The sequence below is a fragment of the Bacillus rossius genome, chromosome 5 (genome assembly GCF_032445375.1).
Source record: "Bacillus rossius redtenbacheri isolate Brsri chromosome 5, Brsri_v3, whole genome shotgun sequence".
NCBI classification, from domain to species: Eukaryota; Metazoa; Arthropoda; class Insecta; order Phasmatodea; family Bacillidae; genus Bacillus; species Bacillus rossius.
In genome coordinates this window covers 67251395-67323483 of record NC_086333.1, presented here as the reverse complement: position 1 = coordinate 67323483, position 72089 = coordinate 67251395, and the positions used below count along the sequence as shown (strand labels likewise).

Sequence of the window (72089 nt, the reverse complement as noted above, 5' to 3'; positions counted from 1 at the left end):
CGAGAAGAGTCTTGCGCTTAGAGGAGACACCGCGCTAGAAGCACCAGCGAGCGTCGCGCTTATCATCCCGCCTCACTGACACAGATGCGGCCCTGACTGGGCGGGGCCTTTGAACCGGCCTAACACTAACAAAACAAACCTGTTGGCAAAACTTCAAAAAAATAAAAAAATAAAAATGGCGTAAAATTTGTCATTTGTCAACTAAGTTAGGTTTCAAAAAAAACAAACAAAAAAAAACATTTTTTTTCCCCCTTGCAGCGTGGGTGAGTGAGTCATGCGCCATATTGCTGGAAAAAGGGAAGGGGGAGGATTTCAGCGAGAGGGAGTGGAAGAAGGGCACACGGTCCCCCCCCCCCCCGGGGGGTAACGAAGTTTTAGCGAAGGGCCCCGGCGCAGCGGCGTCGTCGTCGTGACAGCGAAACGTGATTACCCGAAAGTGCGCTCCCGGCTGACTCCCTTCAACTCCCTCCCACCCCCTCATCCACCCGTACCTCCCCTTTTGCCCTTCCGGCCAACCGAGTCCTTCGTAAACTCGCGAGCGAGCTCGAAATTTTGCAGTCACGATAATTACGTTCAGACTTTTTCCGAACTCAAGTGGATTGATTTTTTTTTCTACCTCAACCAGCCCCCCCTCCCCCTGGGCTGTTTTTTTTCTAGTTTCTCTGCGTCTCGTCAACATCTAGGTTACTAGAGCCGGACACGCAGAACATTTTGCAATTCCTGGGGATATTAAGGGGGGAGGGGCGGCATCGAACAAAGTTTTTATTTTTTAATGTCCTGGAATAAATGGAAAACAGAAAAGAAAATGACCGGACCGGCATTTAAAAACCCGAAGCCTCCGGATGATTAAATTTTCCCATCGGAGTATCAAACAAAAAATCTTCCGAGGTTTTTTTTTCGCATCATGTATACACCATGTCTTTTCCAGGTTTAGATAAAAACATTCCATAACCACTGATATTATTCAAATTGCCAATAACTATCATCAACAATTCCGATTGAAAATAGCGTCTCGCGGGCACGCCACTCTTCATAATTGCAGCAGGCAATTCATAAAATATTTTATCGCACTGCTGTCGTAAGCACTGAATTCAATGCGCGTGGTCGAAGTGCTGATATAAGTACTTGAGAGGGGATAAGTGAATGGGAGATATACTTTTTGTAACACTTAAAGATACTGGCTGGAAAGGAAAAATAAAAGACGTGTACATGGAACTATGTAATACGCAGCTAAGACAAACATTTTGTAACTACAGAAATAGGCTTACGTCTCTTATACGAATAACTAAAGACTATTATTATTTAAAAAAAATTGCTGAAACACAAAATGATTCTAAATTTTTTTGAACATTATTAAATATTATCAAAAAAATGAAAAAGTAGACATTAAAACTGTATTAAATGATAATCTATCTATATATATAAAAATGAAACCCGTTTTCCTTGGTCACGGCATCACGCGTGAACGGCTGGACCGATTTCACTAATTTTTTTTTTTTGTTGTGTTTGCTATGGTCAGGAGAAGGTTCTTATGAAAGAAAAAATTTAACGGAAAATTAGAAAATTTAAGAATACTGAACCACCATATATAAAATTATTTCCAAACTAACCCAACACTTTGTACAATATAAATATTTTTAAAGTAACCTTATGACATTCAGCTTTAAGCGTTTACAGTTTCCAGTGCGGCTTGCATTTGCAATGTCAATAAATAAATCGCAAGGGCAGTCGCTAAGTAAATGTGGCATCAACCTAGAAAATCCATGTTTTTCACATGGCCAATTATATGTCTCCTGTTCCCGTGTCGGAAAACCATCAACATTATTTATTTACGCGCCAGAACATAAAACTAAAAATATAGTTAATCAAAAAGCATTAGAGTAGAGAGAAGCAGTGAGGGGTACAGAGACTATTAGTTGATTTATAGAGCGCGCGTGGTATTGAGCTCATTGTTTACTTAAAAATGCCAAGTTGTTCAATAGCAATTTGTAAAAACATTAGTGGAATTATTGAATCCTATGGAATAAACACTATTTTGACAATATATATTTTGTTTTTTATTTAATTAAATTAGTAAGGTCCTTTTCAGTTATAGTGATACCAGGGAATTATGGATTCATTTTTACATGGAGGATATTATAGATTCCAGTTCAAATTGAATAGGTACTCATACCTAAGATAGGTCAGCTATACAAAATAAAGTAGTGCATCATTGCTACGCTAAGGCGGTACGAAGTTCGCCGGGTCAGCTAGTAACATAATAAATGCCATGTCAAATCCTGAGCAAGCTGCAAACACACTAAATAGAAATTTTACAAATGTTGAAAATGCTATGGCTTCAGAAATCATTCAAAGTAATTCTTGTAATAAGTGCAGAAATTATTCAGTTGTTACAAAAGTTGTTGTTCAAGGGTGTTTATTCTTAGCTCCTGTGTCAGAATATGATATACAATCAGTTATTTCTGAAATTAAAAATTCCAATGCGTTGGAGATAAGATAAGTGTAAACATATTAAAAGAACACAGATATAAATTGTGCAAACCTCTAGATCATATAGAAAATTTAAGCTTAAGTTTAGGGAAATTTCCTAGACGGCTCAAGGAAGCGGTTGTCATACCATTGCATAAAAGGAGTAGCTTTGCATCCTCAAATGTTAGACCAATCTCTACATTAAGCAACATTTCAAAATTTAAGGGAAAATGTGTTAAAAACAATGCATTTTTGTATAACAACAAAATATTATCTGTAAACCAATTTGGGTATAGAAAAGGCTTAAGTACAAATGATGCTTTAATTAAAGTAACAAGCTTTGTGCACAAAGTCATAGAACAAGATAAAAAATGTGTTGGTGTAATGTTGGATCTTGCTAATGCTTTTGATACAGTCTCACATAAAATACAGTTACGAACGTGAACAAGGCCGCGTCACGTGCAGGTGCAGAGCTAGCTGGGCTGATATCACATGCCGCCGTAACATGAGATGTGCCGCGCGCACCTGGGTCGCCGCTTCCCCTCCCTCCAGCCCTCCGCTCCCCGCGTGGCGCCGTTAGTTTGGCATCCGAAACCTGACAGCTGCGGAGTTACGCGAGGCGCCGACACGTGTTTCGAGAGATTTCTGCCATCGGGTCGGCGCGGAATGACGCGACTGGCCCCGGCCGCACTCGTGAGTTCTGGAAATTGCGGCTGATATATAAAACGAGGACGGCGGCCTCGGAGTAGGGTCAGTCGGAGAGTTCAGTCGGGAGTTCTCCCGCGGCGGAGTTTCCGGGGCGATAGTGCCGTGGGTGCGGCAGAGTGGCGAAGACCTTGGACGAAGGTTCCAGGGCAGAGAGTTCAGTTCCGGGCGGTAGTATCGCGGGCGCGGCGGAGTCTCTAACGAAGTTCCGAGCGAGGCGTCGAGCGGATCCTCGGCGAAGGCAAGTGCGTCGGCGGCGGCGGAGTGCGGCGACGGAAGTCCGCGAGGGGTGCTGCGGCGAGAGTTGCGCCAGAGTTGCGGCCCAGCCAGGTGTGTGGTGTGTGAAAAATGAGTGACTGGGGAAGCAACAACATTTTTTTAAGTGCAATTGATTATTTGCCATTTTAGAATATTAATTGTAAGTGTAGAGGCCATCAATAAAGCTGTGTAGTGATAGTAAAACCTATTAATTGGGCTATCCTTTACGAACCCCAGCGTAAATCGTAACAATACTTTAGATAAATTGGATGAAGTAGGAGTAAGAGGTTTGGCAAATACTCGGTTTTGAAAGTTATTTGGAAGGTAGATCAAAGTCAAAGTAAATAATAAATTAGGAGACACCTATATATCAATATAGGAGTCCCACAAGGCAGTTTTATTGGACCAATTTTGTTTCTGATATAAATAAATGATTTATGTAACTTAGAAATAACGGGGCAGATAGTTTATTTTGCAGATAATACTGCAATTTTATATTCATCCGACAATTGGCCTTCGGTTTTTGAAACGGCAAATAAAAAACTTAAAAATATTAAGGAAATATTAAATGATAGTTTTCTTTCTCTAAACATAAATAAAACCAAATATAGGTATCAATTTCTCTGCCAACATTTTGGATCAACCTATCGAACAAGAACTAACAATTCATGTATGTAACGAAATAAACGTTAACTGTGAAAAATGTAGTGTAATAGAAAGAGCATAGAGTATAAAATACTTAGGTATAGTGCTCGACTCTTTTCTAAAATGGGATAAACATGTTTCTTATCTTACAAACAAAAGTCGAAAAATGGTGTATAAATTCGTTGAACTAAAATCAATATTATCTATTGAAAGTATTAGAATGGTTTACTTTGCTATTTTTCAGTCTGTTGTGCAGTATGGCATTCTGGCTATAAAATACCGGATATAAAATACCCTGAGGCCAGACGAATCAGCGAAATTCCCGGGTCTCTACGCATGGCACAGATGAAGGATCAACTAGGTGCAGGCATTTTTCGCGAATAAATCTGAATGTCCATTAGACCGCAAAACAAGGCATGCCCGCGCCTGCGGTTTCTTCCTTGTGATTGGCGCCCTTATATGACCGGGTCATTCCGGATGCGTACCGATCAGCCTTAGTCCAACCATTTCAACTAAATTGTCAGACCTAACGAATATTTCCCCGAATATTCCCCGGAGTTCAAAATTCCCTGACAGTTGTAGGTATTTTTAACTGACGCCACACACGCCAGACTGTTCAGTTCCACCGCGGAGGACCGGAAACGGATGAAGAGCGGATGAATTGAGTCCGCGGCTGAAAGGGATGCGCGATAGGAACAAAGGGGAATGGGGGGGGGGGGGGAGAGGGGTGTCAGCGACAATGGGGCGAGAGAACATCGCAACGTAGCGAGGAAGATTGATTTAAAACTCATTTTTCATATCGGTGATTGAAACAGATTCCAGCGGGGGAGAGAGTGTACGTACACTACCTATATCTTTTTCTCTCTCTCTCTCTCTCTCTCTCTCCCCACCCTTCCGTCGACCCCTTCTCTGGACGAGACGGCGGGCCGCGAGGCAGTGTCTATCGGGGATTCCCTCCCTCTGGAACTCAATCACCGTGATTATAAACCCCTACCACCCCCCCCCCCCCAAACTTCCGAGCGACACCTGCAACCGCTCCCACTTCACCTTCGCCACCCCCTAGGGGCATCGCAAGGGGCTTGATCAATATGTACTATGCCGGTGCGATTATTACCTATATTCTTAGTTCGAATCGAACTCGAATCCAAACATCAAAACATTATTGAATATGAACATATAGTAAGTACGAATAATAAAGAGTTTGAGTCTCGTATTTTTTTTTTAAATAAAAGGCATTTCACAGTTCACAATACACTTTTGTCATTAATTAAAACTCGTAACGTACTGTAACGAACGTACGGTACATGGACCTTCTAGCGGTCATCTGACCTGTAGTCTCCCGGGTGGGGAGCGCGGTCCACTGACGCAGCGCATACCTTGTAGCATTAGCGGGCCTGGCCTCGCTACACTCCTTCCCCTGGTCGTCTACCCTGGGCCGTCCATCTGGAGGGTTCTGGGCGCTCCCGGAGACCGCCGCGTGGACGGGCGAGACTAGAACGCCATTGTTCTGGGCGCTTCGGGCGTCGGTCGACCCTGATGACGCGGCACGACAAAGGTGGCTGGCCAATGTGGGGAGGCGGTGAAGAGGACGAGATACTCCCCCTCCCTAACCATTGAGAGCGAACGCAGACGACGAGAGACGGCTACACCGGGACTGTGCGAGTGCGACGGACGACTTGAGTAGACGCGAGACTGTGTGATGGACAGAGACGAGCAGTAATGAGAGCCACTGTCGAGCCGAGCTCCAGTTGGGGAGGGTGAACATTTTCAGTGTTGAAGTTTAATTAAGAGTGTAAATATTAGTAACCAAATAAATTGAATTTTATTTTAATTAATAATTTACGAACCTCTTTGCCACTCGTAAAGATATCAATTTGTTTCGGAACCATGTTAACCTTCCATCGTGGTACACACACGCGCGGTGTTGCACGCGAGGGCTACACGCACCGTGGCAACGGCACGTCTTTCGGCCCTGGCTCTCGGCCAAAGAGGGGGGACCGCAGGCGCCAGGGAGGTCCCCTCGTGCTCCCTCTCCCTCCCCACCCGGGCCCTAAATCTATTCTTCTCTCCTCCCCCACTTCCTTCCCAAAAACTGTAGATTCCGCCCCAGACACGGTCGCCTCGCCGGCCGCGCGGTCAGGCCCGGCGTGGCTGACGGCGCATATTGATCAAACCCCTGCGAGGACTCCCAGTGGGGGGGCTAGGGGAGGGGGTTGTTTGCAGGTGTCGCTCGGGCGCAAGGGGTAAGGAGGGGGCTGAAGTTTATAATCACGGTAAAATGTGTCCCATTATACCTGATGATCAGAGACCTGCAAAATTCGCGGATTCATTCGGTGATGGGCTAGAATTCATATACCTCTTAGATATTTTTGCTATTGGATTACTGTTCATCTTGGCGAATCTCAACCAATTATAAACCCTCAAGCAAAGAAGGATCGAATCACAGACAAACCAGCTGAGACGACTTACAAGTCAACAACCAATGAACTTGCGTTATTTTCCCAGTGTACAGGAGAATGTGCAGTCTATCCTGAAAGCCATCGAAACCGCGAATTTTGCAGGTCTCTAGTAATGATGGTACGCAGGGACACGTAAAAATTTCGCGGATTGATTTCGTAATGTAATGGGTTAAAATTTAAAAGTGCATACCTCTTGGATGCTCCCCCTTACTGGCAAACAGTTCATATGGAATACTCCTGGCCAACGGGAAAACCTCAACTGAAGAACTGCCTAATCACAGGCTACCATGGTTGAGACGTCTGACCAGTCGGCAGATAATGAACAGGTGACATTTTCCCGGAGTGCACATACGACTGTGGAGTCTATCCTAGAGGTCACCGAAAAAAAACTTTTTTTTCCTGTGCATATACATAGAGGTACGAATATTTCGTGGATTCATTTGATCACAAACTTCGTACTGTGTTTTCATTTTCGGACAGCAGTTATCTTGACACGCCCTTTACGATCGTGAGACAACGATATCCAGCTAGGAGAAAAGTAAGCTAATCAGGTTGTGCCAACTAACAAGTACAAACAGGTTATCGGTAAAACATCAGCCAATGTAAACGGAAACGATGATAGAGCAAACGTAAGGCTTTGAATTTTAGCCTAATGCCAAACTAAATCGCAAAATTTCAGGGTCACCGATGGTTAGAGACCGGAATAATCCGCGGATACATTTCGTGATATACTAACATTCAAATAATAATCCTAACTTTTTACTCGATCTGCTATTGGTTCGCTGTTAATCTGGAAGACTCTGGGTCAGTTAGTGACAGGTGACATGACTCACAAATTAGTAGCCAGAGTATGCAAGGGATCGCGGAGTCTATCCTGGATGTCACTGAACCCACGAATTTTTCCAGTCGCTACTGATGATGGTACATAATTACTAGGGCCATGCATATTTCGCGAAAAGATTCCGAGACCAGATGAAAGTTAAAACACTTGTAGCATCGTCCGTGTTTCGTGATTGGGCGAGTTTGTTTTCAGGCACAAGTCGATTGCTAAACCACCAATCACAGCTATTGAGTGTGGAAGCAAACGCGTCCTGAGAGGCTCGGTCAAACAAGGCAACCACTTCTCTCGCAGACGGCCGCCAATCACAAGGAAGAAACCGCTGGCGCGGGTATACCTTGTTGCAGTCTAGTAGGCGTTCAGATTTATTCGCGAAAAATGCCTGCCCCTAATAATTACTAGGGACCGGAAAAAATTCGCGTTTCCAGTGACCTCAAGGATAGACTCCACAGTCATCTGTACACTCTGGCAAAGTCACCTGCTTATTGGCTACCGAATGGTGTGAATTTAAAACTGGATAGCCTGGGATTCGGTAATTCGCCAATGGCGGAAGCAATTCATATGTACACACATTTGAATTTTATCCTATTAAGAAATGAATCTCAAATTTATGGATACCGGGATGAACTTCACACAAACGTCCATATTGGCAGCTGCCCCAATTTACCTTCGGCCGGACCGCATGTGATTTGGTGATTTAAATTTTTCTTTCCTTGTCCTTTCTGTGCGTTGAAAAACTATGAAAAGGATCCATTGAGAACGCAGTTCAAGTATATAATGATAAACATTCTAGCCCAAATAACGCGATATTTGCAGATATCTTAAAATTAGGTATGTACGAATAATTGAAATTTAAAATATATAAACTAATAATTGATCATCAGTAGGGACCGGAAAAATTCGCGGGTTCAATGACCTCTTGGATGAACTTTATAGTTCTACGTACACTCGGTCAAATGTCACCCTCTCATTGGCTGCTGTATGGTGAAGGTGTCCCAATGTAGCGGCCTGTGATTCGACACAGTTTCAGTTGATTGTTTCTCACTGGCCCGGAGTCGTCCAGGTGAGTTGTGAGCCAATAGCAGAGGCAGCACTGAGGTATAACTATATGCATTTTAGGCTGTCGTGAAATGAATCCGCGAATTTTTCCGGTCTCTAATTATCAGTATTCGGTTCGATTTCTAATTTGAACTCTTAAAAAAAATTACGAATATTCGTTTGTATTAGACATTAAGTAAAGCTGTTCCATTATCTACCTCGTATGACACTCTAAATAGAGGTTAAGAGTCATTACGTACTAACCAGTACCAATTTATGACGGTCCCGATATGACCGCCCACAATTTATTTCAACGTGTGCGCTATACTACCGAAGCCTGGGGTGCAATCTGTAATTCGAGAATTTTTCGGTAAGTTGAAAACAAGCCAAAAGAAACATAAGTATAATTCGCACCACTAAAAAAGCATTTCCTAAAATTTTGATAGCATACTTATTTTTAAGGTTGTGTAATTTATGTATTTATAACAATTACAAACACCTGCGTGTTTTTTACGCCCATTATATAATAATTAAAAAATATACGTAGGAAACACATTTAAAAAATGCTAACGAGGTAAAGTGTTAAATTTAAAGAAATAGCCCTTAACAGGTAGTAATGACAATATAATGAAATTTTGAAAAAAATCTAACACGTGTGAGACCCCACTTTTAAGCTACGACCACACAGTGGCCAAAGCTGGAACTAGTCTTCAGCTGTGGTCGCACCGCAGCGGTTATAGCCATTTCCCTCCTTTCAAGAAGTGTCACGGCCCGTAACAGGGTGTTTCTAAACCTCCCACGACAGCTGCTCCAAGCCACGCCTTTTCTTCGGCCTGCGGACCACGGCTCTCACTAGAGACATAGCCAAATCACGAAAAAAAAAAACGAAAAAAACATCCTAAACCTAAAGTAAGAATATCACTATTCAGTTTTTAAAGCTTGGGCACGTACTATGATAAATGAAATTTAGACAATATAATAAATTTCTATAATTTTCGCTCCTCGAACCGCAGCTAAAACTTTTTTTTTAAAGCCATCACTAGTGTAAACATTACATCACATTAAGTCAAAACAATGCCAATCTAAATCTGTACGCTGTGCTCCACGACAGCAAAAATAAAAGTTTCGTAACTGTCTCAAAGCAGCCCTACCAATATTTCGGGAAAAATCACGAATCATTTATTTCAAAGATTAACCCATTGATCTCCCAAATCTGTCTCGGGTGTTCCAGTTCTGGAACGTTAGATTGTTCAGCTACCATTTTAACACATCCTATGTGAGATTTACCTACAGGGCGTGTCCGACATTTCATAGGACAGTTCGAAATAATGAATGAGAAAAACGCTTAATGTGTATCTGCAACTAAATATATTAGTTGTTCGTACAGTTATTTTACATTTTATACATCCAAGATTTGAAAAACTCTCATTTAATAACTGTATAGATTTTTATTTATTCTTAACATGAATTTAATCTATTACGTAATTTAAGACATTTATTAAGTGTGTTTATGAGTTATTTATTCTAAATAAGTATACACACTTAAATACAAATACAGTTTCTCTGTAAATACAAAGAGTGAAAGTTCCTGAGATACATGTTACGAACATGTGATTCCAACTTTGAAAATATAAAAAGGAAAAAAGTAGTTCATAACGAATACTAATTTCTATAAAATATACTTAATACTCGTACATCGTATGCTATTATATAGAGGAAAAATATTGAATGATTCGATATAGGTATTCGATTTACATTTCCATTTGTCTTTCACGGTTGCATATAGAATTCGCATGACCCATGGCCAGAGACCGGAAAATTCGCGGTTTCGATGGCCTTCAAGATAGACTGCACATACCCCTGTACATTCGGGCAAATAACGCAAATTCATTGGCTGCCGACTTGTAAGTCGTCTCAGCTGGTTTGTCTGTGATTCGATCCTTCTTTGGTTGAGGGTTTATAACTGGTTGAGATTCGTCCAGATGAACAGTAAGCAAATAGCAAAATTATCTAAGAGGTATATGTGTTTGAATTCTATCCTATCATCGAATGAATCCGCGAATTTTGCAGGTCTCTACCAATTAGTTAAGTAGAGTTTCATTTACGTAGTAACTATTAGTAAAATTACAACACTTAAAAATGTCCACACACAAAATTAATCACTCTTTCACTTAGTCCACACTTTACTCCCCCCACTGGAGCTCATCTTTACAGTGGCTCTACCTATTGTGCGTCTCTTACCTCGCACCTCTGTCCCTCGCACACAACACGGTCCTCGATACACCAATCTCCGCACACACACGAAGCCTGTCGCCCACCGCCCCTGTTCGCTCACCAAGTGGTCGCTCGCCCTCTTCAATCCACTGCCTCTGAGGCTGGCGTCGCCGTTTTTATACTCGTCGGCCCCCTTCTCGAATGGTCTCGCATCCTTTCGAAGTGACACCCGAAGCTCCCAGAACAATGGCGACGAAAAAAGGCTGGAGGAGGGGATAGTGAGGCGCCGTTGCTAATCCAATAAGACGTGTCGTCCTAATGGACCGCGCCCCATCCGCGGGCTAACTGGCAGCTGGTTGGCTAGCAGGCCCGCAGGCCTGCCTTGCGGCCCTGCTTCTAGTAGGGTACGCTGCTCGTAAAATACACCGTGAAACAGCATGGCCCTACTGATGATCACCAAAGGCATATGATTGGCCGAAGCGTTTGAAAACAAAAAAAAAACGGCCTTTTGCTGCTTGCTGAAAAGCCTAAGTAATCAGCAGCTAACCGGGAAAAGCCCCGGGGCCGTGCGCGTAATAACATTTTCCCGAGCCCTGGCGAGCGAAGCTCGCTTCAAGCGGGTACACGGCTGCCAACATGACGGAATATAAATTCGTTAACATGCTTCACCTGCCGCAAGACATCCATACACACGGGCGAACTGAAACATGCAGACACATAGGAGCTATATGCCCCCCCCCCCCCCCCAATCCCAAACCTAATTACATTTGAAACCTGGCACTCCTCATTTTAGCGTAATGTGCCTTTTTGTAAACGTCAACAAAAAATTTATAATTTATGAATAACCAAAATTCTTGCTACTACGGAGAAATCACATCACATCAGATAACGTTTTTTTTTAGCGCAACACTGAAAAATAAATCCAATAACAGCCAGATATTTCAGTTTTTTCTCGTAACTGGATGTGTAATATATAGTTCAGTGAATGCCACCACGTACCACATACATAACCTTATTTATTTATTTATTTATTTATTCTATCACACTCAATAACTATTTCACGATTGGTGATCACTTTTTTTAGTGCGTGACGTAATAATTGAAAGGGGACACACACACACACACAAGTTCTATATATTCTATCTTTAAAGAAGTATCACAACAAATTGATTTCAAGAATGTGCGAGGAAATGACGTAACGGAAATACGGTGCAAAAGATGTCCACGTGGTATCGTGTGGTGTCGCGTCTTGTCCGATTGTGTGTGTGTGTGTGAGTTAGTAGGTGTGGAGGTGTGTGTGTGTGAGAGAGAGAGAGAGAGAGAGTGTGTGTGTGTGTGTGAGTGTGTGCCCAGCCCAACATGGCGCAGGCTGTAAGCACGGTTCGCAAACACCTCTCCCAGTCAGTCGCCGATGGGGTCCGGTCTGTTATCAGCGGCGGTAAACGACCTCCCAAGGGCTTGTCGACGAAGGGGGGAGGGGGGAGGGAACACACTGGAGCGATGCCATCAGCGGTCGCCAAGCGGGGCACAACGCCAGCCCTTCATGTCGCTTGTGAGGAGGGGGGGGGGGGGGGGGGCGCCGACGGATAATGAAGTTTTAATTTAATCGCAAAGCCCTCGCCCCTCGTGCACGCACGTTGAAGGTGAAAAAAAAATAACCTCAACCAACCCTTCCACACCTCAGCTTGGAAACCGAAATAACAACGTTCGCTCGTGCTTAACACGCAAGACCCTCGGAAACCCGCGATCTCGAACCTCGGGTCGTGGGTTCAGTTCCATTCCCTGCCTTCCAGGATTTAAAAAAAAAAGGGGGGGGGGGGTTTGTCTGTAAAGTCGGGTTACGGACGATAATTTTACGTGACGTCATAAGAAAACATTGATGAAAAATTGCATACTTTTTTAATTTTCAAATATTATTTACAGTTTTTGCAAATTTAATTTAAATAATTTGTTTAAATATAATCACAAACAATTAGTTAAAAGGCCCGCCTTAACCTGTTTGATATTATAGAAGATTTTCTCGCACGGTGGTTGGCCGGTTCTTGCACGCTCGGCTCAGGCGGAACGTGACAATGAGTCATGCTTTTTCGTGCGTGCAGCCGGCGTTCATCGATTTATAAGACGTTATCACGTCAAAAATAAAAATATATTACAGCAGCCAGTAGTATAGGAATGTATTTCCGGGCGCACGGGTTCTGGGTGTGGTGCCGGTGCCGGTGTCCGCCATCTTGGATTGTGACGTCACGGCGGCCATCTTGAATGGTTGTGACCTTGACCTTTGACCTTGACCCCGGCGGCCATTTTGGATCCGCCATCTTGGATCCGCCATTTTGGATGACGTAATTGTGTGTTCTCGAAAATTCCGGCGTTGTGTGTTCCGCCATCTTGGATGATGACGTCACCGTTTCAATTTCCGTTACGGTCGCAATCTTTAACTTTTTTATTTATTATCCGAATTTAATGAAATTTTTTTTAAAATTTATAAAAAAATTTAAATAATAAAATTTTAATAAATTATTAATAAAAAATGTACTTTTACGACATGGAGCTCGGAGTCCTCGGTTCGAACCCGGTGAGGGCAAAAAAATTAAAAATGACGACCGATCCTTCCTCAATGGTGACTGCAGACAGACTGACTCCCACCACTTTTTTTAAAGCATATATATCGTCACCTAGTATGACGTCATGTACGCCATCTTGAAATTTGGACGCCATCTTGAAAATCTTTATTTATTATCCGATTTTAATGAAAAAAATTCCAAAATTCATCAAAAAAAAATCACTCATTAACTTACATAGTGATTCGATCCGCTCCAGTCCTTGGTTCGATTCCTGGCGAGAGTAAACGGTCGATCCTTCCTCCATGAAAGCTACCTAGACTGATCTACCACCAACAATACCAAGGTATATCGTCAACTGGTATGACATCATGTCCACCATCTTGTCTTCATCCGCTGGAGACAACCATCTTGTTTTCGTCTGCTAGAGTGTGCCGATAACATGTAGTATAATTATCTGGTCACCATACTATTGTCCTCAACTGTTGACACTGAACATTGACCTTGAACTTTGACCTTGACCTTGAACTTTGACCTTGACCTTGAAATTTGACCTTGACCTTGAAATTTGACCTTGACCTTGAAATTTGGCCTTGACCTTGAAATTTGCCCTTGACCTTGAAATTTGACTTTGTCCTTGTCGACCATCACGAACCCGACATTTTACGTTCAGTAGGTGCTACCAGGAGCTACCACCTGCTGGAGTATGCCATCTTGTGTGTGTACTCGTATTATAGAGTACATTTCCATCTGGATAATTTTATTCTAACCCGCTACAGTGCAGTAATCATTTATTACTGTGACACACGCCATCTTGAAATTTGGACGCCATCTTGAAAATCCGTAATTCTAATGCTAGAGATTCGGGAAAAAGTTCAAAATTCATTAAATAATTCACTCATTAAAGTAATGATTGATTAGATCGATTCCCGTCCTTGGTTCGACCCCTGACCGATACCAAACAACTTTAATTTTAAAAAATACCACAAAAGCGACAGGTTTGAGATAATAAAAACACAGCAAGTTCTTTTAAAAAATACTTTTATTACATACATACTACACTACTACAAGTACATAAAAAACACAGACAAAGTACTAAAGTCTTGTGGATTCCTCGATTCAAACAGTCTTCTTATTGTACGGACTAAGCCTTTTACATGACTTTAAATGTCTATCCGATCCAGTCATCACCGCAGCCAGAGACGGACTGAAGTTCATATCACTTATATAGTCTCATTAGCCGGTACAACACATGAGTCAAAACAAGAACCATGTTCATTATACTCACACTTAACTTTCTCGGAGCATTTTTTATAATGAAGATGTAAGCTATCAAGACGTGAAATTAGTTTTTTGCACTTATTGCACTGAAATTGTATTCTTTTAACATTATTAGAACAACTGCTTCTTTCATGTCTGCGAGCATTTGAGGTGATAGTAAATGATGCGTCACAGTATTTGCACTGACGCAATGTACGCTCTTCATTAGTTGAAGAATCCATTGCTGACGATGAAACTTCGGATGATGGTGGTATCACATCTGTTGAAATCTCCTCCAATGTTGACGCCGTCGTTGCCAACGGGATCTGCACCTTCTCCATCGTAGCTGTCGTCAAGGTTTCCGTAGACGATGGTACAACCTCCGAGTTCGACGTTAAAGACGGTAAAGATGCCATCGAGGTCTCAAGAACAGCTAATTGACACGACTTATGCACCAGAAGAAACAAACTAGGTGATCCTTACACCGCCGACGTCAGTAACAAACTGAGCGTCCTGCTGTCTAGGACTCGCTTATATACATGCACCGTATGGAATAATACGCTAGTCAAATCAAGAACCATTTACAATAATACTAGAGTCAAATCTACAAATTAAAAAAGAGGATCATTTGATCGAAAAAAATATCGATCTCTCCAATATACGCCCGGCCCCAAGAGCTACAATTCACGTCATCAGATCCAACTACATTTTGCTCCTATGCTTCAATTGACCATTAGCTACAAGTGCTCCAACAGCTCCATCAGCTTCAACACGTAATGTACGCAATGTACGCGCAATACATGCAATTTACACACAATAAATGGAATGATTACACAGTACACACAGGAAACGGAACGTACACACAGTACACACAGGAAACGGAACGTACACACAGTACACACAGAAAACGGAACGTACACACAGTACACACAGGAAACTAAACGGACACACAGTACACACAGGAAACTAAACGGACACACAGTACACACAGGAAACGGAACGTACACACAGTACACACAGGAAACGGAACGTACACACAGTACACACAGGAAACTAAACGTACACACAGTACACACACAGGAAACGGAACGTACACACAGTACACACAGGAAACTGAACGTACACACAGTACACACAGGAAACTGAACGTACACACAGTACACACAGGAAACGGAACGTACACACAGTACACACAGGAAACGGAACGTACACACAGTACACACAGGAAACGGAACGTACACACAGTACACACAGGAAACGGAACGTACACACAGTACACACAGAAAACGGAACGTACACACAGTGCACACAGAAAACGGAACGTACACACAGTGCACACAGGAAACGGAACGTACACACAGTCCACACAGGAAACTGAACGTACACACAGTACACACAGGAAACGGAACGTACACACAGTACACACAGGAAACGTAATGATCACACATACAGTAGCGGAAACACACACAGGCTTTGTTGGAAATCAGAATACAAGAAATAAAAAACATTAAATTTTACTTTAAATATTTTATTACTTCTCAACATTACACAAATACAAGTAAAAGAAGCCATTATTGTATGTAGCCAGCTTTCCTCAGTTCTTTGAGTATGAAGGATATTTCTTTGATGCACGGATAGTTTCCTGCACAAAGCGAGCCATGTAGAAGTCTTAGCCGGTCAACCAATATGTTTGGATCTTTCCATGATGTGTAATCAATCTCTTCTACCACCATCTTACTTGCTTGTTTATTATAAATACTTTTAATATCACAATCATCCCAGTGATCATAATAAGCATTATCAGATTTATTTATTATAACACGACGTTTCCATCGTTTCGGTCTCAGGACATCGCCACATTCTTCGATCTTGTCAGCTCTAGGTGCTTCATCACAGTCTATGCCTTTGTCAACAGCCTCAGAGTCACTGTAACAATCACTGTAGAAGACATCCTCTTCACCCAGATTACCGTATGAATTCGCTATCGATGATGTCGAAGTGTCTTCATCGTCTTCCTTTTTAGGAGTCCATCATTTTTACAAAGAATGGAGGATCTACTGAATATAGGTTTGAATGTATTCTCACTTTTCACGGTGTTGATACTTCCATTAGTTTCAGTCTTCCCGAAGACATTAGCATCCTTCAATTTATGTTCTTCCTCACGATCGGGTGAGCTAATACCATCACGCTCAGGACAAGGAAAATTATTGACATAATGCAGATCACTCTTTTTTAGTCTAGTGGATCCATCGGTGTCCTCTATGCCGTAAGTAGTCTTGACTTTACATGTTCTACCATGTCTTTTTAAGCTGTCAATTCGTGTTAACAACCTGCTACAACGATTACAGCTTAACATGTTGCGTAGTGGGTTTCTAGCACAATCATTCCTTCTCATGACAAAATCCTTGCCACAGTATCTACAGCGGCTTCCTTCCGATTCAGCTATAGATAACAAACCACGATCCATGGTAGCTTCTGTGACTAATGTTAGATACAAACTGTCAGTTTTCTCCAATTGGAACCATTTCTTAAATAGAGTTTTTGAAATATTTCATCAGCGAGAGTTAAGTTATCTAATGCAAAGCAAATTGATGCAAGTAGTTCCGGCTGTCGTCAACAGATGGCGCCACGTGTTGCTTGCAGGTAAATAATATATATATTTCATTAATGTGGGATGCGGAACGCTCACTATCGATCGCAAAGGGAGGTTGGCTTCGATAGTATCCAAGGAGAGAAAAGTTCGTCCTTCCTGCTAGTGCTTCTCAGATTTCTCACGGTCCGCAATCTTGGATTGTGACGTCACGGCGGCCATCTTGGATGGTTGTGACCTTGACCTTTGACCTTGACCTTTGACCGAAACCGCAGGAATGATCGCAAGCACACGGATTAACCATCAAAATATTAATAAGAATAATCAGGAGCACACAGAGAAAACCATCAAAATATTGATAAGAATAATCAGGAGCACACGGAGAAAACCGCCACAAGTTTTCTTTGATATCATTAAAATACAAAAAAAATAAAAATTAATAAAAAATAAAAAAAACGAAAAAAATTCAAACATTCTGCTAGCTTGTGAACTTCTCATTGTTGAGCAAAGATAGAGTTCTGGTACAAGCCAGAAGGTTTTCTGTGTGCACTGTGTGTACGTTCCGTTTTCTGTGTGTACTGTGTGTACGTTCCGTTTCCTGTGTGTACTGTGTGTACGTTCCGTTTCCTGTGTGTACTGTGTGTACGTTCCGTTTCCTGTGTGTACTGTGTGTACGTTCCGTTTCCTGTGTGTACTGTGTGTACGTTCAGTTTCCTGTGTGTACTGTGTGTACGTTCAGTTTCCTGTGTGTACTGTGTGTACGTTCCGTTTCCTGTGTGTGTACTGTGTGTACGTTTAGTTTCCTGTGTGTACTGTGTGTACGTTCCGTTTCCTGTGTGTACTGTGTGTACGTTCCGTTTCCTGTGTGTACTGTGTGTCCGTTTAGTTTCCTGTGTGTACTGTGTGTCCGTTTAGTTTCCTGTGTGTACTGTGTGTACGTTCCGTTTTCTGTGTGTACTGTGTGTACGTTCCGTTTCCTGTGTGTACTGTGTGTACGTTCCGTTTCCTGTGTGTACTGTGTAATCATTCCATTTATTGTGTGTAAATTGCATGTATTGCGCGTACATTGCGTACATTACGTGTTGAAGCTGATGGAGCTGTTGGAGCACTTGTAGCTAATGGTCAATTGAAGCATAGGAGCAAAATGTAGTTGGATCTGATGACGTGAATTGTAGCTCTTGGGGCCGGGCGTATATTGGAGAGATCGATATTTTTTTCGATCAAATGATCCTCTTTTTTAATTTGTAGATTTGACTCTAGTATTATTGTAAATGGTTCTTGATTTGACTAGCGTATTATTCCATACGGTGCATGTATATAAGCGAGTCCTAGACAGCAGGACGCTCAGTTTGTTACTGACGTCGGCGGTGTAAGGATCACCTAGTTTGTTTCTTCTGGTGCATAAGTCGTGTCAATTAGCTGTTCTTGAGACCTCGATGGCATCTTTACCGTCTTTAACGTCGAACTCGGAGGTTGTACCATCGTCTACGGAAACCTTGACGACAGCTACGATGGAGAAGGTGCAGATCCCGTTGGCAACGACGGCGTCAACATTGGAGGAGATTTCAACAGATGTGATACCACCATCATCCGAAGTTTCATCGTCAGCAATGGATTCTTCAACTAATGAAGAGCGTACATTGCGTCAGTGCATATACTGTGACGCATCATTTACTATCACCTCAAATGCTCGCAGACATGAAAGAAGCAGTTGTTCTAATAATGTTAAAAGAATACAATTTCAGTGCAATAAGTGCAAAAAACTAATTTCACGTCTTGATAGCTTACATCTTCATTATAAAAAATGCTCCGAGAAAGTTAAGTGTGAGTATAATGAACATGGTTCTTGTTTTGACTCATGTGTTGTACCGGCTAATGAGACTATATAAGTGATATGAACTTCAGTCCGTCTCTGGCTGCGGTGATGACTGGATCGGATAGACATTTAAAGTCATGTAAAAGGCTTAGTCCGTACAATAAGAAGACTGTTTGAATCGAGGAATCCACAAGACTTTAGTACTTTGTCTGTGTTTTTTATGTACTTGTAGTAGTGTAGTATGTATGTAATAAAAGTATTTTTTAAAAGAACTTGCTGTGTTTTTATTATCTCAAACCTGTCGCTTTTGTGGTATTTTTTAAAATTAAAGTTGTTTGGTATCGGTCAGGGGTCGAACCAAGGACGGGAATCGATCTAATCAATCATTACTTTAATGAATGAATTATTTAATGAATTTTGAACTTTTTCCCGAATCTCTAGCATTAGAATTACGGATTTTCAAGATGGCGTCCAAATTTCAAGATGGCGTGTGTCACAGTAATAAATGATTACTGCACTGTAGCGGGTTAGAATAAAATTATCCAGATGGAAATGTACTCTATAATACGAGTACACACACAAGATGGCATACTCCAGCAGGTGGTAGCTCCTGGTAGCACCTACTGAACGTAAAATGTCGGGTTCGTGATGGTCGACAAGGACAAAGTCAAATTTCAAGGTCAAGGTCAAATTTCAAGGTCAAGGTTCAAGGTCAAAGTTCAAGGTCAAAGTTCAAGGTCAAGGTCAAAGTTCAAGGTCAATGTTCAGTGTCAACAGTTGAGGACAATAGTATGGTGACCAGATAATTATACTACATGTTATCGGCACACTCTAGCAGACGAAAACAAGATGGTTGTCTCCAGCGGATGAAGACAAGATGGTGGACATGATGTCATACCAGTTGACGATATACCTTGGTATTGTTGGTGGTAGATCAGTCTAGGTAGCTTTCATGGAGGAAGGATCGACCGTTTACTCTCGCCAGGAATCGAACCAAGGACTGGAGCGGATCGAATCACTATGTAAGTTAATGAGTGATTTTTTTTTTGATGAATTTTGGAATTTTTTTCATTAAAATCAGATAATAAATAAAGATTTTCAAGATGGCGTCCAAATTTCAAGATGGCGTACATGACGTCATACTAGGTGACGATATATATGCTTTAAAAAAAGTGGTGGGAGTCAGTCTGTCTGCAGTCACCATTGAGGAAGGATCGGTCGTCATTTTTAATTTTTTTGCCCTCACCGGGTTCGAACCGAGGACTCCGAGCTCCATGTCGTAAAAGTACATTTTTTATTAATAATTTATTAAAATTTTATTATTTAAATTTTTTTATAAATTTTAAAAAAAATTTCATTAAATTCGGATAATAAATAAAAAAGTTAAAGATTGCGACCGTAACGGAAATTGAAACGGTGACGTCATCATCCAAGATGGCGGAACACACAACGCCGGAATTTTCGAGAACACACAATTACGTCATCCAAAATGGCGGATCCAAGATGGCGGATCCAAAATGGCCGCCGGGGTCAAGGTCAAAGTCACAACCATTCAAGATGGCCGCCGTGACGTCACAATCCAAGATGGCGGACACCGGCACCGGCACCACACCCAGAACCCGTGCGCCCGGAAATACATTCCTATACTACTCAGCCTAGCTAAATAAGGTTACAGAGATATTATTTTGGAAGGAATTTTTTTTTATCCTTAGCGGACTACAATAATGTATATACTCCCCATTATAGCCCGATATGCCTCACGCACACACAAAACGACAGGTAAGATTTACTTATATACAAACTTGACATGTGTGTTTAATGTATTTAATAACATTAATATATATGTACTTATGACTAGTTTTAACGAATTCTTCTAATATAAAATGTTCAATTTTCTTTTATCAAGCCAAATAATCATTGCTACATTTCTGTGTGTGAACGTTGGAGTTCTAAAAGTCTACTATTCCTCGGGATTTTATTGTCTTTTATAATTCAATCATACAGAAAATTTATTTAAAGATACAATGGTTAAACCGGACACCTTCCTTCACCGAGTCCTGGCTGCGACCCTACGTGCAGCGGTGGGACTTGAAGTTAGTGAGCACCGAAGGCCGCGCGGTTATACGAACTCGTCTACACTGTTAGAGAGCAGAGTGAAATGACGGACTTTTAAGCCAATAATTTGACACAAATAAACGAATAATTCTTCATGATTTCAAATAACTGAATCTTCGAGTAATAACTACAAAGTATTTTGACTTCCCCCGGTGTATATTTCGTTCGAAACAACGAATAACTCACACGTGTACGAAAGAAGAGTTTTCGTGCCGTAGAGTAAACCAGTTTTTTTTAATGTTTTGTTAATACATCAAGAATATTATTTTGGATCTAAGTTCAAAGCAAGTGATGTCAGTGCCCGTGAATTTACGAAGATAGCTATTAATTAACGAAGATCCCTGGATAATTTGTAACTAACATTATTCGTAAATTTAAGATGTAAATTTTTAACATTGTATTTGTAACTCATAGTGCGGGTTCGAGCCCAGACATAAAAAATAACTTACAATGTCACTTAAAAAACAGCACCAATTATGTGACACATTAATTTTGTTTCTACGTGGAGTATTCTCACGTCGTTATTGAGCACTTTCTACCGATTATCAATTCAATATGTAAATATAAAACAAACAAAAAAAAAGTTTGTTATGTTTGCAATTGGCAAGATTTGTATAGGTCTCCTGATATTGTGTTTTTACAGCAATTATAGCCTAAAATCTTTACATCTTTAATAATAAAATAGTTTATGTCAGTCTGTAGTACGTACGCCGAGGAGAGAGCCGTGAATATTAATACCTAGATCAACCTGGCTGAAAAGGAGGGGGGGAGGAAGTTTGTGGTTTGTCCGTAATTTTTTTTTTAAATTAGATTTAATTTAGTTTTCGCCCCTCACTATCACGTGCAAATAACATGCACTTATAAATAGTTTAATGAAATAAAGCAGGGTAAGGTATCTTTAAACTCAACTCTTTGCGGGTTTAAGTTTTTTTTCTAAATTAGTTTTTAAGATGCTCTCACTTAGTCTCCCAGCTTCTAATTTAGTTATTTTGATCGCAAAGCCTATTCCTAGAGCGTCTTCGCGTGAGAAAAAAAATCAATGACCTACTTTTTAAATCAAACGCAACGTAAATACGCAGTCAAAAACTAATGCGTCATTCTACAATATAAAGGTGAGGAAAAAAGTGTGTGGAGGGGGGCGGGGAGAGAAACGCACATTCCAAAATAGAAACATTAACAAAATTTAACTTATTAATTTATGTTTCCTCGACATCGAAATCACCAAAGACGGACATATTTAACACGGTCATCAAGGGAAAATCGCGGGTAGAAGCGACCATGGCCTTTGTCGCGAGGAAAGAAACCCAGTTCCTCCCTCCCCCTTCCTTTAGATGAGATAGAGGGAGACCAAGCAGATATCAGGAATCAGGATCGCTGGATCGTGGTCGTTCCGGACACACGAGTCCCGCTGTTTCACCTGCGACGCGCCACATCGCGCGATTCCTACTTTTCTTTCCATCAATGTTTTTTTTAATCATTTTATTTTAATTAAGCGTGCAGATTAAAAAAACAAAGCTGGAGGGAAGTGGCGAGCTAAATTTACGAGTGTGTTTGCGTCCGGCGAATCCGAATGCAGGGCGGCGAAGACCGCAGATTCACTCCCACCCCCCACCCCCACCACCCAAATCAACTATTTCTCATTCCTCCCCCAGAACAACCGGGGACCAAACCTCCCTCGTGTAATGAAATTGGGTGTTTCCACGGCTGGGCGGTGTCAGCGGGGTCGTGATAAACAAAGGGGGGTGGTGTTTGGGTGGGGAAGGGGTGTGGGGGTGGTGGTAACCCAGCTTGGTCCTGGAGGCGGCGCATGTAAAAATAAACAACCCTCCCCACCCCCCTCCTCCCGGCAGCAAGCAGCAGCTCCGTCGGCTGACTATCCTCGTCTCCACTGCCGCAGGCCACGCGCTCACCCCGCGAGGTGGGGTGATAAGGTCGACGCCCGCTGGTGCTTCTGGCGCGACGTCGCCTCTAAGCGCGAGGCCCATGAACTGGCGGGCAGTCGCCTCGTCGTGCACAGGGCAACTAACGTAGCGGAGAAATGAAGATGAAGGTGTAACGCAAGTGTTGTCCTCATGTGCTTTCAGGAATCTTCAACCGGGCGTTTCATTTCTAACAATTGTTAGTCTGTTACAAAATGAATCCGAGAATTTTTCTTAACTCTGCTACAATATCACAAACTTGACAAATCTGAATGCAGTTTTCTCTAGCTTTTAATTTACAAAAAAAAAAGTAGTAAGTCATTAAATGATGAGTGTTATTCATAAAAATTTGTCATTACCATTTTTCTATGTATGCAATAAAAGTAAAAATGCGTATAAAATCTGTATGAGAAAACTATGAATTTTTTCGCTAACACAATTTATTTCTAGTGCTTTGTAACATTTAATTTACCTAATATTACGATGGGAGATTGAAAAAAGTATATCAAAGACGACTTACAAAAAAAATAGGTGTTTCATGCAGTAAATATACTGATCGATCTGCATCCAGCTCAATATTGATGAAACTTCAATAAAATATTTTTCAAGTAAATATTTGCTCAATTTAAATGAACAATGTGAAAGAGTCTTTAACAAATCAGTTATTACCTTTGTTGACAATTTTTTTTTTATTCTCGCGCATGCGCATAACACTGTAGCCATCAGACAGTCTGCTCGTCTCGAAGTTGAAGCAGTCGTTCGATGTTGTCGCCTCGTGTCTGATCGCGACAGTTTTTGTGGCGTCGTGCCTCGTAATGTGTGTGCCCCGGCCCTAAGTTGTGTGTAAATAGCACTCCACCCTTCTTACGTCATTCAACAATCCCGAAGCCGACACGCGTTCAAGTCTTCAGACGAAGCGTCCCGGTCCGTCGACTAACGAGACGGCACGGAACCACTCGTCTCAATTAGCAGCCGCAAAGGAAGACTAATTTACCCAGAAACGTGCGTCGTCCCCCTTCCGTCCCGTAAAATTAGCTCCTCCCAACTGCCGCTAACAGCCAACACATGCCAGATATTAGAATACATGTTACAGCTGTCATTTCACGAGATTGCCAATGCACTTTTAGAGATTAAATCGTAAATTTACGGACTTCTTAATGAATAATTTAACTTAAATAAACCAAGAGTTCTACGTAATTTCAAGCCAAAGAATCTTCGTTGAAACCACGGTGTTTTTAAGAATTTCGAAGTTGCATGTTTCGATTCAAACAAAGGTGGACAAAATAAGAGTGTTCTTACTGTAGACTTAACCAGTTTTGGAATAATTTGTTACCATACCAATAATAATTTTTTTTTTTGGATTCATGTTCAAAGTAAGTATATTCAGTGTCCGCAAATTTACAAAGATAACTGTAAATTTACAAGATCCCGGGATAATATGTAACCATATTTCTTCGTAAGTTGAAGAAAATTTTTAACAGCGTGGGAGTTAAACGACATGGAAGTAAAATACTTCCTATATGATGGATGTTTACCTTAATCTGACTGATGCAGAACCATGCAAATTTTAAGATTTTGAAACTGTGCGAGTTAAAACACTTAAGTATCGTCTGTGATTTTGTGATCGATCCGAGTTTCTCTCACCCGCATGTTACTGTCGACACACTAATCTCAGTCACTTCACGCGGACCGGCAAGACGACCGCCAATTACAAGGAAGAGACAGCTGGCACGGCCATAACTCATTGAAGTCTAATGAGTGTTCAGATCATTCCGTGAAAAATACCTACCTACCCCTATATGTACGCATGTAAATCAGTTATTTAAAAAGTAATTAAGACCTGAACGTTAAAATCCTTATGAGAAGGTTTGAAGGGGGGAAAAAACTGTCTCTCCTGGGAATGATAATAGGTCGTTCGGAAATTCAATCACCGAGAGAACTGTTCTTCTATAAAGATGACACTTAAGAATGAGGGAATGGTTAAAGATGTAGGGGGAAGGGGGGAGTTGGTTGAAGTATTGTAAAAGTGAGGAAGGCCTCGTCAAGATTTAGTGGCTGAAAAAAAAATTCCTCTTGAAGATGGGCAGTCCGTAAAAGAGGCCCCATTTAGTTGATCTCCGACATGACAGATCGCGCATGGCTCATGCCGAATCGTTTCCTTTCTTTTGACGAGTTCTGCTGTTAATCCTTGCCAGAACTTTTCAAGTTAGAAGCTTTCACGAGCCATGTTCTAAGCTCAACACGCAAAACAGAGTAGGCCCTATGCCAATGATAACTCAATAACAGAGCGAAAATTCTCTGCCGTCTAGGCTCTGGGAAGACGCGTTCAATACCCAAAAACTTCCAAAAGATCAAGGAATATAAGTGTGCACTTAATAGTGGGACTTCGTCTTTATTTATCCGCCATATGTAATGGTTACAGTTTAAATATTGTTACTAAGGCTGGGTTCACAATTAAAAAATTAAGCGAGTGCATAGCAAGCCATGCACACGACCTGTGCGAACTGCGAAATCGGTTCACAATTGAATTCTTACTATTAATTTCAGCCAATGAAATTTCGCGAACTATGCGACATCTGTTAGCAGTGTTAGTAAATAAACATATTAACTTTCAAAATAACGATAATACTATTATTATCTCGACATTTTCTTACCAAAATATGGTTAGTAAATATAAACATATTTCTAGTCCCGCCAAAAAAAAAAATACCCCCTGCTCTTCTCTCATTGGCTGTTATGCCATGCGTACGCGACCGAAATAAAATATATTCATTTCACTCCTATGCGCACGACCTCGCTCCCATGCACACGACCAACTTTCTGCTACTGTGAATCGTTAGGTTAGGAAACATGGCGTTCAGATCCTATGCACACGACCTACTGTTACTGTTATTTTTTCAATTGTGAATCCAGCATAACTGGGAAGTATGGCCACCACGTGTTCCAGGTACCTGGGCGGGTCTTCCAGCGGGAGTCTGGCTCGAGGGGTCCGCACGGGTCCACTGACGTCACGCGCGCATACCGCTGGGGGATTAGGGCGGCCCGGCCTCGACATCCCCTCTCACCCCGCGCCCGCCTTCTTCGGCGCCGTCATCCACCCCTTAGCGGCCTACTGAGGCCACCGCGTGGAGTGGTGTGAATAAGCGCCGCTGTTCTGGATGCTTCGGGCGTCGGGTCAGCCCGAGATGACGCGACAAGTCACAACCACTCCAGGAAGTTACAGAAAGAGGAACAACGGGTGTAAAAGCGACGACGCCGGCCTCCGCGGGAGTTCCAACAGGCGAGTTGAGTGGTTGAGTGCGAGTTAGGCGGGCGACGGGACCGTGCGTGTGCGACTGAGTGGCGGGAGACTGTGTGTGTGTGGACAGGCGCGAGGTAAGGGGCGAACCACTGTTGAGCCTGGCTCCAGTGAGGAGTGTGAACTGCGGATTGAACAGATACTTAGTGATTTGTGAACATATATTAAGTGTGGCGATTTGATTAGTACTGTTAATATTAGTAGCAAATAAAACTGCATAAAATTAATAAAGCTTTCCTTACGAACCAGATTTTCCCCAATCGTAACAATATCATAATTTCATTGCTGCCAACGTCCAGCAACATCCATCAGTAATAACACTTATGCAAGTAATAAAACACGCGTAAAACGAACGCCAAATGCTAGACTTTACAAAATAATTAATCCTCACTCCTTTACAGCAACGGACTAACTCGACCTTTAGGTAGTTAAAAAAAACTACACATGTTTTGAAAATATAAAGACGGTTTCATGAGTTTTCCAAACTGTTTGAGCGAGATTTATCGTACGAGACGCTGACACACGCAATATTTCAAACGTGTTATTAAGTTTCTCTGCTTCCGTGATGAATAAATAACACCCCGTGGTTCCGCAACTCGACGCGTCTAAACCGGTAATGATTACGGAACGGTTGCCCTAGGCACGACGTGAAGACTGAGAGCCTTAGAAGTACCAGCGCGCGCGGGGTGTGGGTTCGAACCCTCGGAGCCACGCGGGAGTAGACGCCCCAGCGCACACACGAGGGAGGGAGGGAGGGAGGGAGGACCCCCGTCAACTCGGGCGGGCCCTCCATCCCTCATTACGAGGCAATCAGCCCCCAGGGGGGGGGGAGGGGGGTAGAGCGGCGCGTGCCATGATGGCGCCCGGGGAGTGTCGAGAGGCGGAGGCAAGCACGCGCGCGGGATATCGCACTGAGGGGAAGAGAGGGGGTTTCCTTCACCTGTTCGCCCCCCCCCCCCCCCGGGTGCGCTACGGCCCCCGGGGTTAAAGCCGAGGTCGACTTCGCGACCCGCAGTGGAGCAGGGATGTTAGACGTACCAACTTGTTGGTACACATACCATTCTTCAGGGTCTTGCACCATGTACCAAGTAGAAATTGTGCTGGTATGCAGAAATACCAACTTTGAACATCGACCATACGCGATGCGCCATGCATTACCAATTAACATTAGGCGTGGACGAATAATTCGAATAGTTGCGTTTTAATAATTCCATCTGTATACTTTTAATAAAACGGCATTTTAAGAGAAATTTTTAAATGCTAATTTAATTGAAAGTATTCATACTAGGTGCTAACGTTTTTATGGCCATCTTATAATTTCAGAAGCTAGTTCTCTAGAAATTGATCACAGCGCCATGCCGTATTGCCGTCATGGCGTGCCGATTGAATAAAAAATAGGTTACCAACCTTATCATACTTTATTTGTTGACAATTGTGTAACCTTTTATGTTTCCATTAAAGCAGTTTATATAAATATCATTATATATATATATATAAAATCTATGAAACAAAATCTACAGGATCTTTTTCAGTGTAAGATCTTGGAGTGTACCAGTTTTTTTTTCTTCAGATACCAGATTTTAGTGTCATCTGTACCAGGTTCGTTGAGCCACTGTCTAACATCCCTGCAGTGGAGCGTGTTCTGTTTGTTCCCAACACGCCGCGAGGCTAGGCCCTTGTCCTGGAACCACGATGTTTCTCAGTAATAACAACCACACTAGAGACTAGACTAAATTACCAACCTGGTGTTGTTGTCTCGTCAGTCCGGGAGACGGCAGATGGTGTGCCCAGTGTGAACCATGGAGGTTTTTGTCTACTTCTTACCTGCAAGGCATGAAAAATTATTAAAATGATACCAACATTAAGACAAGGAAAAATCTTTTTTTTTTCTACTAGACAATGAATTTTTTTTAAAAATAATTGTCGGTTTTATGGGGGGAAATTTACTTACAGTACTAAAATTCCTAAAAAGATGATATTTATCATGTTTAGTACCAAATAATAAAATATATAATATACTATTTAACTATAAAATATTTTGTAGCCACACCTCTTGCACTACTTTTTCTTCATACTCTCTCTCCCCTGTGTTGTTAGTATGGAGCTGTCTGGTATTAGGCTCTTAGTATGTTTGATGATAATGCAACTCATAACAGCTTCAAATGAGTCAAGTATGGCAACCGATTTTGAATTTATTTATTTATTTTTGTTCGAAAGGTGACATGATCGAGTGTGTTCTTGACCACGACTCAAGAATCTGCTCAAGAAGACGTTTGAAGATCATCAGCTCTTTTCTAGTTGATGAAGTGATGTGATGAAGTGATCTATAGGTCTGATCGATTCGAAATTTGCTATCCTTTCACTTCAATGATATTGCAAGAACATGGTAACCTTGACCTGATGCGGTATGGTATGGATGGTGTAGTACGGTACAGACGACAAAAACAAAACAATGGTAAAATACGATGATAGTGTTTAATGCATTTTAATTACTAATAGTGGCTTAAGTCAGAATTGCAAAGTCGGGGGTGTTTTAAATTTTTATTTTAAGTTTTGTTTCTCATTATCTACGAATTTCAGGTTTCGAAGAAGCACTGAGAGTCATCAGATATTCAAAAATTAGTTTCAAGCATCACCCCCCGCCCCCCGCTGCGATCACCAGAAACAGGTTTAGTCGTCTATCCCCCTTCCCCTTCCACAAAAATCCTTTTCTCGAAAACCTGGCTACGCCCATAATACGCCGTAAATTTTCTCTTGTAATAGGTACTGAATAATCAAGTAAAATTACAGATTCTAAATCAATTGTAAAGAAAAAAAAAACGTTCGCTGTAAGTAATACTGGGTTCTGTTTCTTGCGCGGGCATTTATGCTTTGTGTCGCCCCAGTACCTCCAATAGTTATAAAGTTATTTGTAAACCGTTCCCCGGATAACTTTAACAGTATTAACTGCGCTTATTAATACGCATAGTAAAAAAAATAAAGTCCAAAAATTATTCAATGTTAGATTATCTTTTCCATTATTTAAAAAAAGAATGCTTTTATAAAACATCAATAAAAATTCAAAAATTATTATACGTTGATAATCGTAAGCGCGACAGTATGAATTCAGATTTGTTTCCGAAAATTGTATTTCGAGTACGCAAAAAATAACCACAGCATCGTGTTGTACTATTTCTTGACAACTGGTTTCCAAAGGAGTTTCTTTGTAAAAGTGGGTACATGCACAAAGGCAACGAGACTTCCAACATTATTTATAGTGGGTCTCTGGGCCTTGTGATTACCGGTAGCCTGCAAGAGAAGCTGTCGCCGTATTTGGCCGGTCCGTTCGGGACGCGTTTGCTCCCGCACAGGATGGCTGTGATTACTGTGTCGACAAGACAAGCAGCTAACAGAAACTCGACCATTCAGCAATCACGGAACACAGACGATGCTAAAGTGTGTTAGCACACAGTCATTCTTGAAATTTTGAAATATTTTACCGAAAAAAATACATGACCCTATATCAAGATGTCTACTAATACCCAATTGAAAACAATTTCGGGACTTTTGTCGATACCTTTTAACGTTTTAACAAAACATCCCTAATAATTTATTTTATAATTTTATCAAAATTTGATTTACACGTATGTATTTATAACTAAAAATAAACACAAGGAAATTTAATACAAATTTTTTTATAATTTGCATATTTTTTTAGCTAACATTTTTTAAAGAGATAAGTTTCAAATGGTTTAAGTGTACAGTTTTCAAATATGAGGCGTGTGTTTTTAAGTAAGTACTGTTTTAAAATAAGGTCACTGCAGCGCTGCGGTCGGCATTCCGCGCATGCGGGCTGTGTACCTATGTAAATCTGTTGGCCAGCCACAGAGGCCATTACAGAAACATTCGACCGTGTTAACGTTCGTTTGTGAGTATTTAAATTCTTCCGCCAACTGAGAATCCCACCGACTGTGTAAAAGACGCTGTGTTTTTTTTTTGTGATAAAGACGTAACAGTGGCCGAAATTCATCGTCAGATCAGTGAAGTGTACGGAGAAAACATTCGGCAAAAAAGACGAAATAGTAAAAAGAGCGTTCTATTTCACTTTTTTCGTCAACTTTCTGCATCAAATCTTCAGAAATGAGAGGTCACATATTCGTTCATTATGAACATTTGTGCGACCATCTTTAAAAGCTCTAACACAATTCCGTACCATTCAATTGGGTGATTGAAAGACGTCATCTTGATTCAGCAATATTCTGGTTTTTATGAGCATAGCACATGATTTTGCGAAATGCCTTGTTTTAGATAGTGACCAACTGCTACAAACAGCTTCTTCTGCGAACTAATAATTAGGGACCGGAAAAATTTGCGGATTCAATTACCTGTAGGATGAACTCCATAGTTCTACGTACACTCGGTCAAATGTCACCCACTCATTGGCTGCTGTCTTGTGAGACGTCCCAACGTAGCAGCCTGTGATTCGATACAGCTTTGGTTGAGTTTTTCTCATTGGCCCAGAGTCATCCAGGTGAGTTGTGAGCCAATAGCAGAGGCAGCACTGAGATAACTATTTGTATTTTAGCCTATCGCGAAATGAATTCGCGAATTTTTCCGGTCTCTACTAATAATTGATGTTTGTTGTTGACGTCATGATGATTACAGCTGTAATAATACTGCCCATAGAAACTGATTTACTATGTTAGGAAAATCAATCAAATAGCTGGGTGTGACGGCATTTGGTTCCGCCCCACCATGAACAGACAGACGCAGAAAACGGGACAAGAATAGTCACCCCCCCCCCCCTTCCCCATTGGGTCCAAAGTTCCCGTGTGGTCATTGATGATGGGCAGAACGATTCAATTCATTTGAATCTGTTCCGTGAAATGATTCTTTCAAAAGAATTGTTCATTTCGTTGTTTCTGATCTGACCATCGTCAACGGGATCTGGAACATGGCAAGAGTCATAACTCGTTCACCCATTCGAGTATTCGTTTACGTCCAGGCGACTGGCCTCGTCACTTGGCTGATTAGAGTTCTGGTCTGCTCGGACAGCTGAAATTCCAGATGTCTAACTGAATACCGACGGTTACAGAAAATGAGTGTACACACATTTCAGAGCTCTCGCCGATAAATGTACGTAAACAAAACATAGGCAATCCATGAATAATAATTGTAACGCGATGCTGTTTGGGTCGCCAACACCCTCACTCCTTTAAGTGTTACAGTTTTTCTTTGATTAGTCATCGTTTGCTCTTGTCAACACGCGCACGATGAGATAACTGATTACTGGGACTCCTGACGTCATGTGTCTACTTTACGAACGAATCAAACTGGCCGGGTCAGTTTCCTCACTTTCTCTCAACCTCATTTTATATTCTTCCGAATCGTGTCAGCTTTCGAGTAAGCAACTCTAAAAAAAGAACCGATTCCTCACATATCGAACGAATCGTTCACGAACGACACATCAACACACAAGGCAAGGAAGATAAAGAGTCGCAACACAATGCTATAACTAACGCTTTCTTTGGAAATCAGCGAAATGTGAGGTATTTATCGACAACCTAACAACCTAAAAGTCGTTATGTTATTTGTGTCTGGGAATGTTTACCATAAATGTTTCAGATTATCTATTTTCCAACACGGAGCAACCAAAACAGCATGTTAAAGTGCTTTATCTTTTGTTCTAAAATCTAACCAAAACAACCCTTAGCTGCAAAGTATGAAGCGCAAAAAATCATAACTTCAGAAAATTGCAAAAAAAAAAAAAAAAAAAAACATACCTGCACGCGTCTTCTCCACATGTGCTCATGGCAGCCATGCTTATTTCTTTGCCACCAAGATACTACAATACTATCAACAAAAAAAAATTTTCCGGGGTATAATACTTTGCAGTTATTCTCAATTAGCCACCCCGTAAGTTCTGAACTAATAATGTTTGTAAAATTACTTTTTCATTAAAGTCATTATGTTTAAGAATTTTCAATGTTTTCATTGTATGTATTTTTTTTTTATGTTGGCATTTCTCAACCGCAGTCTTTTTTTTTCCTGTGGCCACATTCCGCCTGCACAGTTGCGCGGGAAGCCTTCATTTCACAGACGAGAGAGCCAAAACCCGAAGTTCCCCGAAGTTTACATGATTTAACAGCATCTGTAATGTGGCTATCCTAACCAAATCAACCGTCCACAATGTTTTAAAGGATTTATAATGCAGCTAACCTAACCTAATTGACCATTAGTATCCTTTTATCAACACCGCCATATTTATTTACAATGAACAAAAAAAAACGAAGATGCACGATCGGTTGGGACCGGAAAAATGGTTCAATGACCTGTAGGATGAACTCCATAGTTCTACGTACACTCGGTCAAATGTCACCCACTCATTGGTTGCTGTCTTGTGAGACGTCCCAACGTAGCAGCCCGTGATTCGATACAGCTTTGGTCGGGTGTTTCTCATTGGCTCGGAGTCATCCAGGTGAGTTGTGAGGCCAATAGCAGAGGCACAACACTGAGGTATGTATAACTATTTGTATTTTAGCCTATCGCGATATGAACTCGCGAATTTTTCCGGTCTCTAACGATCGGGTGTTCGGCTGTCTCTCGTCTGCGAAAAGAAGGCTTCCCCCAGTTGCGCGGCCCTGCATCTCCAATGGCGGCACCCGTCACAGGCGCGGGCGGCAGCTAGCTGGGAGCTCCGCTGCCGGGGCCCAGACGTGGCTGAGCGCCAAGACGCTGGTTCCAGAGGGGCCTCCCCCGTCCTTCCCCTCCCCCCCCATCATAATCCTACCCGCATCGCGCGGCCCGGTATCGAGCGCCAATCGGCGCGACGCTATGTCTGTCCACTGGCGGATCCACAGAGGCATATACTTCTCCTGCTTCACCATCATAGCTAGAGACCCGGAAATTTCGCGGATTCATCTAGTCGCAAGCTAGAATGCGAACCTTCACACTCTCGCACTGTGTTCGTGATCGGCACGCAGTTGTTTGGACACGCCCGTCTACGACCGACCGTGAGCCAATGATGATGCCCAGCTAGGAGAGAAGTAAGCGAATCAGGTAGTGCCAAATAACAAGGATGAAAAATGTTCTCGCTAAGAAATCAACCAATGGGAAAGTAAACATGGGTCGAGCACACCTATAACTTTGAATTCTATCCTGAGGCCAGAAGAATCCGCGAATTTTCCGGGTCTCTAATCATAGTTAACCAAACTCATTTAAGTATTATATTACTGCAGTGCTACAGATAACAGGAAATGTACTGAACCGCAAATAAAATATACTAAATATTTCAATTCTAAATGTACTTAAAATTGTATTAGAAAATATTAATTAGGCCCTCCCATAAAGATTTTTTTTTCTCGCAAGACAGCAATCCTGGCGAATTATTTCTGAAAAAAAAAAAAAAAACAAGAAAATTAAATAACCAACAAAGCCGAGCCTAAAAGGGGTAGTATTTGAAATCATATTGCTTCTAATACCTCGCGTGATTGCATATGATTTTAAATAAATTTATAATATAGCCACATATAATTATTTATAAATGGTGTTTTCTACACAAGTTCTTATGAAACGGTTCCAATGAACTCAACGGCAAATAATTTTCATGTCAGACTTAGCATGTTTTTCAAGATTTAGAAAAAAACTCTATTATTATTTATTTATGAATGAATGATAAACTAAAAAAAAAGTTTTAAGACGAAGGCCACATATGAACGGATAATCCAAAACTGTATACCACATAATTTCATGCTTTCAGCACATAATAATTTGCCCTTAAGTTCATAAAACCCATTAAATTAGGGCTTGTTTAGTAAAAAAAAAGCCTTTTAAAAACAATTAAATATGGTTATATTATGAATTTATTTAAAATCTTGCGCAAAAACACTAAATATTTGAAGCAAAATAGTTTGAGATACCACCTCTTACGTCGCTGTGATTAACCGTGCGACGTAAGGCCGTAACAAACAAAACCAAAGAAACCCATCACAAAGTTCAGGTTCCCCCCTTCACTTGTCTCTAATGACCAAGAGGACGGCGAGAAATAAAAACCCTAATTTATAGGGACATGCATATTTCGCGAAAAGATTCCGCGACTAGCTGAAAGTTAAAACACTGTAGCATCACCTGTGTTTCGTGGGTTGGGTGAGTTTATTTCAGTTTCACGTCGATTGTTACAACACCAATAATAGTTGTTGAGTGCGGAAGCAAATGAGTTCTGATTGGCTCGGTGAAAATAAGGCAACTACTTCTTTCGCAGACGGCCGCCAATCACAAGGATGAAACCGCTGGTGCGGGTATACATTGTTGCAGTCTAACAGTGCGTTCAGATTTATTCGCGAAAAATGTCTGCCCCTACTAATTTATCTATTTCTAGGGACCGGAAAAATTCGTGGGTTCAATGACCTGCAGGATGAACTCCATAGTTCTACGTACACTCGGTCAAATGTCACCCACCCATTGGCTGCTGTCTTGTGAGACGTTCCAGCGTAGCAGCCTGTGATTCGATAAAGTTTTGGTCGGGTGTTTCTCATTGGTAGAGACCGGAATAATTCGCAAGTTCATTTCGCGATAGGCTAAAATACAAATAGTTATACCTCAATGCAGCCTCTGTTATTGGCTCACAACTCACCTGGATGACTCTGGGCCAGTGAGAAACACCCAACCAAAGCTGTATCGAATCACAGGCTGCTACGTTGGGACGTCTCACAAGACAGCAGCCAATGAGTGGGTGACATTTGACCGAGTGTACGTAGAACTATGGAGTTCATCCTACAGGTCATTGAACCCGCGAATTTTTCCGGTCCCTACTCATTGGCCCAGAGTCATCCAGGTGAGTTGTGAACCATTAACAGAGGCAGCACTGAGGTATAACGATTTGTATTTTAGCCTATCGCGAAATGAAATCGCGAATTTTTCCGGTCTCTATTTCCATTCCGGAATTTCCCTGGCCGTGCCAGAATCCTGCCGGGGGGTCAACCCGGGTAGATGGCGGAGTTAGGAAGGGGGGGAGGGGAAGCACATGTAAACGAGGAGCGGCTGGCGACCGCGTCAGCGCGCGTCGCCATGGCAACCCGAAACAAGGCGGCGCGGGCGGCACGTGAGGCCGCGGGACGGACCGGCGCCGCCGACGTCGCGTCGCCGCGACGCCGAGCGCCGGGCCGGTTCGTTGTTCGTGGGAAGCCTTCATTTCACAGACGAGAGAGCCACACCCGAAGTTCCCCCAAGTTCATGCTGCTGCTTTTTTTTTCCGTTCTATCTCATTGTTAGGGACCGGAAAAATTCGCGGGTTCAATGACCTCCAGGATGAACTCCATAGTTCTCCGTACACTCTGTCAAATGTCACCCATTCATTGGCTGCTGTCTTGTGAGACGTCCCAGCGTAGCAGCCTGTGATTCGATAAAGTTTTGGTCGGGTGTTTCTCATTGGCCCAGAGTCATAAAGGTGAGTTGTGAGCCAATAGCAGAGGCAGCACTGAGGTATAACTATTTGTATTTTAGCCTATCGCGAAATGTATTCGCGAATTTTTCCTGTCTCTACTAATAAATCGATGAACGCCGGCTGCAAGCACGAAAAAGTGTCCCGTTACGCTCATTTTATATCGCTCTTTGCTGACCTGAACCTCCTAGCATTGCGACCGAGTCCGTGGCGTAATTCTGTTTTCATGCATTTCAATGTAACATTTTCATTGCTCTTTGCTAACCCGTTCCTCCTAAAATTGCTGCAGAGTCCGTGGCGCAAATATATTATTTTTGACTGCATCTTGGTGTTGGGTAAGCCATTTTCCTTCACATCATCCTTGAGATACTCCCATTCGTTTCCTACTTTTCCTATCATCGTCCTATCCTTAACAGAATAACACAGATTGAAAGAAGTTAAATAGCAAACATGTATAAAAGTTATAGTTAAAATATTATCTTCGTTAAAGTAATAAACATATTTGAATTAATGAGTGCAAATAAAAGTAAATTGATCAATTAAATTGTAGATTTCATTTCACTCCTTCTTTGTATCCATACAAAATTGTGATAATTCAATAAAAATTATTCAATTTTATTCATAAAAGTATGCAATAATTTCATCAATGTTTTGTTATGACGTTTTCACGTTAAACTATCGTCCGTAAACCGACTTTACAGACAACCAATTTTTTTGTTTTTCCGTTCTATCTCATTGTATAAACCGGTGTGGCATTAAATTTTGCGGTCGATTAGGATAGGTTAGCTACATTATAAATACTTTAAAAAATTGTGCATGATTGGTTATATTAGGTAAGTATAGCTACATTAAAAATAGTGTGAAATCATTTTATGGTTGCTCAGCAAATAACTTTTTTAATATGTAGCTATCCAGGGCTAGGAAACCGTTTACATGATTTCACAGTATCTTTAATGTAGCTATCTTAACCAAATCAACCGTCCACAATGTTTGAAAGTATTTATAATGTATCTAACCTAACCTTTTACAATGAACAAAAAAAACCGAAGATGCACGATCGGACGTTTGGCTCTCTCGTTTGTGAAAAGAAGGCTTCTCGTGGTTCGTACCTAGCGAGACCGCGAAATGTCGGGCCGCTCGCGCGTTCGCGTCGCCTTCGCCTCGCCAGCACTCACTCTCTTATATAGTCTTTGCTCTCTTAGGAACACACACCGCCGAACCACCTAGAACTAGCATTACTTAGAACACACCACTTAGAGCATCCAGGGCTAAGAAAAACGTAACTACGTAACTCCGAAAAACACAACACCGAACCACGTAACTCAGAAACATTTAACGTAGAAATACTCGTCTTAGAACTATCATAATTTAGAATATGTAACTTAGAAACACACGCCACAGTAAAACATAACTTACAAACACACCACCTAACAGTCATGAAATGGAAAATTATATCCTGTACGTTTCTAAGTTATGTGTTCTAATTTATTACAGCACTCCGTCTGTAAGCATTTGCCTAGCCTGAGGGAGGGAATATGGGGGGTGGTTGTCGTTTGAAGATAATGGTGGAAAAACCCTGTATCGTGGATTTCACAGAAAGGGGTACCTAGGGGAAAAAAATGACGATCAAATCGTTTCCATTCGAAGCTTACAAAAATGCAGAAGGCGTAGCTACCATTTGCCAAACAAGGCCTTAAGTCGCTTGTCACCTCTTCGTCCTCCCCATTATCTTCCCTTTATTTTTTCTGCAAAGTGGTCGCGTTAGTCTAGGTCATGTAACGTGTTGCAAATTTGAAACTTCTCAAAAGTAGTACCAGAGGCAACTGAAATTACGTTGAAAAACTTTGAAAACTTTTAGGTATATTATTTTAGCGTACAGTTATCTTATATTAATAGTATTTATAAATTGTTGTTAGTTAATTTAATCAGGTAATCGTGTGTGTGTGCATAGAATGTTGTTTTAAGTGCGTGAGTGTAACTTGACGTCACGAGCGACATTTCTTCCCAACTTGTAACATGATGTTTGTCTGCGAACAATGACCTCCACATGAACTTGGCTACACACACCGTCGACAGAGCATTATTAGCTCACGGTCGCTCAATCCCCTCCACCCAAGTCCTCGCATGAGATAGCGGCACAAAACGCTCTTCCTCCGACAACAATGGCAAACAAACTGCTGAATGACTGCGTCTGACGCCAACCGACTTGCTGGCATCTAGTAAGGAAGTATCTTGGCAGAGGGAAAATAACGGGGTTTGAGCTTATTTGCACCGTGCCACGGGCCATATTCGCAAGAAAATGCCGTTCTTACAAAATATATATTATTTTAATTATTTTTGTAGATCAGTATTGTTAAACAGTTCTATATGAGTTGTTTTAGCTGTGTAAGTAAATATTTTCTGATATCCTGAGCAGTTATTTTTGGAGTAATAATTTTGTTATTACATGTTTATTTAGAAAATTACTTAAATAATTATATATTTTTTTCTCTCTCTGTCGTTTTACCCCTTACGATTGACTTACGAGTCCAGGTTGAATTGCCAAAGAAATTTCACTTCTATCACGTGTAATGAGTTACACGCAATCTTTTTTACGAGTAAGTTTTATTATTAATTGAGTTTTAAAAGAAAATGTTCCCACTAAAATCTCAGAGGGCAGTAGACTTTTATAAGTCCAAAGTTTACACACAGAAATTTAAGAAATGATTTTGCTTGAGAAAAGAAAACAGAACATTTCATATTTTGGTTTTTTATTTAACTTAACTGTTTTGAATTCTTTTTTTAAATTCAAATGTTTCATTTCTTAGTTAAAATAAGCCATAAATACATATATATAATGTTATTTAATAAATGAAAAACAAATGTCAAGTTTATATGAAAGACATGCTTCCAACTAACACGCATGCAAACGGGCATTTTAAATATAGACTTCTTGCAAAGACAATTCCTTCCTCTTCTGTGAATGAGGCGTGCTGGGCTAGATGTGGAAGGAAATGCATTTATTGTACCACATTATAAGTATTACAATAATCCTTCCACATAAAGCTCTCTGTAACCTTATGCAGATAAGTTGCTGTAAGTTTCTTATTCTGTCTTCACTAGTTTTTTTTTTTTTCGTTTTAAATCCTTGAAGGTGGGAGTTTGGAAGGCGAACGCCCTACCCCCCCACCCAACCACGGCTTAGTCTCTGGTCTCGAGAGCTGATGATGTGAATCCACAAGCTCGCAAACTGCACTAGAATACCTAATAACTAGAGAACGGAAAAATTCGCGGATTCCTTTCGAGACAGGCTGGAATCCAAACTCGTTTAGCTTAATGCTGCGTCAGTGATTGGACCGCAATTTACCTGAAGGACTCTGAGCCAATGGCAAACACTCAACAAAAGAAGTATCCAATCATAAGAATCGCAGTAAACAGGTGTCCCGAGTCGGTAGCCAATGACCAGGTGATAGTTGCCCGAGTACATAGAGAATCGTGGAGTCTATCATAGTGGTCATTGAAATCGCGATTTTTTCCAGTCCCTACTAATAACTAGGGGCATGCAGATTTCGCGAATCACAGTGATTCAGTTCGGAAGTAAACGCGTCCTGAGTGGCTCGGTCAAACAAGGCAACGACTTCTCTCACAGACGGCCGCCAATCACAAGTAAGAAACCACAGGTGCGGGTATACCTTGTTGCAATCTAATAAGTGTTCAGATTTTTTCGCGAAAAGTACCTGCCGCTACTAATAACTAGAGACCTGCGAAATTCGCGGTTTCGATGGCCTTCAGGATAGACTGCACATACCCCTGTACACTCGGGCAAATAACGCAAGTTCATTGGCTGCCGACTTGTAAGTCGTCTCAGCTGGTTTGTCTGTGATTCGATCCTTCTTTGGTTGAGGGTTTATAACTGGTTGAGATTCGTCCAGATGAACAGTAAGCCAATAGCAAAATTATCTAAGAGGTATATGTGTTTGAATTCTAGCCTATCACCGAATGAATCCGCGAATTTTGCAGGTCTCTACTAATAACAATTCCGACATCAATTTCCCTTAAGCAAGTCTTCAAAAAAAAACAACAACCTTTCTCCCACGGGTACGTACCAATTTGTCTTCAACAGAGCTCAGAGCTCGGAGGTAGGAACGCGTGCAGTTTCTGCGAAGATCCAGAAGTTGCCTGTAACTACGAAGAGCCATTCGTTTACATGAGGTGTGCATTCTTAGCAGAAACGACCGAGTTACTACACTTCCCAACGGTGTCGTAAACGCAACGATACTGACAAGTGCTTTATACGGATAAAAAGTTTTTTTTTAAGTTGTGTTTTACGCCTCTTCGACAGCGAGGCCACTAAGAGACATATTTAGACTTCAATTACCGACATTGTCACAGATTGCGCACACCACTCCGTGACTTCTTACCTCCATGGTTTGAACTGCAGCACAGCGTGGCGGGTGTGAATGAATGCTTTATAACACGTTAGAAAGCGCTTAGCTCTGGCTTTACGCTTTATGGGAGGAGGTTCCGGCTTACAGAGCTTCCTAGCCAGGATGTTACCCTAGTCGTCAACCGCGGTAACAGGCGGAAGTTAGATTGGGGGGGGGGGAGAAAAAAGGGGTGGGGAAACCAGCTCATTAGCACGTGGCTGGGGTCGAACGTAAAAGACCCCCCCCCCCCCCAGGACATCGGCGGGGCTTAGGACAGGGATGTTGCGTCGTCTTCAGTCTCTTCATCGTGGTACAAAACTTCAAAATTTTGACACCGTGAGTCAAATAACAAACAATGTTTCGTTACTTCAGTGCCCGATTTCAAACTTGTTGTTTTATTTTTGTTTTGGCATTACTATAATTTATGGAATATTTCTTGAAATTTATCACGAAGGATCTCTTGCGTTTTTTTTTTGTCGCAATTTTCTTTATCGAGTGCGATATTTTTAAAACTAACTAAGCAACTTTTTTTCCTGATGAACTTAGACTATTTAATTTAGAAAAAAAGAAAATTATTGATGAATATGAAAGTATAATTTTTCATTTTAATAAAACCCATGCAAGATGCAAAGAAATGACGATCAAAACTTTTTCCTTTTGAATCTCACAAAAATGCAAAACGCATTTGCAAACAAGGCCTGTGTAGTTTGTCACCACTTTGTCTCTCTCTCTCCCCCCCCCCCCCCCAAAAAAAAATTTCCTTTTATTTTTCTGCAGTGTACGTTTTAATCTATTTCATGTAACTAGTACCAAAATTGATAATTTTCAAAATTAGTACCAGAGGTACCAATTTCCCAACTTTTAAAGCATCACAACATGGTGTTTGCCCACAAACAGTGACAAACACATGAAGCTGACCACAAACACTAATAGCAGAACAGCAGTTTACAGAAAGATACGTATACCATCGGTACTGCTTTTGAAAACTATTTAATGTGTGGCGAATGATTAATGGATAGCCTACAGTTTACATCAGGAATTTTTTTTTTCCTAACCTAACTAAAAATAAGTGTATTTTGGAGGGGTCCGGGTTAGGGAGGGACCTAGGTGCGTCTCAGGCCGAAGCCTATACGCCTAGTCATGCTGGGATTAGCCATGCAAGGAGAGGGTCGCATGCATCATGTGCTAGGAGGGGATTGGCCAGCCATGGCAGCGATTGGCGCCATGACTAACTCCCCTCACTCTTAAATCTAGACTATAACTAGAGATAGGTTGGGCCCAGGTAAAACCTGCATAGACACAGGGAAAACCCTGGGCACATTCATGCGGGATGCAAATTGGCATGCATTACGTGTAGGAATTTACAGGAGATAGAGGATGGTCTGGATGAAGTGTTGGACAGAGTAGAAAAGAGTCTACCATGCGGGGGTTGGGCACTTGGACTCGTGGTCCGCTTTTCTAGTTGTCCAGTACTGGATTTAGTGACCAGGGACGCAAGCGCCCCTGGTGGTGAGTGGTTGCACTGACCACTCACTCCGCCGCCAATCAGCACCTAAAAAACTAAGAAACTAAAACAGAAAAAGATAAATGACTTACAAACTAGGCATTTCGTTACGAAATATGCAAACACCCAACTCAGGGATGGACGTGCAGTGCTTAAGATAAAACTAAAATAAGAACTAAAAATATTTTATTATTTTTATTTTTTTAATTTTAATCAGGAATGAAATCCACAACCGCAACCCGAAAAGTTCCGAAGTTTACCGAAGTAACATGTTAGTTTAGGTTAGGTTAGGCCAGTATAATAAATAACAGTTTTTCCCCCCCCCCGGGAGGGTAGGTTTTGGTTATGTTATCGTAACTAAAATCAAAGGTTGGTTACGTTAAGTTAAAATACTCTACGACCGTAAAGTATATAAATCCTTGCAATATGTTTTTTTTTTTTTCCACGAGCGATCGGCAAACTTCTAGAACTTCGGGACAGTTCGGGTGTGGCTCTCTCATCCCTACGAACTGTAGGCTTCCCATGATTAATAAGTGTTTGAACGTTTGGTCGACATCGAGGTAGTTACAAACGAATTAGAGGTTGCACGGGAGGCAAACTGGGGAAGGGAGGAGGCGAGAAAACTTCCGGCGAACATTGTGAGCCAGGGGGGTTTTCTCGGGGGTATTTTCTTCCACTCCCCCCCCCCCCCCCCGGACACATTCATGTTCCACCCTCTCTCCAAACTAAGGGAACTAAAAAACATCATAATTAAAAAAAATCTACTTCATATGTTTTATAGTGAATTTTTAAGACGTGAGAAATGTGTTAAAATAGTATTCTAATGATGCAGTTATTTGACCAATTTTGAACATTCCAATTAACTGGGTGGGATATATTCCGTACCGCCCAAAATCCTCCATCATTCACCCTTCCCAATACTTGATGCTGGGTCCGCCCTTGCACTTATTTCGTGTATGCTCCCATTACATTCTCATCGTCTGTAACCATGGACCAGTAGCGGTTACGGGGAAAAGAGAGAAAAAGAAAAACGAAGGGATGGGGTTAAAAAGACGACGATGATGATAATAATAATAAATTGGTACACATCTATTTTAAAAAACTTACATTAGGTACTGCTGACACTAACACAACGGATCTAACAGCATATGGTTCTACAGAAGAAGACATAGGCAATGCGGCATTTCACGCAGTTATAATTACAGGAATTGTAACAACTCCCCTCTCATCACTCAAAAACACATACTGTATTCACAAATGTTTACAGACTTTTACAAACTTCAGAGGGCGGGAGTATATTCTCCTACCCCCCCCCCCCCAATTGCTCATATTCCCATGGAGTTAGGACCTGATAAGATACGGCATGCTGTGACGTGATTCAAGCAACTTTCTTCCTTTCAACCGCCGAATTGAAACTTAAAGACAAAAAAATAGCTGAAAATGGTGATATACGCGCCCGATAATGGTTGCTAAGCATGGATTATATTTCAGTCTTTAAAACAGCCGCTTCTATATTATTACTGCACAGAAAAAAAAAACCCGTACTTATTTTGAAAACCATTTGCCAAGAAATAGTTCGTAATTCTACAGGAATGACATTGTAACTTTGTACAATACATGGCAATGGTTGTTTTTTTTTGCAATACTGAAGTACTTTTTTTTTCGAGATAATACTGAGAACCTACTTCTTGCAAATTTTTTGCGCATAATTTTATGTATTAATTCATGTTTCATTAAAGCATGATTTTTTTTAATCATTGAACAAGATAAGCGAATATTCAATAAATAAACTAAATTTGGTTTTTATCATGCTTATTAATGAGCGCAGTTAATACTGGAAAGCTAGTCAGTGAACAGTTTACAAAAAACTTTAACCTATTAGGGGTACTGGGAAATGCCCGGGTAAGAATCAGATCCCAGTATTACTGCAAACACTAAATTGTAATGATAATGATACATTTGTGTTCATGTAAATGTACAGATTTACAAATACATGTAACTATTCATGAATATTACTGTTACATTTACAAAAAAAAATCGCAATGTAGAGTTTTAAAAACAGTTTCCACAATGAAGACCATCCAGCTGGACAAAGAACGGCTTCACGCAGCGTCGATGTGGAATTGCGTGCGTGACCGAACCAAGTCCGTGAAGATCCCGCAGTTGTCAAGAAGCCATAAATTCATTCGTTCGTTCGTTCGTTCATTCATTCATTCATTCTGCAACTGGCCTCAGCTCGCTGCGCCTCCCTCACTCCCCCCCCCCCCACCCCCACACCGCGCACACCCGAGACGAAAAAAAAATCGATGTCAAATTGGCAACACTTGCTATAGCTAAGATTGGCGCTAGTTAGCGAGCACTCCTACCAGATATAACGGTATTCCCGTACCAATTTGGAATTCTATCGCATTCCTTTAACATGGCCTCTAACGCATTATATGCCTGGCAAAAAAAAACTATATTGCTGCTGAAATGTAATCTTTCCCCTGAGAAGGTAGCGCAAGTGTATGATAATCACGAAGACTTGCGCGCTTTTTACACCAATGACAATAATTTTTAAGATAATATATACCTATTGAAAACATTTGTGGGCGGAAAACAAATACAAGGGGGGTATCTAGTTAACATTTCAGAAATAGCTTTTAAAAAAAGTAACAGAAAATAAACGAAATACGGAAACAAATCACCCGTTCGCCCTCAGCGCATTCTTAAAATACTTTTCGTAAACAGACCACACACCGATAACTCGAGCAGTTTTGAAATCGCGTTTTCTCTTCTGAAGCTCCTGCGCACAGCCGCGTGTGCCAGGGTAGGCCGGGGAGAAGTTTATTTTTAGAGAATTTTTTAAATTTCGTGCAAGTACCCTCGCTTCCTCTTTGAAATCACGTTGGTGTAGAATTTCCCCCTCTACGTTCCCCCCACAATTTTTTTTTTGTTTCGTAAACGTGTCGTTATAGCAGACTGAAGGTGTACTAGGAGGGCCGCTAATGATTCGCATGCGCCAGATAACATCCGCGGACGGCGTAAATCCAGATTACGGGACCGGGGAAGGCAGATAAGCGAGGACTGGCGCGGAGTGGTCGGGCAGAACCCAGCCAGCCGCGGCGACAGTGTTAACTTCCGCCCCCCCCCCCCCCCCTTCACACTCTCAACACATCCAAACCATCAACACTATTCACACAGCTTCCAGGTCACCGCGCATCGCGTTGACGCACCACGCGCCGCTTCCCTTATCGGAACCCCCCTACCACCTTTTTCCCCCGAATGAACTTTCCAAAAACGATCACCAGTCGATGTTTTTTTTTGTAAAGGTCGGTCCGCACGCAAAGTTTTGAGAGCGACTATATGTCTGTGCAGTTCGACTTGTTGCCAGAGATTAAGGGGAACACACATATGGATCGAGGGGGCGTGATTTCAAGGATCCACACGTACTACTAGCTCGCTGTAGGAAAGGTTTTGTTGGCGATTAAAAACTGACGAACACTAGCTTCTACTGCGCAGCTTAGGTTTCCCCCCCCTCCCCTTCCCTTCTTTGCGACAGAGAATTATCGTCACTCCCCTCTCTGTCGCAAAGAAGGAAGGGGGGAACCTAAGCTGCGCAGTAGAATCTAGTGTTCCTACAGCGAGCCAGTACTACCAATATGGCGACCGTTTGTTTACAAAATGTATCAGTTGTAACTGTATTGGAGAAAAAATGTCTACTCGTATAATTACAAATGGATTATGAAGATTCGTTTTGTACTTTTTAATATATTAAACCAGTAATATTTTGATTTGATTTTCTTCCGAACAGTCGTTAATAAAATTTTGCCCCCCCCCCCCCTTTTTTTTCCAACTGTTTATTTTGCCTACCCCTTCGACGGCCCTGATAGCATGTCATCTCCCGATAATTCCACGGGTATTAGGTATCCATCCACCATACGCCACCACACCCTAGAAAAACAAGCAGGAAATTAAGGTTTTATCGTCACTGCAGGTGCGGTCTACACCAAACAGAGATAGCGAGCGATGAATGGTGTCTGGTAACTCGGCGGCGGATGGAGTGTTGATGAATGACACCCGAGAGCTCGACTGCAGCTGACGCTTGTGACGTCATGACGTTAAGGCCCCTCGTCTACCCATGCACACACACACAGAGCTTCAGAAGTAAACCACGCTATTTAAAAGACTGATTCAGATATCATGGTGGAATCTGTTTGTGGAAATTATTTAATAATACGCTTAAGGCGAATGATTAGTTCTGTTACCGTATATAGTTTTGAAAAAATTTTTTAGGAGATATAAAATGACTAAAACCTGTATTTTTAAATCATTTGAGCGGTGACCGTAACATTATATGGCAGGAGAAATGAAGATAACGCTGTAATGCAAGTCCCTTAAGTGCTTTCAAGAATCTGTACCGCTTGTTTTACGTCTAAAATTTACTCTGAAAACACGCCTTTTTAACTATTTTAACTATTCAAGAAATACGGTTTAAAAACTTAAATCAGAAATCAAAAGTACTTTTCGGCCCTCAGCGAACTCTTAAATGATTTTCGTAAACAGACCCCACTCGGTTAACTTGAGTAGTTTTCAAATCGCGCTGTTTTTTTCCTGAAGCTCTGCGCACCGTGTGTGTGCTCAGGTAGACAGGGCCTTTAACTGTGCTGTACTTGAGAAATGCTTATGTTGATTGCATCCGTACCTTGAGGAGGGCGGAATATCAGCTTCTTCGCGCACCTGTACACACACACGCACGCACGCACCTGTGGCACATACACACGCAGACACGTGACGTCACCGACACTCGGTTCGAACGCACTAGACAATCGGGCGACAGCCGCCCGCAATAATTCAACCGCCAACACTTGCGTAACGACACGGCATTCACACTCCCCGACGCGACGCTTCGAAAAACACGTATTCTATACCCCGCTGTAGCGTTCTAACGAAGAGACACGTAGACAGCTGTCTTCGCCTTAGCTTTGAATGCTGAACAATTACATTACAATACGTAAAAAAAAAAAAAAAAAAAAATAAGGAAGCCAGTCTTTCAGTACTCGCCACTGATGTGTGACATGTAACTAACAAGCAAATTCATGTGTTTTCATGTTGCAAGTATTGTCATAATACGAAAACGGGACACCAAATTTAACGTAGAATTCTTTAAAATCATGCCGAAAGTGATTAATGCACGCAAATTGTGTTCAACTGCATTTCTGAACGCGAATCACACGCAATTGCCGCACCCGCCGCTATATTTCGCTGCTGGAGCAGCTACGTCAACTTTCAAACTATTCGATTTCAATAGCGAAATTTTAAACTGTATAATGAAAATGCTTCGATAAAAAGTGGAAGAAGAAAAAACCTTAAATAACTCAACCCAGGCCCATCTTGTTTAAATTCATTTAACAGTTAATACTATAAGGTTTCCCTTCGTCTCATATGAACTTTGGTTCACAACATCCGCCACAGATGGTAGCACAGTGGTTACACCTTTCCGTCCCATGCGATCTCCGTTACATTAACGAAATTACTCCAACCAAATGCCGTGCACGGAGAGCTCTGATATCACACATCAAAAACTGCAATAAACAGCCGAGATGTTACTCGCAATAACAAACAAACCTCCAAATTAATGCTGGTCCAAGTTACCATCACTCGCGTAATGACTAAGGGCGTGCTATGTCTGATTCAAGACATTCAAAGTGGCTGCAATCCACCCACAATCGGCTGGGTGGGCTATAGACGTCAACGGAAGAGTGACACATGATTTATTTATATGTTAAAAGTCCAGAAATTAATTTAAAAAAGATCCCACCCGTGATTCGAACCCGGATCCACAGAAACACGAGTCCAATGAATTACGACTGCGACATCTTTAAAAAAAAATTTAAAAAAACTTCCGTACAGCAAAAGTCATTTACCTACTGACAGCCACCATAAACCAACCACTCTGTCGAGGCACGAACGAGTGTTTTTTTTTTGACAACGTACGAAATGTTCCAGAAAATGTCGAACAAGTCACGTCTTTCGCATTCTTTACAAAATGCGAAACAAATTTCCACTCATATAGCAAAACCAAAACCCGACATCCATAACTGTCGGTCAAGATAAATTATGGATCGTAAGTCAACGCATGCTTGACTCAATTTACTCAATTTCCTCAATTTCCGACTAATAACGTCCGCACGTCAATGATGACAAGCATTTTAAAACAAATCGATCTGTTCAGTAAAATTGGCTTCTGGTACGCGCAGCAACGAAGAAACAAAATTAAAAGCAGCAGAAGAACGCACACCAGTAAAACAAACTTTCCTGCGACTATCTTCCACTCGGGAGTTGGTAGCAGATGTTCTCTGGGTTAGATAGCAGATCATAACACCAGCAGTTCGAGCAAGTCCTAAAATACATGGTCATAAAACTCTGCATTTTATTACCACAAATCATATAAAGCATATAAAAATATTCAAAAAAAGACTACAAATTCTATTAGAGCACCCTTCCTATTCTCTAAAGGATTTTTTTTTAATTTCAAAGATTTTTAGAGTTTTTAAATCATAGTAGTAACTATTAATATGTAATAGTAACAAGTAATATGTTATAACGTAGGCCCTACTAAAATTAACGCAATGAAAATAAGACCAAGAATTGGACAAAGAGTGGTTAATATTATTGTTAATTTGGTACATGTTTGTTTTTAAAAAAAAATTACTTCGTATTATATTTTAAGAAGGTAGAAATGTTTTACACCAAATAAAATTTATGTAAATAGTAATATTCATGTGGTTATGTATGTTGTGTGTTTATTGACTGGTCTTATATCTAGGAATGTTCGCCTCCTTGTGGGATATACAGAAAAAAATAAGTAAATAAATAATTACAATCACATCTGATCGAAGATCGAGGAAATACACTCAAAATTTTATGTTAAGGCTCAGCTCATACGCCAAATATGTTTTTTTTGTCATTTTTGTTAAAGTATATATTCCCCTGATTATAATTCAATAATTCTCTTGCATATGTTGTTGGTTTACATATTTTATCACCACATATTTACTAAACATTATATTCGAGCTATAAAAAGTCTCCAGTGATGTTAATTATAAACACTTACGTGATGTTTAATCACTCTTAGATATTATGAAGGTAGTAAATATAATGTTGACAAAATTTGAGACGAAATATAAAATATAGGAGACGCCATCAAAATACTACACATAGAAGCTATCAAACTACTACAAACAGAATTCATTCGCACAACATTACTACGAAAGCCATCCAAGTTTACACGCTAGTCTGAATGGACACATTTGAGAAAAAAAAAATATTTATTTAATCAAAATTTAACATCCATTCGGTAAAAACCAATGTGGGCGAACGTGTTCGAAACCTTTTTTGCAAAATAATTTATCAAAAGAAATCCTAAAATTGCCAGTGCACCAGTTTAAAAATCTTTCGAAAACAAAAAAAAAAAAAAATCTGACGCTCATCTCAGAAACTTCAATCAAAAAATTCCCTCGAGTTTTGTTCGAGCTGACGTTCCGCGTGAAGTGTCGAACGTGACTTGTTAAGAAATTATTGCGTGGCGTCGTTGTGATTCCAGCAATCGCAGATCCCCTAATAAAACAAAACGAACAACTTGGAATCTTGGTGAATAAACCTTTACCACCCACGAGCAGAGTGTAGGAGGGGGAGAGGGGAGAGAAAAGGTCGTAAACTCGACTCGCCCTACGACCTGCGGCTCGACCGCAAGTGCGCGGGCGAGTTGAGTCGTCAGGGTCTCCCTCGCAGAGGGGCGTGGGACGGCGTGAACTGTCAAGACAGCCGGGCCGACCATTAAACCCATTCTCCCATTCTCCCCTCCCCCCATTTTCCCAATGGTCTAAGATTGGGGCGTCACGCCTCCTCTCCTCCCCCATCCGACAAACAACTTGAGAGACTCACCAAATTACACGTACATCGCGTTACAGACATGACGTTTACGACCGCGCGGAAGACTCAACCAATGACCTCGCAGAGAGAGAGAGAGAGAGAGAGAGAGAACGAGAGAGATAGTAAAGAGGGGAGCGGTAGTGTCCCAATAGCAAGAACCCGTGTTCATCGCTGCCCGCTTGGCGGGGAACTAATAAAAGTTACACCCAGTCGCGTCTTCCGTAAATCACTGTCGCGTCTCGGAGCTGGTTTATAAACTCGGCCGGGTTTATAAACTTCGTGATAAACGCAAGGACGCAAAACGCTACGACTTAAAGTTATTTTTTAAAAAAATTGGTTGTATGTAAAGTCGGTTTGCGGACGATAGTTTAAGGTGAAGTAAGGTCATAACATAACATTGATGAAATGATTGCATACTTTTATGAATAAAATGGAATCATTTTTATTGAGTTGTCACTATTTTGTATGGATACAAAGAAGGAGTGACATGAAATCTACTATTTAGTTGGTAAATTTACATTTATTTGCACTCATTAATTCAAATATGTTTATTACTTTAAGAGATTATTTGAACTATAACTTTTATTGTTTGCTATTTAACTTCCAATCTGTGTTATTTTGTTAAGGATAGGACGATGATAGGAAAAGTAGGAAACGAATGGGAGTGTTTCAAGTTTAATGTGCCTCGAAAAAGTCAAATCGATTGTTGTTCCAATCGAGTGGAAGAGAGATAGATGCGCAAGCGTACAATGAGCGTAACGGGACATTTTTTCGTGCGTGCAGCCGGCGTTCATTGATTTATTAGACGTTGTCACGTCAAAAAGTAAGAAACAAATTTCTTGTTTTGATGATGATTTATCATTAAGTCAAGTGAAATTCTCAATATTTTGATTTAAAGGTGTTATTTACTTTCGCTGTGGGAAAATCTAACACGTTATAACGTAGTGCATGTAGTAATCTCAGCCTTCTACACACACAGCGAGCGCATCTTTCAAAGTTTTCGGAAGCCGGAAGCGTTATGCTCATTGCATTTTTTGCAATTCTTGCGTAGTTTATAAACCCTGCCTTACGCAGTGCCGGTAAACTGGAGTACGTAAAAAAAATTGGGGAAAAAAGGAGGGAGGAAGGAGGATTGGCCACGGAAAATGGACCATCATAAACCACAAAACAGTGACAGAAGTCACGCTGAACAGGCAGCACAGCGATATATGATCTCGCAGGTTCGAACCCACACTTCTGAATCTCGTAATTGCAATCAACATAGCGCCAGTTCGAGCCCTGAGTGTTTACAACGGAAAGACGCCACATTAGTTTCAACCCTTTTCAAGCCATTCCCAGTTTCTAAAGTTTAATATTCGAGGTCCACCTTTGTTAAGGCAGAAGGGCTTTTTACATCAATAACAAGTTTTTTTTAAATACTTGTTAAATTTATTTAATAATCATATAAATAGTGCCTTACAAAAGTTTAAGACCACAGGCTTATTTAATAACAAGGGTAGAAAGACTATAATGTTATTACTTTTTTATTAGATATACTAACAATTCCGTTATAATTTATTGTAAAAATCCTAAACTATATCTAAAACCTATGGCTGAAACAATTAATTTTTGATGAAACATTACTTTAAACCTTTGTCCAAAAGAAAAATTATACGACCAAAATTGAGTGCAAGGGATGAAAAATTGTGTTTGCAAGGTAAAAAATATTGCGTAACTATTTTAATATGCATAATACGAAATTCGTTAAGACATTCAATGCTGGGTGCATTGAGTTAAAAACGTTCAAAATATTATAGCTGCATGGAATATGAGAAAATGTTTAATCGATTTTTTTTTTTAAATTGATGAACATTTAGGATGTTATGTACAGTAAGTTTTTTTTTTAATTTCCCAAGAGTTTATAGAAGTTTTCAAAACATTTCCAGAACAATTATGTACTTCGAATTCTACCTTCACCTGTCGGCTGTGCCGAAAAGGATTTTTTTTAGCTACGCCCTTTTGAATTTTTATATTATATTCTTCTTTTGCGGTCACTTAATTTCTTCCTGAAAATTATCGGTAGATAGCACAGAAGTCTTTGTTATATTCATCATTTTTCAACGGGGTGCCTTAGGCGCCTTATAACCTCGTAGTTGTATCACATAAACTGTAATGATTTTCGTTCACACAGCTGTGATGCGGTGCCGTGGATTTCACGTTGCGCTTTCTGCAATCTGCGCGCACCTGTGTTTACCTGATCTTTTGGACTGAAAAAAAAAAAGCGCCAACTCTTAACAGTTGACGAATCAGATAAGGCGAATCTTCTTTTCCTGCGACAGAATGTACACACAACTTTATAGTGTCGACTGTATATATCAGGAGGTGGCCATGCATTGACGCCACGTGGATACCTTTGAATATATATACTGTATAGAAGTCGCGAGTGGATAGGATTTACTCTACGTTTTTCAGAAGCGTATGATGAGCAGCTTGGGAACTTCACCGCTGCAGTGCCCTGCCGTAACGCCCTGTATCGTCTTAGTTGTTATTTACACGTTAGAGCGCAGCATTGTCGCCCGCTGTCATTCCCCGCACCCCCCATCCATCATTCACTGCAGCTCAAGGTCGTTCAACGGGAGGGGGAAGGGGTGTTTGAATAGTTCGACACTTGTCCGCTAGGGACCACCACAAGTCGATGCCCTAGAGATGGTGGCGATTGCGGCGGTGAATTAATCAACTACCTCAAACCGTATTAGAAATTTTAACCTGGGCTGGCGACTTCTATAAAGTATATATATTCAAAGTGGATACTGAGTGAACATGCACATTGTCTAGATGATGGTCTGCGCCGTGTTTGCGAGATACAAGGAACGCTGGACAAAGTACGGTGCTTGCATTGTGGAAAACAGTTTCAAAGAACAATCCACGCAGTGTTTTCGGGTGTTTCGACATGGCGATGGCGAATCATGCCTAGAGACCTGCAAAATTCGCGGATTCATTCGGTGATAGGCTAGAATTCAAACACATACACCTCTTAGATAATTTTTCTATTGGCTTACTGTTCATCTGGACGAATCTCAACCAGTTATAAACCCTCAACCAAAGAAGGATCGAATCACAGACAAACAACCAGCTGAGACGACTTACAAGTCGGCAGCCAATGAACTTGCGTTATTTGCCCGAATGTACAGGGGTATGTGCAGTCTATCCTGAAGGCCATCGAACCCGCGAATTTTGCAGGTCTCTAGACTCATGCCATCTCCTGACAACTACTAACTCCACGAAAACACAGCTAACTTAGGACCAGTCACCATAGCCTCGACACACGATACTTGAGCAACTCTGCGCTGGCAACCCCCGTGCAATCATTCCCGGTGTTTGTCAGGATCTTATGCAGCTATGAGTAGCAAGCTCTGGAATGAACGGACCAGGCGACAAGGTAATAAAAAAAACCTGGCTATTTTCTAACACAGATTGCAAAAAAAAAAATGAACACCTGCTTACCATGATCAATTCGGGGCTCACCGACTTCTTTAATCTGTGTGTGAATGTGCGAGTGTCTGGTTGTAATTTAATACCGCTTATCTTGTTTTGGTACCGCCAATTTTTTTTAATGATTAATTACTTTGCAGCACGCGTAAGTCCATCCTTAATTTTTAATAACCTGTAAATTAGCTTTTTTGGTTAAATTTTGTAATTGTTATTTCTTATCTTTGAACATTTAGTAATAGCTTGATTCTTCTTGCTGTTTTATTGCCTATTTTATCATATATTGTCTTTATGTTACGCCTGTATTTGTAAAACTTTCAATGCACGATGTAATTGCAGAAAATGCGGTCAAGTGTAATCGCCTTAACTTCGCCACCAAAAAAGATAATAAATAATTAAATAAATTTTAACTTCTCCATTCCGATTCGGTTAACTCAACTGCACCTACGAGGCAGCTGAACCTCCCCCATACACCACAATGAAAGGCGGCGCGGGGAGTTAGTAATAATCTGTCATTCAGTAAAATAAAACCCGATTGGCATACCCAATTATTTTCGTGGTCAATGCACATGCTATTCGCGTGGTTGACCGTAAAAAAAAGGGGGGGGGAAGGAAAATTACGTAAACCGCTGGGTGCCGCGCAAGAATAAAAAGAAGAGCGAATTGTATAATACTAATAAAAAGAAAGAAAGGGGGCGATAAATTGAAGCGCCGGAGGGCAATTTAAGCAGTTTGCGAGGAGGCTCACAATGACGCGTACGCTAGGCTGGCACGACGACGTCGGGGGTGGGGGGAAAAAGGATCAGGGGGACGGGAAAAGAAGGAAGAGGGGGGGAAGCAGTTATTTGTAAAATGCGAGCTCAAGCGACGCGCGGAGCAACAAATTACAAGCCCCGGTTCGCAAATTACTACCAGCACCGGCAGCGCGTCCATCCGGCCGTTTTCAAGACGATGCTGTGACAGGGAGAGAATTGCTCGTGCTGGCTACCACGGCCAGGGGGTGGAGGGAGGGGGGAGAAGGCCTCTCCTTCCACGCCGTACACCCCTTTCTTCCACCCTCTTTGTCACTCCATCTCACCCCTTTATATATATCTCTCTCAGTTCACCGCGGCGCGCCGCGCGCTCTCGCGTTTATGGGCATGAGTAGTCGGGATGATGAAGGGGGGGAGGGTGCGGTGCGAATCGAATTCCGACCCCTGCCCCCCCTTCTTCTACAACCCTCCATCAACCCCCCCGTTTACAAAGGGAAACCCCTTTTCAACAATTCATCTTCGCCGCACACGCCCTTCCTTCTCCCCCCCCCCCTCCCAGCACGGACCCAACGACGGGCGTCGGGCTACAACCCAAAGAGCATTCAGGACGTAGAGAGCTGGCTGTTCCCCCCTTCCCCTCCTTCCCATGTGCTGTGCTGTGTGAAGATTCATGGAATTCGGAACGTGGTCGAGCGGATTTCAGCATATTCTCTGCGCAAACCGAGTTTTCGCTACAGTTTCAACGATATCATGTGTTAAAATATATTTAATTAAGGGGGCCGTCTAGTGGTGTGCGTGTGTGTGTGTGTGTTAGTGAGGCGGGACGATAAGCGCGACGCTTGCTGGTGCTTCTAGCGCGGCATATCGCCTCTAAGCGCAAGGCTCTGAACTGGCGCGCTGTCTTCTCCAGCTGTTTTACTTCTTACTGGACCGTGAGCCATCTTCACACAGCCAATCATGGGAACATAGCAGTTCCTGGTGTCGCCGTAGCGGCAGAGCATGTGACATATATATACATAGATACGGCGGCCAACTCCCAGAGAATTCTCAACCCGGAAGATGCCTACTACAATCCAGGGCGAAACGTCGGTACAATCTCCCAATTCAACGCGACTCAAACTAGAAAGCCAAATACAGAAACAGCTAAACATGAATCTTCTGGTGTCGCAATCAGTATAATTTAACTTTACAATTACGTACCTATCAAAACAATACAAACCTTAAGTGCATTAGTTAAATTGTTAGATTAAACTTATCGTTCAAAAAACTAAAAAAAAAAAATTCCGCTTTTATCGTTGAAATTAAGATTAAAATATTTAATAGAATTTAAAATTACGTTTTTTTGTCCAACAGCCAAATAATGCACCACAACTCTGTGTAACTAAAAGCGTGGGGTGCTCTCTTCATTCATTTTAGTAACGACTATATCCTAAAATTTGCGTAATGACTATATCATAAAATTATTAATATAAAAATTAAGACAAATGATATCCAAAACCTCATTACTAATTTTAAGTTCATTATTGTTTAATAAATTTATGTAGTAATTTTTCTAATGACTATATCCTAAAATGAGAGAAAGAAATTCTATTATAAATAATTTTTTTTATTACTGATAAAAAATTTAAGACAAATGATACCAATTACCCCACGCTTTTAGTTATACAGAGTTGTGGTGCATTATTCGTCTGTTGACACATAAACTTAATTTTAAGTTTTATTTTATATTTTAATTTTTAGTTCAACGATGAAAGCGTGTTTTTTTTTTTTAGATTTGAAAACTATAAGTTTATTATATTATTTTTAGTCTCAAAAAAAGTCACTATGTTTGATACCCATTTTGTTCTTCATTGTTTACCACAGTACATTAGCACTACCACAGAACTGCAACATTAATTAATAAAAAATTAAACAATGGTTTTAGCTTGCCAGTTAAAATTATTATGAAATTATATAACAAGCGTTTATAGTTTTCAAAAATTAATTTAAAGGAAGACCTATCTAAATTTGTTGAGAGTTCTAGGTAAAATGAAAGCTCTTGACCGTTTTTCAGACTTGAAGCTCAACAGGCATGTTCTTTATATTACATACACATTCAATGAACACGGGTTTTTCCTAAAATCAGCCTCCAAGGCGGGTTACGGGAGCGTTAATGATTTTAGGGCTTTAACACCTCCCCCGGCACATTTTTCACAATAACCCGACCTTTCGGATCGGAAAATAAATAACCTTTGGCACCAATTTCCCAACCGTCACTCACAAAACATCATATGAATTTTTTTTTACGACCACTGACAACCACAAGAAATCGTTACTAAGTAGTGCCGACAGAAAAACAGTTGCAGAAGGATAACGTACACCATTCGTATTATTCACGTGTTTACAATGTCCCGATAGTTTTCTTACCACCGATATTAGAAACTATATTTAAAATTATTCCAATGAATAAAAAATTTTGTGTGGTAAATTTATGTACCCGAAAATTCGCACACGTTCTCGAATAATAATAATAATAATAATAATAATAACAATAATAAAAGCGTGGCTTAGTGAAAGAATTAACAAAATATGATTTTTTGACGTGACAACGTCTAATAAACCGATGAACGCGGGCTGCAAGCACGAAAAAGTGTCCCGTTACGCATATTGTCCCGTTGCGCTCATTGTACTCTTGCGCCGCATCTATCTCTCTTCCACTCGATTGGAACAACCATCGATTTGACTTTTTCGAGGCACATTAAACTTGAAACACTCCCATTCGTTTCCTACTTTCCCTATCATCGTCCTATCCTTAACAGAATAACACAGATTGGAATAAATTAAATAGCAAACATGAATAAAATAATCTCTTCGTTAAAGTAATAAACATATTTGAATTAATGAGTGGAAATAAAAGTAAATTCATCAATTAAATTGTAGATTTCATTTCACTCCTTCTTTGTATCCATACAAAATAGTGATAATTCAATAAAAATGATTCAATTTTATTTATAAAAGTATGCAATCATTTCATCAATGTTTTGTTATGACGTTGTCACGTTAAACTATCGTCCGTTTACAGACAACCAATTTTTTAGTGTGGTCGACATCGACGTCATAAGTGCGGGACGTGGGTTGGAATGGTGAAAGATCACAGCTTCGCCCGCCACGTTTCTTATGGGCTCCGTCGGAAATCGAACCCGCCTTCATTGCATGGAAGTGATGTGATTACTCCCATCATCTACCCTAGCAATAAAAGTGTTAAAATTACTTTTTAAATAATGAATACATATGCAATATTAATTTAAGGGGCCCGCCTAGTCGGGAGTACATTTTGTGTGAGGCGGAATGATAAGGAGGACGCTCGCTGGTGCTTCTAGCGCGGTATCGCCTCTAAGCGCAAGGCTGTGGACTGGGCGCGCAAGTCTTCTCGTCTTGCATGGGGCAGCTATGAAATTTATAGCTGTAACCGAAACATTACATGGCGGAGAAATGAAGATAGAGGCGTAATGCAAAACTCCTCGAGTGCTTTCAAGAATCTGCACCGTGTGTTTGTTCCATGGCTAAAAAATATTCTGAAAACACGCGTTTCAGCAATTTTCATTTTTCTAAAAATACAATTAAAAAATGAAATACGGAAACAGAAAACTAGTCATCCCTCAGCAAACTCTTAATTTTTTTACGCAAACATACCCCAATACCCCACTAGAGCAGTTTTTAAAACGCGTAAATTTTTTTCTGAAGCTTTATAAACCGTATGTTTGGACAAGTAGGTGGAGAAGTTAAGTTCATTACATTGAGTAAATGCGATGCACAAAATTAGCATGTTTATGATTATTTTCTTTTAATTGATTTGTAATTAAAGAAATATAAATATATCTATATTAAAACATATAAAATACCTCATTGACACAATATTAAGATAACGTTAATTTTTTTTCTATTTCCTATACTCTCAAGTGCATTATTTTAGGTGTGAAATATTAACTTTTTCTGCCTTGTTAGGGTGGAGTTTACGTCGAGCCGACGCCGGAAGGACCTTGCTTGCTATTGGCTGTTTGTTTTTCGTCATATGAAGAGTGTCATCGTGATTACAGCCATCCCCTGAAGATTCGACCACAATCAACAAGCTTTTCACCAGCACAATACAGTAATACACACACAGCATTTGAACTACCTTGATTTCAATCTGACTAGCTACAATCATATAATAGCGATAAGCATTTTAACAAGCCCAGTATGTAGAGTTCGCTCTAGGTTTAACGAGTTTCTGAACGTGCTGAACGTACGTTGTAATTCCAGCAGGGGCGTAGGAACCGGAAGGGGGGGGGGGGACAGGGGGTACGTGTCCCCCTGAACTTTTTGGGTGGCGGGGACTGTCCCCCCCAACTTTCTAGACCGTGATATTTTTATTTTATAATATTATTCTGCCCAACTTTATTTGTAATTTCTTCCCTCTCAAATTTTATCTTAAGGAAACAATAATAATTTTAACATCGATGTATCCAATGGTTAGAAACAAAAACTGCTTGAAAAGCGCTATTTTGCACTTTTAAAATCAAAATTTTCCTGTGGAGGACCCCCGGACCCCGTCTTAGTAAGAGGGGAATGGGTTTACATGACATCAAAATCATTATTTGTCCCCCCCAACTTTATGAACACAGCTACGCCAATGAATTCCAGAACTTAATTTAATAAATAAGAAAATGTGAATGTTTACTAGATTGTGCCAAGTATTACTTTCTTTTGTTTATTATATTTGCACGATAGAGTTGAGCTATAAACATCACAGTCAAATTTCAGAAGAATAATTTTTTTTCTGCATTTAATTTAGCAATACCTTTGATGGCAATGTATTTACATAATGTGTTTAAAATTTCACGAATTGTGCATTTCCTGCTTATAATTTACGTTTTCTGCTCATAAAATTCAATTAAAAAAACCTAAAAATTGTTACTATTCCAACACTTATCACATCTGTGAAGTTTAACAGAATAAACAATTCACTTTACACTTTAAATTCAGTTTTGTTTACAACCACTGCTATCCCATAAATATAATTTTATGTGGGGAAAAAAATGGCAGTGCTCCAAAATCCAGTGTATTTAATAGATCAAAGGTACATACATTTGCAGTAGCAAGTCTGTTAGCACCTTCTTGGAAAACAAAATAACAAATCCTTGTGTTACTTGCCATTGTGGTGTGTTATCAGATGTAAGTACTTAGTTTCCTGAAACTATCACGTGCCAACCGAATAGATACCACTTCAAGCTTGATGACAGCTGATGCGTGCTGGTTTCACTATAAATCGGTGGAAAACGTGATAGTTTCCAAGACAAGTGACAAACTGTCACTAGCAATAACTCAGCCAAGTCCAACAGAAATTTCCATATTTTGTTACTCAAACTGAACAATTTTTTTTGACGAGGCTGACAGAAGAGAGGTTGTTTTTAAACTCAAACCAGACCAAATACGTATTCAACATTTTTTTTGTAGCTGAAATAGGATAACCATCACGAAACCAGCTTCCTGCGTGGTCTATCACCAAAAACAATCTATCAATGACATTTAAAAAATTAAATTTAGTTTATGCACCTAGTAATCACGATAATTATCCAACTTATCTATGACAACAGTCAAATAACATTCCAGTTTCCATATTTTAAACACTTTATTTAATATATTTAATATATGATATAAAATAGAAAGCATAAATAGATTCGACAGTTAATAGTACATGGGTTCAATTGTCTGTATGATTATTTGTTTGACGCAGAGATACTTCATTAAGTCCTGAAGAAATACCGGTACATTTATTAGTTTTGTTTGAATATCAGTTTAAATCTCCTTAGATAAAATAGATTACTATCAAACACGAAACAACTTCGCATTCAAAGAAAGCACCTAAGCAATATATATTCTGTTTTAAACAAGATAAATGTTCTTCAATCTCTCACCTGACAGTGGATTCTTGGGTACTTGGCCGATGCCCTTGTCTCCGTACGTATACCTCACACTCGCGCAATTAATGTCAACGGCAGCGGAAGCACGAGTCCAACACACGGCTAATATTAAAACCATTAACGTCCACGAGAAAACAAGATGCCTGTTATTGCTAAACCTCAGATTGTCCGCGAGAGCGGACTGGCCACTCGTGAAAGCCATGCTCTTGTTGCTGGCTTCCACTTAGTAAACAAACAAAAACAATAAAGTAACACCACACGAATTCAGGCGAAGCTAATACTTTAGTGTCGCTTCCAGAGTTTGTAAGATTTCGAGAACATTGGGGGCACTGTGAACCGGCAATGAGGACAGTGATCCCGGTGTGGTAACAATCACTACACCGCACGCCGACGCTTGCTCGCTCTCCGCCAGCACGAGATCAACTGAACACAGCGCCGGCCGCTGGCTGATCTCCGCCGCACACGTAGTCCAGCACTCCGCCCGGTACATCCACGCGCATGGCACTCCGACCGTCTGCGCACACGGCACTGCGCATCGTCAGAAACCAAAAGAAAACAAGAGAGAGGAAACCAAATTGGAAGGAGAGGTAGCTTGGTGGAGACAAAGAATGAAAATTCTTCGGTCTGACGTCTGGCGCACGGAAGCGGACTGGAGTAGCTTATTATAAAATGACACGAAATTGGCCGTTAATTGTTTTAGTTAGTAAGCAACGTGAGATAAACGTCTGCATGTTTGTGTTTATGCAAACCGTATATCAACGTTCAGCGGCTACTTTTTTGTACCAGTCAGCGAAATTTACAGATATAGCTTCTATCTAGCGGTGTACGCTTGAACTAACTCCTGATAAACGATGGCGCGGTATTTTTTTTTTAAATGGAAATTAATTGAACAAACTGACAATTTTAAAAAGAACACCCGGTTTGAGAACACATTGAAGGCTATTGAACGGTTAAGTTGTAATTCACGCTACCTATATTAGTTTTGAACAAAGGTACAATCATTTTTTATCGCATTAATACTATAACGAATGTTTTATTTTATTTAAACAAATACCGTACCTCGTTTAGGGTAAAATTTCAATCCGGATTGAACCTGGAGTGGAGTGAGGAATCTGGATTGAAATTTTACTTAAAACACTTTGTTGTGGACTGAAATTGGAGTGAAGTGAGAAAATCCACTCCACTTGTTGAGGTTGACTGGACTGAAGAATCCGGATTGAGATTTTACTTTAAACACGGATTGGAGTGAAAAGAAAACACGCACGAGCAAGCCGCCGTCATATTGCATTGTTTGTTATTGGTCTCGTTGCATTTCAGGCATAATTTGTGAAAATGGCAAAAAAAAAAAAAAAAAAAAAAAAAGAGCAAAGGAATGTGTGGACAGAGATGGAAGTAGAGTTATTGTTGGACGTAATGATTGAAAAACATATTTTAAGATTGCTGGACGGAAAAAAAGTATAGGAAAGGTGAGATATTTGAGTTGGTGAAGGCAGAAATGGACAGTGCGGGGTTCAAAAGAACAACAGAACAGATAATAATTAAATGGAAAGGATTGTAGGCAAGTTTTTTTCAGTCCATGTTTACTCCAACTTCGATCTTGTTTACATTTCAATCTGGATTGTGATATTTACCATAAACGCATTTCGTCAGTCTATGTTAGTTACACATTCACTCCGAGTTCACTCCATTTCAGGTTCAATCCGGATTGAAATTTTACCCTAAACGAGGTACAGAGCTTTCATTGTGCCCAACATACTTAGCATTTTTTTTTAAAATTTATAAGTTATTTGTAAATTATTATGCCATTGTAGATGTTCTAGATGAGGAACGAAATGCAGATTTGTGAGTATAGTTAGTAAGGATAAGCACTGCTATTTTAAGGTAGCAGTCTGTTCAGGTACAGGAGCTTTAAAAGTGATACTTATTCGCACATCACACGCCTCGTCGCCTCTACTCGCTAGGCACAGAATTGGCGTGCAGTCTTCATGTTGATATCATATTAAAGATAAAGTCTCCCTACACGTCCTTATATGACTTATAATAATGTGTTTTGAAATTTTCATTTCGTTTTAGCCTTTTTCACTACATGACCAAAAAATACTACGAAAATAGACGAAACCATTGAACGAAACTTGTACCTATGTATAGAAACATACAATAGCTTTTAAATGTTGTTATTAATCAGACACTTTTAATAAATCTCGAGCGGTCACCTTAGTATGGATAATGCTGGTGCAGATGTGACATAATTCTAATTATTAAAGAGTTTGGGCGGTGCTAAGAGGGGAAATATAAATCACTATTGGAATGGCTATAGACCCAAGCTGTTTTGTTGAATATTTATGATTCCAAAATTGATTGACTTTTCAAAAATTCATGTTATGAGGGATGCAGCTGAAATTCTTAAATATTGTGGAGGTTATATATTATTTAATATTTATTTCTTAATATCAATATAGTGTGTTTTTGATATTTCGGGATAAGTACATTCAAGTACGTATTGTTATAAGTTACAACTCTAAATGTAATAATTTAAATAATAATGTTTTTTCCTAAAACTTAACTAAATCTAAGAGTATTTGGGAGGAATCCAGGTTAGAGAGGAGATTAAGTGCAACTCAGGCTTTAGTCTATATGCTTTACTCATTCTGGGTTTAAGCCATGCAGGAGAGGTAGCATACATTATGTGTTAGTAGGGAATTGGCCAGCCATGGCTACGATTGGCATCATGACTAACTCCCCTCACTTCTTAACTCTAAACCAAAAACTAGATAAGTTGGGTCCAGGTAAAACCTGCATAGACACAGGGAAAACCCTGGGCACTTACATGCAGGATCAAATATTTCATGCATTAACTTCAAGCAGGTTGGTTATGAGAAACAGTGGGATGATTCAGGAAGACGAGTTGGACAAAGTAGAAAGGGTCCACCATGCGGGGGTTGGGCACTTGGACTTTATGTTCGCATTTGGGTTTGTGGGTGAGGGGGGGGGGAATAAGTTTGTTCGGGGCGACTAAGTGTCGTTTCCTACCAGGCTGCCAGCCAGCCTATACTAAACTAGAAGGTTAAGGTATTTGTGTACGCCGAATTAAATAATAACATAGATCTGTTGGAGGACCACAAAAAAAACTTATATCATTGTTTACGTCAGCTGAACTTAGACAGTTATATTGCCAAGACAATTCGCCAATAATAAAGCTAGGCGCAAATGTCAAAACTAGATCTATATGTGGGGATGACATAAAGGCTGATTGACAAAGTGTTAGGCTGAAACCTAGATGGAACGAATACAGTTGTTGAGTAATATTAAAAACACCTTTGTTTTCATGAGAAAGAGTTTAATGCACTTAATGGCCACCATATTGGGTCTGGTTTGTTTTACTTCACTTTCGCTAGCATTTGTGCCATTTTCTGGTCTATATCAGTCTTTAGTCTATGATTACATAGAGTTAAGTTGGTAACGGTATGACTATTGATTGTTTTTGTTTACTTTGTCCTGTCGAATTGGTTAGGTTATGTCGCAATGGCAGGTGTAAGTAATAGTATGAAAAATCATAATGCTAACGAATATGTCAATGTAAAACTTCCAACTATTTCTGAGCTAACTTAGGAATAATATGGCAGGATCCACTAATTAATATTATTTCAAACACAATCATATTAAAAGTTCCAGAAAAGGATATTAATTATTTTCGTGCATTTGAAATGTTTTTTTCTCTAATAATGTTATTTGTAGCCATCAGCCAGAGGTTACAAAGGGCCCTCGTAGAGAATTATTGTAAAATATGTCAAGAATTATAAAAAGCTATAATTTTGGAATTAATTCCCCCCTCCCTCCTTCTACCCTCTTGCTCATCCACCCGTGGTTACTTCATAAAAATATTTATTTTTTAGTTCTTAAGTAGTTTTTAAAGAAAGTGATGCATAAGGGGGAAAAATCCGAAAATGCATTTTTTTTTTTAGTACACGATATATATTCTAATGATACTGTAAAAGGGCATTGCAATATTTATAGTGGATTACTTTTATGTTAACGTCCCCACATGGGCAATGTATTTACATAATGTGTTTAAAATTTCACGAATTGTGCATTTCCTGCTTATAATTTACGTTTTCTGCTCATAAAATTCAATTAAAAAAACCTAAAAATTGTTACTATTCCAACACTTATCACATCTGTGAAGTTTAACAGAATAAACAATTCACTTTACACTTTAAATTCAGTTTTGTTTACAACCACTGCTATCCCATAAATATAATTTTATGTGGGGGAAAAAATGGTAGTGCTCCAAAATCCAGTGTATTTAATAGATCAAAGGTACATACATTTGCAGTAGCAAGTCTGTTAGCACCTTCTTGGAAAACAAAATAACAAATCCTTGTGTTACTTGCCATTGTGGTGTGTTATCAGATGTAAGTACTTAGTTCTGCAATATTTATGTTGCTAACTGCTCCATCATGGCTCAAAAAAAAAATTAGCTTTTTATATTGCTTATAAAGCTGAATTTTTTTCATTCATAGGCCTAGGTTTTCACAAAAAACACATGTTTAAGTGGCAAAGGAATTGGACATAGGCATATCCATTCTAAATGCCATCTTCGCAAATCATGAGACAGGGCATGCAAGTAATGTATGCAAAAAAAATAATTTTTTTACTACACTTGATTCGCTGACAAACAAATTTTCTCCTGTTTCGTGCGAAGGTGACTTTAGCGGAGTCTCTTGCACTGCCTATAATTAACGATTGTGATGTGATGCATGATAATTTAACATAAAATCTGGCATCAATGTTGCAAAGGATCCAGAATACAAGTTTAAGGTTGATTTTTAACTTGAAGTCTCGTGATCATGTGTCACTTATTATGACCAGCATGGTTGGTTACGACTTCATGGACTGATTTTAAATCGCTTAACATTTGTTTATAGAATTTTTAAAAATTCTAGCCCAGAGTGCAACTGACTGGTCTCGTTAAGTGATACCCACTGTTTTAATACTCTCTCGAAACTGCACCTCAAACTTTGTATTCCCACCCACAAGATGTGATATTATTCCAAATCCTTCATTGTTTCTGCAGCACGCGACTGGAACAGTCTCCCTGCTGAGTTGTAAGGCTCAGAAACACTCTACAAGTTCAAACTTGAGATGGCAATATTCTTTGTTCAATGTTGTCAAAGTTTCACAACCACAGCCGCTTATGTGCATGTGTAATATTTGTAACCTCATATCTATTTGCTGCATTCCTGTTTTAAGATCTTTTAATTTTTAATGCTATTGTTTATTTATGTTCTTCAGTAGTGCAAAAGTATGGATTTTAGTTCTTAAGCTATTAGTTTATGTTAGTTTAGTATCTATTATAAGTTTATGAAGTATGATTTTTTATGTATGTAGTTGTGTAGTAGGTACTGTGGTTAAGTGTAAGAGAAAGCTAAACACCTTAACTTTGCTAAAGTGTTACCCAAGTACAAAATTACATGCAAAATGTTTTAAAATACTTATGGTGTAGTCATTTAGCAAAAGGAATTAAAAATACTTATACCAGTATCCAAATTTTGGTGCAAAAAACTTAGAGCAGAAAGTGTTGCAGAATGATGGTTGACAGATGGATAGTTTGGTAGGTACATCTCTTATTTAAAGAAAGAATATAACAATTCTATTCTTCTAGAAACCACTTGGCAGTAACCATTGCATTGCAGTTTATGCAAGAAATGGGCTTGAAGTTATACATGTCATGTATAGGGACAAAGGAAAATCTTTTTTTGCAGTCTCAATCTGTAATGGTATCTCTTTAAAAATAACTTTATCATAACAGACAAAATATAGTCTTCATATGTTTTTATTATTGTTGGGCTGATTCCAATTCTCTAATTGGCCAAATCCATTGATTTTAATGGGATGCTAGGATTCAGAAACCAATGTTTTTTGTAAACACAGCTGGTCGATTATTTCCCTGAAATAAAAACCTCTAAATTATACATTTATAGTAATAAGGCCATCATAGTCAATTTTTCGATACTTTCAAATAACATTTCATGCAGACTAAACTAGTTTCGCTATTAAAAAGGATTTTCAGTACGTAGTAGTTTGATAAGTTATCTTGAAGAGTATGTAATGTGATAAAGAGTCCGAAATTAAAAATAAATTAAAATTGGATTTCCATTTATTTCTTCAATAAACCCACCTCTATTTTTTTATGTGTAGAGAATTGTCTACCTATTTATATGCATTAGGTTACCAAATTATAGATTTTTTTTGTGTGTGGGAGGGGATAGTTATTCCCCTTCATCGTGAGTTAAGTAAACTGTGTAACAGTGCACCAAACATTATTGTTTTTTATTAGTCACAAAGATTGTTGAATCTGATCTTAAGTATTTGTTGGGCAGTGTTAGAGGCTGGGGAAAAAAGTGATTTTTTTTCTCCAAATTTGTCATTTTCATGCCAGAAAATATTTTAAAGTACCTATGTAAAATGTGACGTACCTTGAATTGGCGTATCGGGTGAGTGAACCTGTGCTGTCCACGTGAAGGGAAAATGTTTCCCTTGTCAGCTGGAATGAGAGACGCGGAGCTGTGCTTGTTTCCCATCGTTGCAGGTGAGCCTCGCCGATGTTCTGCGTCTCGGCAGGGACCTGGGCGTGAAGCTAGAGCCGGAGGAGGTGGAGGAGGAGGAGGGCAACGTTGGAACTGAGGATGACGCGAGAACTGGTCAGGATCAGTGTGATAGCAGCGAATGTCTGGGCGAAGTTGATAGCGATGTCAGGAGAGGTGATGTTAACATGTAAGAATATATTCAATTCTTAATTGCTAGGTACTCTGTTTGCTTGCAGGTGTGGGCGTATTTTGTTTGCGCTAAAATATACCTACCTCTTTCGGCGTGGTCAATTTCGTAGTTCATGTTTATTTTGGACTATTCTGGAAAATTCTATAAAATTTGGGAAAATGTTTGAAATATTTAGGAAATTGTATGTGTACAAAACATACTAGGTATATGTTCTATCAAAAACTTTTGTATATTCCATGCTGCCAAATTGTAACAAATGTTTTCTATTTAATGCATTCAGCGTGAAAAGAATGAAATTCCCATAGCTACACATTGTCCTGGCGCAGGTAGGCATGTTCTGTACTGTATGGCTTGTGAAAACTCCCACGGAAATAACATACGCATTTACTCCTGTAATTTAAGCATTAAATTTATTTTCCCCTTATTCTAAGGCTTGCATGTATCAAAAAAAAATTGAGACAAAAGTCTTTTGTAAAGTTTAGAAGATTTTACAACAGTTTTGATCCGTCTCAATATTGTGTTTACTAAAGCAGTACTGAATTTTTTTTGTTCTGCTACCTCATTTGAGCTGCCTCTATGTGTAAAGTTCAGTTGTATCGAAAACGAATTCAGACAATATTTTTTTATAATATTATAAGGTTTACAATAACTTTAAATGGAATTTTTATATTGTGCCTGCTAAGGGAGTTGTGAATAATAACGGTGCTCGGACAATGACTGAGTTTACAGCCTTCCTTCCCTTTGTGCGGGCAGTGTTCTGGGCTCGCTGACGTAATTCTCAGCCAATCACAGCGCATCGCAACAGAAACTTCCACAAAATTCTTACTTTTGTTCCCACGATGCAGCAATTTTCTCTCTCTCACACTCCCGTAACAGTGACTCAAACGCCTAGCGTGTGAAACAAAGCCTCGGTCGTGGAAATAACGAAGGAGAATTATGTCAAGAACAGGATGCCTTCCCACACAAAGAAGCCAGGAAAAAAAATTACTCCAAAAATATCCTTATGCATTTTAAAAATAGGAGAATTACGTTCACAATAACTTCTAAAAGGAAAAACTTTACATCTAACCTGAAATATAACAAAAAATTTATAACAAATTATTATTACTGGATTACATTACAATGTGCCTGTTCCAGCCCTGCCTACATTTCTATCACTGCTCCATAGTGTAGGTTTCTATTCCACATTATTTTCAGGGATGACAGAAGCTCGAACCCTGTTACTGTTCGTGGCTGTGTTATTGTTTAGGACAATATTTTATGGTTTTGTTTCTAAAAATGAGATTTCGGTGTTATTGTTTTTATTTTTTTCTGAACTATATTTATTCATAATAAATATGGCATTTTATTAAACAGATATGACACTTACAGTTTCTTGATAGTTAATTCATTAAAAGAGTTTATTAGGACTGACACATGAGGCTTTTTTATGATATAATAATTAGTAATAAGAATTTGTCTTTACTCTTAAAATAAAAAAAAATGTGCAAGTATTGTGTGTCTGAAAAATGTACTAATGCCGTAATGTAAAAATGAGTTAATAACAACAGTTAAAAGATCAAAAAAGTAAAAAAATATATATATTTAGTACACTAATTTGGTACAACCTTCATGATAAATATGTTATATTCCTAGAGTTACTTAGATGTATTAAAAAATTTATTTTTTGTGATTTCAGTTAAATTATTCATTTAAAAAAATTGGTTGTCTGTAAAGTTGGTTTACGGACGATAGTTTAACGTGAGAACGTCATAATAAAACATCGATGAAATGATTGCATACTATTATGAATAAAATTGAATCATTTTTATTTTATTAATAAAAGAACAAATACTTGAAATTATACTAGTAAACAGATTTTTAAAATGCAATAATAATTAACCTTTATTGCCGAAATTGTTTTTGTAATAAGCATTAAAACCACATTAACTTCTCACTTCACTTTGTAAACAGTCGACGAAACAGTTCACGTGTAGATGACTTGTAATTAATTTTAAAAACTGGCGTTTAGCTATAAAGTTGAAATATAATTATGAACAAGTTTTCATATAAATAAATTGTAATCAAATATCTATCATCAATTATATGAATCACCATAATTTTTTAGTCAATTGTAACATAAGCTATTATTACTGCACTCGCCGAAAGATGCTACTTTTTTTAATAATAAAAGAATAAATACTTGAAATTATACTAGTAATCATATTCATTTTCTTACGTACATTTGACGTAGAAATTATTTCATATTACACATTTATAAACTAAGTTTTAAGTTTTCACTTCTGTCAGTGCGGCGCAAGCGTACAATGAGCGTAACAGGACACAGCGTAACGGAACAATGAGCGTAACGGAACAATGTGCATAACGGGACACTTTTTCGTGCGTGCAGCCGGCGTTCATCGATTTATTAGACGTTTTCACGTCAAAAGGCTGATTGTCTAGTTCTTTCAGTGGCATTTTGGGTTCTCAGTGGTTTATTAACACGCATTTCTGTGTTATGTGGTGTACTGACATTCTATTCGGTGTTATTTTGGTTTTATCGCAATTCACCACATACTCTTGTCCTTGGTTAATGATCAGTCGTGATTTACCGATCAGTCGCTGCGTGGCCGGGATTTGTGCGCAGGGAGTCGGCAGAGTGCAGCGCCGGGCCGGGGCGTGACGGCAGCTGCAGCGACCGCGACACCTCGGCGGACTCCACTAACTACTTTGCAGATGCAGGTGTGGAGAAGCAGTTGTTAACTTATTTTGATTCATGATTTTGTCATGCAGGCTGGGGTGAAGGGTTCAGTGAAAAATCTTTAATGGGGCATGTTCGGAACCACTCTCATGCTGGATTAGAAAATCTCAATGTGATGTTTGTTTAAAAGGAACACCAAATACGAGAAAGTGAAATGTAACCTGATGGAAAAAGAGAAACACCGTGCTGAAATGAAAAGCGACTGTAACGATAAACACTGAGCAAACTAAAAATGCTGGAAGCACAGTAATGCGACTGGGCGTATACAAAAAAAAACTGAATGCAAGCTGTTTGAGTGATCCCGTAGTACAGAATATGTTGAACTATAGAGTGTTGGATTAAGCACCTTTCACTGTAGTATGATATTTTCATTTAAAAAAAAAAATTTGAACGAATGCTGCCATAGTTGTGGTTAAAATATGTGGTTTTATTTCTGAACAGCAAATAACTTAAGTTTTTAGAAAACAGGGTTGGATAATTTATCAAGCAACTTCTAATGCATTGGTATTTTTTTACTGATAATTATCTAATTTTTAGTTTACAATACAATACATTATCTGTTGTTTTGTGTTAGATAAAATCACTCATATATACATACCTAGCTAATAGTTGTCTGTGTTTTTTTTTTAATTCCTGCCGTTATTCAAATATGAACAAGTTTCAGTACTTAGTGATTGTCTGAGTTGGGGTGTTTTGGGTCTGTGTTTTTGTTCGGTGTAGTTTCGGAAAAAATTACCGAAGTGAACCATGTCTTTTTATTAGTTCCCAGAGTTGAGATTAACTTTTTCCCTAGAGTTGTGTAAAGTGTTTGCACTCCCGGACTAAGGTTTTTTTTATGTGTTTTTTTTTTGTACCTGGAAGGTGTTTTTATTTGTGTTGTGAACTTTGGCGGAGTAAGATGTGGTGCAAGAGAATTTTGATTGAGAAGGTTGGTGTGGCCAGATATGTTTTTGGTTTTTTTTTTTTAAAAAGATATAACAATGGCTGGTGGAGAGTGATGAAGAAGCTTGGGTTTGTGTTCCGTTGTGAATAAAAATAAAAAAGGTCTTTGGAATTTAAAACCTGAGCATTTTGTTATTTGTGAGTGGTATCGTAAGGTGTTACTAAGAGCAACGAAATGACAAAAAGGAGGAAAAGGAAAACGGCGTCAAGGAGCTGGTACTATAGCGATGCTAGGAATTGCAAATGTTTCTTTGTTTGCGTTTGCGGTCGGGCCTAAACAAAGAACACCACCAACCCAAGGCTCGACTTGAACGATCCCGAAGCATTACAGTCGGGAGACCAACCGGTCGGTGTTCTCTCCCGTGTCCCGACAGAGACGGCCGAGTGGTTCCAGTCGCTGGCGGCGCAAGCGACCGTCCTGGCCGTCGAGCACGAGAAGATGGCGGAGATGCTGGGGCTCCAGAGGCAGTTCGACCTGCAGGAGTCGAGGCTCAGGAGCGAGCTGGAGTCGTGCCGCAGGGACCGGCTGACGACCCGGCGGTGGAGGGACCAGCTGCTGCGAGACAAGCTGGCGGAGGTCGAGGCCGCCACGTCCGAGATGAAGCAGCTCGTCTCCCAGCTGGACGAGGCGAGCCCGTGCTGGAGGAACAAAGTGCGCTTCGCAGAGATGTTCTGAGAGTACTCGGTAGTCTCCTAGAGTAGCCACACGATAACAACAGGTATTGGAAATGGTGTTCGTATTTTTATTGCAGCTAACCTATCAACAAGCCGTTCAAACGGTACACTACCGTTAAAGTACACGTACTTTAAATATCACGATGCCTTTTTTGCAGGATCACGAAATTATAATATGTTGAACTCAAAATAACATTTTTCAGAATTTTTATCTACATTTTTCTTTCAGAAGAGCACCTACTCTAGAAAATTACTCTGTACACTTTACGAAACTGTTTTTCGCGCATGCGTTGTAGGGTTGAACATAATTTACAAGAATAAGACTGAATGCTATTTTATGATGTTTACGAATAAAATAAAATGTCTAAAAGTAATTTAAATTGAAAAAAGTGTGGAAAAATTGACACCACCATTTCGCACACCTGTCTCCTGTCCTTTATTTTACCAAAATGATTCTCAAATATGCAGAAGTGTTACAAACACACTATGAAATACATACTGAAAATAAACTTTCAAAAATTACTTTTAAACGCAATAAAATATTGCCAATTACTCTTACACAAATTGTAACCTAGTCAACCGTGTGAAATAAAATATCAAACTGTTGTATACATATTTAAGACAATAAAATACAGATACAGAACCTAGGTTACCATGGCCTTGACCTACATAATGAACTGATGTACTGCATTACTGGGAAAAAAAAATTACTGTTTAAATTTACCCTGAAAATTTGGGAAAGGCAGTGGCCTCCAATGCTGCAAAGTAATACCTGCTTTAAAAATAAATAAATAAATAAATGCAATTACTTAGAAAAAATCTCTAGCAATAAATGAAAATACATAAAAATAAATAAAGTTTTTGTGGTTACGATTGTGAAATAAATATTTTTCATATCCCAAAATTATTCAAATGTTGATTAACAATGTTCACAAATTATTGGTCAGTTGTCATGGTATAATCATTTGGTAGTTAATATTGTTAGCAGCTATCACTACCAACAGTTGTCGGATACATCACAAAATTTCATTGGCTAAATTTAACAGTAAGATTTCAATTGCGAACCGATTTCGCACAAGTAGTGTGCACAGTCGTGCACATGGACTGCTATGGTATGGACTCGCTATTTTTTAAATTGTCAATCCAATCCAGCTTCAAGCCGTGTTCACAATTGCAAAACATAAGCAAGTACATAGCAGGCCAAGCACATGACTGATTCCGAACTGATACAGGAGAAAACACATATTGGTTAAAATATGTTTATTAATTTACTAAATTACTCAAAATAACTCATTCTCAGAAAAGCATGCAATGCAAATGCACATGTATTTTAGTTTATAAACGGAACATAACCTCTTTTTTTAACTTG

General features: G+C 40.0%; 1 protein-coding gene across 4 annotated transcripts; it reads left to right on the top strand.

Moving 5' to 3' along the window:
* Positions 1-63055: 63055 nt before the first annotated feature.
* On the top strand, positions 63056-71262 carry LOC134531938 (uncharacterized). 4 transcript variants are annotated; one of them, XM_063367993.1, is made up of 4 exons: positions 63056-63117; positions 66176-66360; positions 68990-69084; positions 70420-71262. In XM_063367993.1, exons 1-4 carry the CDS (start codon positions 63109-63111, stop codon positions 70719-70721), a joined length of 591 nt encoding a protein of 196 aa, XP_063224063.1. In that variant the 5' UTR covers positions 63056-63108; the 3' UTR covers positions 70722-71262. The 4 variants fall into 4 exon arrangements, with proteins under 4 accessions (XP_063224063.1, XP_063224066.1, XP_063224064.1 ...); XM_063367996.1 differs by lacking the exon at positions 68990-69084 and having other exon boundaries at positions 66176-66287; XM_063367994.1 differs by having other exon boundaries at positions 63070-66360; positions 68944-69084.
* Positions 71263-72089: the final 827 nt, after the last annotated feature.

What these genes read in the sequence shown, in the direction of transcription:
- LOC134531938 (XM_063367993.1), top strand. An exon ending in AGGAGAGGTGATGTTAACAT is followed by an intron (nt 66,361 to 68,989) that starts GTAAGAATATAT and finishes ATTTGTGCGCAG; the next exon opens with GGAGTCGGCAGAGTGCAGCG. An exon ending in TAACTACTTTGCAGATGCAG is followed by an intron (nt 69,085 to 70,419) that starts GTGTGGAGAAGC and finishes GTGTCCCGACAG; the next exon opens with AGACGGCCGAGTGGTTCCAG.